The following is a 58,737-nucleotide window of genomic DNA, read 5'->3' as shown; positions in this document are numbered from 1 at the left end:
CTATACACTCACCACCCTCTTTGCAAAAAAGTTGCCCCTCAAGTCCCTTTTAAAATCTTTTCTCTCTCACATTCAACCTATTTCCTCTAGTTTTGGACTCCCCTCCCCTGGGTAGAGGGTCTTCTATTCACCTTATGCACAAAAGGACAACACAGACAATTCAGAGACTTGTCCAACCGACCACTCACAGCACAGATAAAGCCGTCCGAGTATGAGGGATGAACTTAACCACAGAGATGCGGACAAAAAAGACTTCCTAGCAGCACTTGAATCAACCCTGAAAGACAACGGATTGACGGAAAAATTCAGCAGACCATCAGACAGACAGTAGCACCAACACTAAGCAGGAAGAAAAAAGAGAACGCACTCAACGCGTAGGAAAGGAAAGTTCTAGAAGGACTCAGAAAAGTCAGAAATATTGTAATCCTACTGGCAGACAAAGGGTGCATGACCATCATCCGAAACAGAACATATTGAAAAGGTGAACTCACTACTCACAGATACTGACACCTGCCAACAGATGGTGATAGACCCGACTCTACACACATATACACACTCAATTGAAGGGCTGTTATGGCACAGTAATAGCGTCCCCATCTCTGAACAAGGAGGCCTTGCTTCAAGTCCCAACAGGTCCAGTGATGTATAAAAATATCCATGAGCAGGTTGGCTGGAAAATCTTTACATAATTAATATAGATCCTGTATCATTACCATGATGTTGTACAGCTGATGAAATGTTTTATCTGTACTATAGGGAAGAAAGAAGCACCAAGATCTCAAAAACAAGATAATGACCAGGCATTTTCATATTATTGGAGAGAGCAGTCAAGGCCTTGAATAGCATCTCATCTAAAATTTGGCACCTCTGATGGTGCAGCAGTCCCTCAGTACTACATGAAACTCAGGCAAATTATATGAAAGTATTGATTTTTACAGCCACAGAGTCATAGAGCTGTACAGCATGGAAATAGATCCTTTGATCCAACTTGTCCATTCCAACCAGATATCCTAAATTAATATAGACCATTGCCAGCATTTGGCCCATTTCCCTCTAAATGCTTCCTCTTCGTATACCCATCCAGACTCCTTTAATTATACCAGCCTCCACCACTTCCTCAGGCATCTTATTCCACACATGTATCACCCTCTGTGTGAAAAAGTTGCCCGGTAAGTCCCTTTTAAATTTTTCCCCTCTCACCTTAAACTTACCTCTAGTTCTGGACTCATCACCCTGGCTATTCACCCTATCCATGCTCCTCACGATTTTAAATCGATAAGGTCATCCCTCAGCCTTCGACACACTAGGGAAAATAGCCTCAAGCTATTCAGCCTCTCCACACAGTTCAGAGCCTCCAATCCTTGTAAATCTTCTCTGAACTCTTTCAAGTTTCACAACATCCTTCCTATAGAAGGGAGACCAGAATTGAATACAGTACTCCAGTACAGCCACAACATGGCCTCCTAACTCCTATACTCAATACACTGAGCAATAAAGGCAAACATATCAAACGCCTCTTCACTGTACTGTGTACCTGCAACTGTACTTTCAAGGAACTACAAACGTGCACACCAAGGACCTTACTATTAAGTGTATAGGTTCTGCCCTGATTTGATTTTCCAAAATGCAGCACCTCACATTTATCTAAATTAAATTCCAACTGCCACTTCTCAGCTCATTGGCCCATCTGATCAAGATCCAAATAAAAACATTTTTGGCTTTATGACTTTGGACTGTTGCCTGAGGAGAGTGCCACTCCTTTGGGTATGACATGCAAGAGTGTGGGAAAGGGCATTAGTGCCATCACAGCCAAGATTAATCCCACTATCAACCCCACAATCACAACAATTTTTTTTGTCCCTCAGGATGAAGCTACCAATAGCACTTATGTTGTTGACATGATTGAAATTTGTTAGCTTAGTACGAAACCAAGAAACGAATTTGGATTTTTTACAGTCTTTCTCATTTAATATCACCCCATTGCCATTACTATGATGAATTTTATCACTAGATGCACACCAAATGTTTGTATCATTGAATAATGGACTACAATTGTTGGAAGTGGTGGAGGAACAGAGACAGGAGGAAGGGTGAATTGATAACCCGCAGGGGTGAAGGTTGGCTCTACTTTACTGTGTGACTCTGCCAACTTGGTTTGGGCCTCTCCTACCACAGATCAAACCCCAACAGCTGCAGGATGCAGCTTTTAAATGGTTATTAATGGGCTGCTAAATGGGTTGAATTGGCTCATTAGCAGGCAGACAGGAAAACCTCCCAATACGTCTACCTCCACTATAAAATTGCAATAGTATTGGTAAGTAGGCACAGGGGATGACAGTCATAATGTTGCACCTAAATCTGTCAGTGGAGGAGCCGAAATATCCAACCCATTGTGTGTATTAGATCAGAGTTAGAATATGACTTGATGCTATTCGGATAGTAGAGAGTTCACATGCATCAACACATTTTTCTTCAAAATGGCAACGCTTTGTCTTATCATCCTGACTCTTGACAGATTTAACTAGCCTGCACACAAAGGCAGTGTACAGGTGAGAACTGTGGATAAAATTGGAACATGCTACCACACAGGTAGCGGGATCAGCTAAAAGGATGCAGATGACTGTGATTGCACTCCCAATTAATTATTTCAGGTGAACAAAACACCCTTAAATCGAGACAAAAAGTAACAAAACATGTTTAAAGCTTATTTTAAGCCAACAACAAATAGAGTGATTGATCAGTCCCATGTAACCAATACAAGGGAAAAACATACTTGACCTCATCCTTACCAATCTGACAGCTGCTGATGCAAAGTCCATGTCGGAGTGGCACAGTGGTTAGTACTGCTGCCTCACAGCGCCAGGAACCTGGGTTCATTCTGGCCTTGGGTGACTATCTGTGTAGAGTTTGCACATTCTCCCCTTGTCTGCATGTAGTTTCCACTGGGTGTTCCAGTTTCCTCCCACAGTCCAAAGATGTTCAGATTAGGTGAATTGGTCATGCTAAATTGCCCATAGAGTTCAGGGATGTGTAGGCTAGGTGCATTAGTCAGGAGAAATGTAGAGTAATAGGGTAGGGGAATGGGTCATTGTGAGATACTCTTTGGAGGTTTGGTATGGAGTTGTTGGGCCAAATGGCCTGTTTCCACACTATAGAGATTCTATGACAGTATTGGCAAAAGTCACCACCGCGCAATGCTTGTGGAGATGAAGTCCCGCTTTCACTTTGGGAATGCACTCCATTGTGAGCTAAATTGGATAGACTTTGAACAGATCTAGAAACTCAAGACACAACATCCATGATGCACTGGGAGCCAGCAGCAGCAGCAGAAGAATTGTACTCCAGCAAAATCCGCAACCTCATGGCTAGCATATCCCCCACTCAACCATTACATTCAAGCAAGGGAATCAATCTGGTTCAAGGAAGAGTGCAGGAGGGCATACCACATGCTGTACCAGGCATTCCTAAAAATGAGGTGTCAATCTGATGAAGCTATGAAACAGGATGCCTGCATGTTAAACAGCAAGTGACGGACAGAGTTAAGTGATTCCACAATCAACAGATCACAGTTAAGCTCTGCAGTCCTACCATATCCAGTTGTGAATGATGCTGGAGGAGGAGGTTCTACAAATATCCCCATCCTCAATGATGGAAGAGACAACAGAAGTGTGCACAGGATTAGGTGAAGCATTCACAGCAATCTCCAGCCAGAAATGCTGAGTAGATGATCCATTTCAGTCTCTTGCAGTAGGCCCCAGCATCACATTTGTCAGTCTTCAGCCAACTCAATTTATTCCATGTGATATCAAGAAATGGTTGGAGGTGCTGGATACAGTAAAGACTATGGATTCTGACAATATTCCAGCAATGGTACTGAAAACTTGTGCTCCAGAAGGTGTGTTCTCCTAGCCAAGCTCTTCCAGTTACAACTCTAATATCTACCCAAAAATGTGAAAATTGCCCAGCTATGTCCCATACACAAAATGCAGGACAAATCCAACCATTTATTGCCCCATCAGTATCCTCTTGATTTTCAGCAGAGTAATGTAAGGTGTCATCAAAACAGCTATCAGCCAGTACCTGCTCAGCAATTTCCTGCTCATTGATGCCAAGTTTGAATACTGCCGGGGCCACTCAACTCCTGACTTCATTACAGCTTTGATTCAGACATGAACACAAGAGCTTAATTCTAGAGGTGGGGTGTGAGTGACAGCCCTTGACATCAAGGCAGCATTCAACAAGTGTGCATCAAGAAGCCTTAGCAAAACTGGAAACATTGGGTATCAGAGGCAAACTTGCTGTTGGTTGAAGACATGCCCGGCACATAGGGAGATGGTTGTGGTCACAGGAGGCCAGTCATTTCAGCTTTGGATATCTCTGCAGGAATTCCTCAGGATGGTGTCCTAACTTCATCAATGACCTTCCCTCCAATAGAAGGTCACCGATGACTTCACAATGTTCAGCACTATTTGTGACTCCTCAGACACTGAAGCAGTTCCATGATCAATTGCAACAGATCTGTACAACATCCAGCCTTGGGCTGACTAGTGGCATGTCACGTGCATGCCACACAAATGCCAGGCAATGACCATCTCCAATTTTAAACAATCTAACCACTGCCCCTTGGCATTCAATGGTGTTACCATCACTGAATCCCCATTCATCAATTCCTGGGGGTTAGCATTGATCTGAAACTCAACGAGACTCACCATATAAATATAGTGGCTACAAGAACAGGTGAAAGTCTCGGAAAGTAAAGCAAGGAACTCAGCTTCTGACTCTCTAAAGACTCTCCATCAATTACATTGCCCAAGTCAGGAGTGTGATGGAATATTCCCCAATTGCCAGGATGGAGGCAGCTCCAACATCACTCAAGAAGTTTGACGCCATCCAGGAGAAAGCAGCTCGTTGGATTAGCACGCACCCACAAACATCCACTTCCTCCATCACTGATGCTCAGCAGCAGCAGTGTGCGCTATTCACAAGATGCACTCAGAAATTCACCAAAGATGATTAGAGATCTCCTTCCAAACTCACAACCCCTTCCACCTAGAAGGACAAAGGCAACAGATGTTCTAAGGTTTTGAAAAAGCCATATATAAAATGCAAGCTTTTTTTTTAAGATGACAAAGAAGGAAACTGTTCCTGTCAAAACTGTGGCTACGTCCAAGGCCTTGAAAGAAAAGAAAGCCATTTTGAAGGGAATTCATAGTCACAGGCAGAAGAAAATTAGGACAACACCTATCTTCAAGAGAACAAAGACACCCAGGCTGAGAAGCAAACCAGATTATCTGAGAAAAAGTTCTCGCAGGAAGATGAAATTGGACCATTATGCTATCATTCAGTTCACTCTGACCACTGAGTCCGCTATGAAGAAAATTGAGGACAATGATATTTTGCTTTTCATTGTTGACATCAAGGCTAGGAAACACCAGATCAAACAGGCTGTCAAGAAATTATATGATATTGATGTAGCTAAAGTCAACACTCTTATGAGGCCAGATAGTGAAAACCAAGCATATGTCTGACTGGCTTAAGGCTACGATGTGTTAGATGTTGCAAATAAGATTGGTATTATTTAACTTGGCTTCATGAGGAACTGTATTAATATGTCAATAAAATTTTAAAAACAAAAAATGTTTAAATATTAGCTATCGCATTAAAATAATATTGGGAAAATATAAGAAAGAGCAATAGTTCATTGATAGTTCTTTCTCCCTAGGAATCCAGGGTGCATCTGCAAAGCTCATCAGAGATCTTGCACATGCTTCACTATCCTATTGCAAGTCTCACCGCATTAAGAATTTACGATGACAAAAGATAATAAAAAAGTGAAATAGTAGCGCCTATATTTCTTCCTTGCTTTCTAACTTCAGTTTCTCCCTGGTAACAGGAAGTCAAGGATATAAATGTACAAGGAGGAGATGGCCTAGTTGTATATTCGCTAGGCTATTAACCCAGAGACACAGCTCATATTCTGGGGACCCTGGAAAAAAATAATCTGGTTCACTAATTCCCTAAAGGGAAGCAAGCTGCCATCCTTTCCTGGTCTGATCTACATGTGACTCACAGCAAGGTGTTTGATTCTTAACTCCCCTTTGGGCAATTTGAGATGGACAATACACACTGACCTAGCCAACAATGCACACATTCTGTAAATAAATGAAAATAATGCCTTCTTCTTGACCTCATATGAAGTATTCGGACCTTGAGGTTAAGCTAGGGAAGTATAGGAACTTATTTAGCAGCTAAGCATTCAAGCTATGCAAATGATATGTGGGAATATGAGATGTGATGTAAAAAAGATTCAAGGGGCATTAGACAGGCTGAGTGAGTGCCAAGAGCATGGTGGATAGAATATAATGTAATTAATTGTGAGGTTATCCACTGTGGCAAAAGGAAAGATGGTGCAGTGTATTTTTACGATCGAAAAACATTGATGTCCAAAGGGAACTAGATGTCATTGTTCAAAAATTACTGAAAGCTAACATTCAGGTACAGCAAGAAATGCAAAAAGCAAACAGCATGTTAGTCTTTATACTAAATCCTTGTAATCCACAAGGAATAGGGGCACAGATCTCCCACCAATAAAACAAAAACATGGATAGCACTATAATAGAAATTTCCTATCTACCATGAAGGACCATGTGATCCATCAAGACTTGTCAACTAGGAAAAAAGAAGTCAGAGTCGAGCCAACCTCACAAGGATATAAATCTGTAGGTAATGAATCCATGTGTAATGAAGAATGAGTATATTGTAAATAGATTGAAGAACAGAGCAAAGATGTTTTGTTTCAATTATATAAATCACGGTGAGACTGCACCTGGAATATCTCGAGCCTAAGTAAGGATATCCTTGCCATGTGAGGAATGTTGCAGAGGTTCAGCATTATGATTCTTTGGATGGTGGGACTGTCCTTTGAAGTGCATTGTATTCTCTGGAGTTTAGAAGAATACTGGGCAATTTGAAAGATGATCAGCTATGATTTAGAATGATGGTTCAATCTACCTGCTCAGACATGTTAGTCCACACCTTAAGCCCAGTCCGTCACATAAAACCAGCCTTCCATCCATTGACTTTATCTGTATTTCCCACTGCCTCGGGAAAGCAACCAACATAAACAAAGACCTCTCCCACCCTGGTTATACTCTCTTCCGACTTCTTCCGCCGGGCAGAAGATATAAAAGTTTGAATACATGACAAATATTCTCTGAGTTCTATGATTCCATAAATAGATTCAAGAACAGCCTCTTTCCCTCAGTTATCAGACTTTTGAATGAATCTCACAATCGTTAATTCTGATCTCTTTCCGCACCTTCACTATGGCTGCAACAGTGTATTCTGCAATTTGTTCTGCTACCCTGATGCATTTTGTATGGTACAATCTGATTACGTAGTAGACAAAACACTTTTCACTGTATCTCGGTACATTTGACAACAATAAATCAGTCAATCAATAGTAGGTGGGACTTAAACCCAGGTCACATGGACCAGGGGTAAGGATATTACAACTGTGCCACAAGAGGGCTCTAACACGTAGTTTTTTTGATGTTAGGATGAAAGCATAGGAGGTAACACTAATACTACTCCTCCAGGTTATGTTATTATTCATTTATTGCCTAACATTTCAGAAATGCAAAATTAGTTTCAGTTGACTTTCCTGATGCTAACATTTGAGCAACTACACTAGAAATTATACATGTGAAAGGCAGAGAGAACACCAGGGCAGCCAAGCACAATTCCTGAATATGGATCCACCATCTCCACTGTACTATTACTAACTCAGACTGGCTACTCTCCAAATAGGACATCATCTTCACAGTGTCTTGAAGCATTTGTGGTCATTTCAATCTTAACCAACATTTAATTTTTTTTATTGTAGTCACTTGTGTTTGTCACTTGATTGTTATATTTCACTGCATTACAACAATTCATAAACATACCATTGCGGGTTCAAAGCACTTTAGAATATGCTGCAGTCATACAAGGTCTATATAATTACAAGTGTCTTCTGGTTGGCCACAACTATGTAGCCTATGTGGGGAGATGAGGGAATTGGAGGTTGGGAATTGGAAATTGGGCAGGAGGCAAGATGAGAAGTATTCCGCTGTGATGTTGCAGCTACTGTGAAGCAGGTTTGAATACTGCGCTGACCTTTACCTGTGTTTCAATTTCATATGTCAATCTTTAGATTATTCCTCTGACTTCTAATCCTAAAGCCAACTGGTCAGTTATTCAGCTCATCTTTCCCTCTGCATTATTCCTTACTGCCATCAAGATGTGTGAGATATTGACCAGGCGAATGCTCACGACCAGCTTCACAAAGAACACTGTGATGAAAAAAACTAATCATTTGCATATATTGTTCAACATAACACAAAGGTGGGAATTACATCCTGTGTAGATATTTCTGCAAATTTTTTTTTTTGAAATCCCTATGGCTGCATTTTCCCAGACCAGGAGCAATGGCTTTAGCGTGGGGAAGGGAAATGCTATTGTTCTGGTTCATGTTCTTGTCGCTGCGGAGTTTTCTCAGTATAGTGACTGTTACCCACTTGGCGGCAGCAGGTAGCCAACTGAGGGGGCATTCCACGGGGTTTTGGGGAGATACGATTAAAATCCACTCACGAAAGTGAACCGCAATTTTTATAACAGTTCACCCTTCCTTTTCACCACCTGCAATGTTCTTTCAGAAGCCCAGCAATTAAGTACAGGGTGTCTAAGCTACATACATATGTTTTAAGAAGGTGGGGGAGCACATATAGCACTCAGATGTCCTCAAACAGAGGGATGTCATTGTAGTTTCTTCATGTAAGCTAGTCAGGCAGCAGGATGCTGCGTAAGTCACCCCACATTTATGGGCTATGGAGAACTGAGCTCTCATCTTGCCAACAGCTGCCCTCCCTTCCTTTTACAAGGAACTCCAACCTTCTGAATTGGCCACCTTCAAAGGGGCATCATGTGTCCAACTTCCTCGCATGATCACCTCTGGATTCCTGATCCAGAACTAGGGTCACATTCCTCCTAGGAAAATGGGACATTAACTTGATCATATGATGCATCTCCCATTTAGGTAACCCTAGTGTTGGCCACTGTGGTGCAGTGGTAGGTCCCAAGTCCTGAGCTAGTAGGCCTGGGTTCAAGTCCAATCTATTCCAGATGTGTGTCATTAGATCTCTGAAGAGGTTGATGAGAAAATATCTAGGTGATGTCTCATTATTAGAGACGTAGCAAGCCTAGGATGGGACTGTGGGTGGAAGTATTTTCTTTAAATCATATTACAAGCCAATATTGAGCCACCTACTCATGAAAAGCTCACTCAAGACCTGGAAGCTTCTATCCTGGTCCCAGAATGACCTTCTGGCCGATGTAATATGTCATACGTGCCATTTGCAATGGAGCTTCTTTGGGACATTTAAGGTAACGTTACTGGAGTAGATATCTAATTGGCATTATTCTAAAGTCCCACAAGGATTTGCTGAAACTATATTCAAAGACCATGCTTTCAGAGCAGATTTGCTTGAAGGTTAGGATAATATTAATTACTGAATGTAGGTAATTCACATTGTTTCATATAAAGAGGACAATTATGAACACTCTCCTAATGAATTTATGTGGGAGCTGTATTGAGAACAAGTGACTTCTAACTATGCTACATATATACTGAAGGACATTTGTCACCTCTAGTTATTTGTGGTATTAATATTTTTCTTTTATCTTGGGAAACAGTTTCAGGATTTATGGATGAAGGACTGTGCAACCATCCTCTCTTGCTAGTAGGGAGAATTCCACCTAGAACATGTTTTGTCCTCAAGTCATCCTCTGTCCCTTCCATGTGGGGGAAGAGTCTTGACTGAATTTGGTGCCTCCACTGCTAGGTATCTTAATTGACTTTGAGAACATACTGTTTGCAAGAAATGAATAACAGTCCAATTGCTTACTACCTATCATGAGGTACTTAAATACATCAAGATCACAAGCCAGAAAAGAAGCAGGGGAAATTCTGTTTATGACTGATAGTAATTACAAGCTGCACAAGTCATCAAAGCATTAATGAGTTGGTGTGTCAGGGCTGGAAAAGAATCTTTTGATGTAACTGGTTCAGTTTGTTAGGAATTAAAGTAAAATTCAGTCTTTTATACCTTTGATCTTCCTACTTCAAGGTTAGAACTGCCTTCAGTTATTTTTAGGTATTGTTTTATTTTCAGGTATTTTTATATCTCTAACTATTCAGCTCATCTTGAATCTGCTGGTTGTATTGACTCCTTCAGACTCCCCTTCCTTTTTGTGTACAAGGAGTTTAGAGTTTTAATTTGTTGTGTTCTATGCTGACAGTTTATAACTGTTAATATGCAGTTAATGTCTAAATTACTTGTGGTAAACAATATTTTATATTAAACACAGAAAATCGGATTGTGTTTTCTATCAGCGTATGTCTGAATATCAGGAAAAGTGGGGAATTTTGTGTACTTATTTTAAAATCTTCAACTTAGAGTCATAGAGTCATATCCAGAAATAGCAGGACCTGCTTTCCAGCTTGGCACCACCGCAAGTCGTGACACATATCCAAGTGCCCAGTCTTTGTGCATGACGTGTCCTCACTTAACACCCGTCCCAACTCACCTTTGTCCCTTGGGGAGAGGTCATTGGGTAGCAACAAGGAGCAGAATCTCTGGCTGACTGTTCTCTACTTGTTAAAGGAGCCCTAACATCTAATTTTGTGCCAGAATCTTCATTGAGATCAACTAATTCAACATTGCTTGGGACTAAACCCTAGGAATTCCAAGTTCCATTTTACACCATGTGATCTATTTATCAATTTGAATGATCAGGATGAATCCCTTGATTGCTTATTTTAAAAAAAGTATTACAAAATAAATGCTCAGAAGGAGGCTGGTACAATTGCAGCATTTAAAAGGCAGCTGGATGGGTATATGAATAGGAAGGGTTTGGAGGGATATGGGCCAAATGAGACCAAGTTAGAATAGGATATTTGGTCAGCATGGATGATTTGGACCAAAGGGTCAGTTTCCGTGCTGTACATCTCTATGACTAAGATTCTATAACTACAAAAAAGTTAACAGCACACATGAAAACAATTTAGCCTTTTTTTTTGGTCATTGCAGAGTCTGCTAATAATCCAAAAGTAACTTCATTAACTTGATATCTCTTGATCATCCTGTATCTTCCTCTGTATTAGTAAGGATAAAAGAATTAAGCAATGTGGCTCTGCCACAACTATCACCTGTGAAAAAGCATCACATCACTCAAAGTCATAGAGTCCATCCAGTCTAAGTCCTTGGTGTGTATAAACTTCCCATAACCTCTCCTCACCCAGTGAGGGTTTGGAATGGCTCTGGTGATAAGGGATTTCAGTTACTAAATTAGAGTGGAAAAGCTGGAGTTGTCCTTCGTACAGAAGGGAAGGTTGAGATGAGATTTCATAAACATGTGTTGAGGAGTTTTTTTCTTGATTTTCACATTGGTTTAATGTCCTTGCAGCTGCTTAGCTTTTGAAACAGTCTTCCGCTATCCAGGAAGTACAGAATCGGTGAGCCCTGTAAACACTGGCAACTCTTAGAAATACCCATGAAACTGTTGCAATAAACAAAAGTTGCTTGAAAAAGTACCCCTCTTCCAAGCTCATAAAATTGCTAATCAAATTCATCCTCTCATGGGAAAATAAAAGCTTTGTTTTTCTTATCATCTATCAATTTTGCAAAAAATGAACAACCTGATAATGGAAAATCAGTTCAAGGAAAGATAAAGTCTTGAAAAGTTCTAAAACTAACAAGAAACAAAAAGGTAAAAGTCCCCTTCACAGCTGTGTCAACAAAGGCTCTCAAACTAAATACATTGAAGCCTTTGAAGATTGCTGAACAATCGACATTCTTGCTCACTAGATGGTTGTCTTCACTGAGTGACAGGCCAGCCTAAGACTCCAAATTTAATGTTTCAAAGATGAAAATCTGGCCCAGAGAATGGAGTATTCAATCAAGGCTAATTTATAAGTGGTATGTTACACTGTTAGAGGTGCAATCTGCAAGATGAAACGTTAAATCAAGACCCGAACCACAGTATCAAATGAACATGAACATTCCCAGGGCAGCATTTGAACCCAAAGGAGCAGCTAATGTGGCCATTTTTATCATTGTTGCCTGTAGAATATTGACACTTTTTCCTAGATTACAGATATGACTAATTTTAAGAAGTGGTTCATTAGGTGCAAAATCTTTCAAGGTGGCCCAAGCCTATGAAAAGTGCAACATAAATGCGAAATCCTTGCTTTCATCTGGCAAAACGCCAATCCGAACAAATCTGCTCAGAAACGAAAGTCATAAGTCTGGTGATAATATTAGCTCAATGATTTGATTCAAATCTTGGCAAAATTTATTGAATCAGAATTTACTGCAGCATTCATTAAATTTTTTGGTTACCCTTCAGCCCAAAATATTTTTGCATCACGAATTGCTGAGAGCGCAGGCCGGTAAGGGCAAGCCAAGGTCAAAAGGACATCGGAGACCTTGATGAACAATGGAATCAACAATCTAACTCTCTAAGCAATGAGATCTTAGAGGAGAAACAAACAAATGATGGAGGGGGAGATAGAGTCTGAGTCAAATTGGCACAGAAATAGAAACAAAGAGGTTGAAAGATTGATTAAGAAAAAGTGAAAAGTGAGGCAGAAAGGAAAAGTAAAAAACAAACATGATTTTACATTTTGAAAATGCTCTTTTATTGTTTATAGTTACTACCTAAACAAATGAGGCTCCACAATTTCAGTTATTCTCTTTCTGGACTGGAAAGGTTAAGTAATGTTGCAGAAAAATAAATATCATTAAGGGTCCTTATATCATTACCTATTACCCCTAACTTTCAGCAGCAAGCTTAATTTATTATAACTACATAAATAGAACGAACACTTGAAATTCACAGGGAGACCAATAGCAAGATTCTGTGTGTGTGGAGAATGGGGGAGCAGTTCAAATCATACAACAACCGTGGTGATTCGCAACTTTTACCGTATCTCCTCCTCACTACAAATTGCTGATCAACACAATATCATAACAGGGTATGCATGACTCCTAATTTCTTACTATATCAAACCCTGGCCCAGGATGATCCGAGAATGTGTAGCTGGGATAGTGTAAGTTCACTTTGCCTGCAGGTATTTCTCCACAAATTTGAGGGAATTGTTTCTGTTGGTTTTGAGCTACTGACCATAATGTAGCATACAGCAGCACAATGGTTTAGGTGTCCTCCTGAGACAGGTGGTGGAGCTGTCGTTAGTTCCCCCATATATGCCAGCCTAGAAAATTAACAGATGGAAATCAAAAGCTTTAAAAAAAAAGGCACAGCAATCAAAAAGATGAAAACCCTGTTACAGCCCTATTACATAAATGATGACAAAGAGGCAGTCTTTAAGTGCAATAGGATGTGAGCTTGTTATAACTTACCTATGGATATAGTCAACAATCCATCACTTTAATTGCAGTGGAAAGAGCTTAAGTACTCAGAGCACAGAATGTCAAAGTGATGAATTTGGAATTTACTGAAATAGGGTCAGCTCTAAAGATACAACATTTTATTTGAGAAGGTTCTCTGGATCCTTACCTCTAAAAAGGTTTAATTTCCAACGTTTCATGTGGGAGACATCACTTTGAGACCCCTGGTAATTCTGACTTTTCATTCCAACATGATTGCCCTCAGAGGCGTGCTGCTTTTTTAAACATGAAAATATTTGCGGTGAGTTTAATATTACTTAATAATGAAAATTCATCTAAATCAAACACTTAACTCATGTATCCCATGTTACATTGTCAGCTGAAATTTTTGATGAAACATTCTTTTATAACATGCTAGCCAAGATAGGACAAACATGGCTTACTGTTATGTGTCCCAGAGCTCATGACAAATCAGACTGGCAGGAATACCTGAATTGCTGTAGGATGGTTCAACGATCATAACATTTATCTCTTTTTAAACTGCTTCAGAAAGAATTTGCTTGAATCAACACCATTAGAACAAAACAGCTTGATCAATACTTAACCACCAATCAGCCATTCCTCATTTAGATTCTGATCAACTTGTTGCTAATGATTCCAAGCTACCAACAACAGCAGACAAGCATTGATTCAGTTCATGTGAAATTCCTCAACTGTTTTTGAGTCTATGAATAACTGATATCAATTAAAAATAACATCTGGTAACAAAACAGAAAGGGAGACTCTCAGGTTGTAATTTAGTGGCTCCCCACACAGGGGGGGGGGGGGAGGGTGGCAGTGTGATTAGGTGAAAGGATTTGCAGTCCAGCTGCCCTCCCACCTCTCAATGATCAGATCAGAGGCACTAAAGGAGCTGGTTTGCATATTTTTTCTGATCTATTTGCTATTATGAAATCAATATCTGTATATAGGATTAGTTGTTTATACACACAGAGTCAAAGTTAAAATCTAATACCTATTTCTTGGTAACGTGTCCACCATGAGTTCAGTGAGTTGCCAAAGATCAGAAGACATCTCCTTTGTTTTCATTGGTAAATGACGAATTCTAGAATCCACAGTTGACATAAAGCAACTGAATTAGCTCAGTCACCTGAACAAGTTTCTGCTTATGGTTAAATAAATTTTGGGCCTGAATCAGAACAATCTATGTTGGATTTTTTGTTTGTTATTGTTGACAATTGCCTCCATGATGCAAATCTAAATACTACTTACATAAATAAATCCTGTACAACTGTGAGATACAGTTACCTAGACATTGGGTACTACACTAGGTTTTCCCACCCTGGTTAGTCTCAGCCCTCCTTAAATAATAAATGGTCACAGGTAGCACTCATACCCCAGAGTCAGAGGCCTATGGTGTCAGAGATTTTAATGCATAATTCATGCCAGCTCTGCAGGCCGCTACTGAGGGAGTGTTTCATTGTTTTCCAATGATATTCAAATAAATCGCATTGATATGGCTTTAGAGGAATCCACATGGTGCATAATAGAGGAGTGGTTTTAACATAAAAGTTATGGAGGTACAATAAGGAATCAGAGAAGATATGGCGAATATATGCTGGTATACAGAAAAATCTAAGAGCCATGTGCTGGCAGAGGGTGCATGGAGAGTGTATGAAATGAGAAGTAAATTTTAGGGCACCTTTAAACAACGTTTGGACATGCATTACGACATGGTGTAAACCCTCCTGCTTAATTTAAACCAGCAATGCAGAAGAGATTTATCCTGTGCTGTAACCTGTGAAAATTTGAGAGGCCAAGAATTATTTAAAGTACAAATTAACAACTTTATTTCTTAAGGTATAACAGAGAATAGTTAACTAGCAACTATTTACAATTCCTTCCTCTGACCTATCTTTTACCTTCCCCTTCTACAATACGAGTCTGATAAAATTCTCCAATTAAGATTTACCAAAAATTCAAGTTTTCAAAACCAGCCAGATGTCGAATCTTCTCTTCCTTCCTCTTCTTTTCTTTTTCTTACGGATTTCTGTTTCACAGGTAACTGATCAATAAAGGCATCTTTAAGAGAGCTGTTCTCTAAGCAGTCTGCAGATGTTGATGGCTTGGCAGTTCTCCTCCCAACTGTTTAGTGTTCCCTGGTCTTCTACCCCCAAAGCATTGGATTGTATCATTGGCTTATAAGATTGTTAATATACTAAATTCAAACTTGATTGGAGTTTGGTATTTTTTGGGATATAACTTAAATGATTGGCCTAATTTGAATCTGTTTTGTCGCTTCCAGGCAACCAGTTACCCTAGCTACTGAACTTCATGTTACATTATATCTTGTTCAGAACACTTGGTGCTGTCAGGTAGTTCTGCTAGCTTTTAATTCTCTTAAAGGTACAATACACCCACATCTTCATAACACTCGCCTGCTGTGCTGGAGGACTGACCCCCAATGATCAGGTCTGAGGCACTAAAGTAGCTGGGTTATATATTTTTCTGATCCATTTGCTATCAATAAATCAGTATCTTTATACAGGATTGGTGGTTTATACATACAGAATCATAAAGTTAAAACCTCACCACAAAACCTAAAGTCCTCACACACTCTTTTCGTGCTTGGAAAGTGCACTATAGGTGCAATAGCTGTAAAAAAAAATACAAAAAATGTGAAAGGATAAAATGGCACGTGAAGTCATACATGGGTAAGGGTCCCTCATGTCAGTTTTAATGGTTTTGGGTGAAGATTTTATCCCTAAAATCAGAGGAGGGTAAGGTTGAATATTTTAAAACCAATGGCATAATAATTACAATAAGGGAAATCAGTTTAAATATTGTATGGTTCTACCATTAACTGCCTGGTTGCCAACACTCTGAAGAAACAATTTGCACTGACCTTTCAGTTGTGGTTCCGTTGGTAACACTCACACCTCTGAATTAATGGGTTTTGGATTTAAATCCCATTCTAAGAGTGAAGGACAAATGTTAACAGTTTGATGTAGTGCAGAGAAGCTGTCTTTGTGATAAGATGTTAAAACACAGCCCCTGTTTGTGTGGATGCCAAATATCCCATGGCAGTCTTGAGGAGAGCAAGGAATCTATGCCTGATGTTCTGGCCTATATTAATCCTGCAATCAAAGTCACAAAAACAGATCATCTGGTCATTATCGCTGTTGTGGTTGGAATGAGATCAGCCAGGTGGATATCATAGAATATTAGTTCCCTGATTGGAACTGTTAAGCTGGGCCAATCAGGGAGTCCTGGTTGACAGATAGAAACAGAAATGTTGTTCTTGTGCAGGCGTCATGGCGAACAGGAACCCGCGCATGTTCATGGACATCGCATCAACGGCAGGAACGTGGGGCGCATCGAGATGGAGCTCAGAGCTGATGTGGTCCCAAAAACTGCAGAAAATTTCCGTGCACTGTGCACTTATGAGAAGGGGTTTGGTTATAAGAATTCAACATTCCACAGAATCATTCCTAAATTCATGTGCCAGGGAGGTGACTTCACAAACCGCAATGGCACTGGTGGGAAGTCCATTTATGGACAGAAGTTTGCTGATGAGAATTTCCAATTAAAGCACACTGAACGTGGTCTCCTGTCTATGGCCAATACTGGGCCAAATACAAATGGGTCACAGTTCTTTATATGTACTGACAAAACTAGTTGGTTGGATGGGAAGCATGTCGTATTTGGTAAAGTTGTAAAAGGCTATGATGTCGTGGAGATGATAGAGAAATGTGGCAGTGAAGGTGGCAAGCCATCCTCTACTATTACCATTGTTGATTGTGGATAATGTGAATAGAATTGTACAATACAAATAAAACTTGACTACTTGAAATTCCAAAGAAAAACAGAAATGTTGTCACTGGCCACCTGGGTGTTTTCCTATCTTCCTGGTGGTGGAAATTGAATAAAGATTCATACACTTTGTGTCTCTCACTGTATCTCACACCTGCACACACACACCATGGGTGCTGGGGAAAAAAATAAGCACTACCGCAGTTAGGCGGTAGTGCGGGGGTTAATTTAAAAAGAAAAAAAAAACAAACTCCATTTGATGTGAAGGGCACTGCTTGTCACTGGCCACTCGGGTGTTTCCTTTCTTCCTGGTGGTGGAAATTTGAGTAAAGATTCATGCATCTTGTGTCTTTCACTGTGTCTCACAAAAAAAAGAAAAAAAAAGAAACAGAAATGTTGTCACTGGCCACCTGGGTGTTTTTCCATCTTCCTGGTGGTGGAAGTTGAATAAAGATTCGTGCACTTTGTGTCTCTCACTGTGTCTCACACCTGCACACACACACCATGAGTGCTGGGGAAAAATAAGCACTAACGCAGTTAGGCAGTAGTGTGGGGGTTAATAAAAAAATGGGGAATGAAGGGCACTGCTAAAAAAAACAGAAATGGAAAAAAGAACATGAGTGTCAAAAAAAAACGGAGGGTCAGACATCCTGTCATTCTGAGAGCTGGCTCTGAGGAAGCTGGACCAGTGTCAAGGACTCTCCTATTGAAAAAAAACAGAAATGTATGGGGTCGTTAGGGCCGACTGCCTGCCCCTTTTCTGCAGTTACGTTGGAGTCCGGAGAAGGAGCACGCGGTCTCAACCTAAACCGGGGAGTTGTTCAGGGAGAGGTGGGCGATGCAGGGAGTGGAGTGCATTATTTCCCTGTCCAATTCTATTTTGATTTAGCCCCTGCCCTCCCCTTCACTCTTTGATCACACAGCATTGCCCTTTGATGTGAAGGGCACTGCTTGTCACTGGCCACTCGGGTGTTTCCTTTCTTCCTGGAGGTGGAAACTGAATAAAGATTCGTGCACCTTGTGTCTTTCACTGTGTCTCACACCTGCACACACACACATGGGTGCTGGGGAATAAATAAGCACTACCGCAGTTCGGCAGTATTGTGGGCAAGAAAAAAAGAATAAGAAAAAGAATAGAAAAAAAGATAAAAAAGAAATAAACAGAAATGTAAAAAAGAACATGAGTGTCAAAAAAAACCGGAGGGTCAGACATTCTGTCATTCTGAGAGCTGGCTCTGAGGAAGCTGGACCAGTGTCAAGGACTCTCCTTTTGAAAAAAAGCAGAAATGTGTGGAGTCATTAGGGCCAACTGCCTGCCCCTCTTCCGTGGTTACGTTAGAGCCCGGGTGTCTCTGGAGAAGGAGCATGCAATGTCCACCAGCACCCTGGAGTTGTTCAGGGAGAGGTGGGCGCCGCAGGGTGTGGAGTGCATTATTTCCCCCTCCAACTCTATTTTGATTTAGTCCCTGCCCTCCCCTTCACTGTTTGATCACACAGCATTGCCCTTTGATGTGAAGGGCACTGCTTGTCACTGGCCACTCAGGTGTTTCCTTTCTTCCTTTATTGGAAACCAAACAAAGATTCATGCACCTTGTGTCTTAAAAAAATAAAGAAGTAAACAGAAATGTGACCGAGAATTGGAAGGGGCACAGGGTGGACCGAGATCCGGAAGATGCATAGGGGTGGGCTGCATTAGAGTGGTTGGAAGGTGGGAGGGACGGGAGGTGCTTGCTGTGTTTCTGGGGGTCTGTATTATATGCACTGTTTTTATGTAACTGGGTTGGCTTTTTATGTACAAATGTCATCGTTGATGCCTTTTCATGTTTGAAACTGGGACTTGACGTTTGTCCTCACCTTCCTGTAAACTGGTTGAATGGTAGGGTTTGGGGCCTGGGTTTGCTGCTCCTGTCCCTTGTAAAACTGCTGTTGTATACAGCTGTAAATGTTAACTGTTTTTTGTAAACTTGTGTTTTGTAATTGCTTAATGAAATAAAAAATAAATAAACAGGAGATTCAGAGAGTCTCCTGACTGCAGGAAATGAAAAAAAATAACCAGGAATGTGACCGAGAACTGGAAGGGACACAGGGTGGACCGAGAGCCAGAAGGGGCGTAGGGGTGGGCTGCCTTAGATTAGCCGGAGGATGGGAGGGACTGGGGGTACTTGCTGGGTTTCTGGGGGTCTGTATTGTATGCACTGTTTTTTTATGTAATTGGATTGTCTTGTATGTACAAATGTCATTGTTACTGTTTTGTAATGATTGAAACTGGGATTTGAGGTTTGTCCTCATTTCCCTGAAAACTGATTGAATGGTAAGGTTTGGGGCCTGGCTTTGCTCCTCTCCCTTGTAAAATTGCTGTTTTTCTGTATACAGCTGTTAATGTTAATTGTTTTGTAAACTGTGAATTGTTTAATAAAATAAAAAAAAGGAATGTAACCGGAAGTCGGGTAGGCCGTCCTCAGCGCTGTCACCCTGGGCAGGTACCGAGGCGGGCTATCCTACAGGTGGCCGGAAGGTGGGTAGGTCATCCTGACCGCTGTCATCCTGCGGGGGGTTGGGAAGCAGGATGTGCTGTCCTAGAGGTGTTCGGAACGTATGTCAGGGTGGACCTTGAGCCAGAAGGGGAATGGGGTGGGTTGAGAGCCGGAAGGGGCATGGGGTGGGGGTGGGGGTGGGGGGCTGCCTTAGGAGTAGCTGGAAGGTGGGAGGGATGGGTAGCTTGTTGGGTTGCTGGGGGTCTGTATAGTATGCACTTCCTTATATAATTGGACTGTTTATTTTATGTACAAATGTCATTGTTACTGTTTTGTAATGATTGAAACTGGGATTTGAGGTTTGTCCTCACTTCCCTGAAAACTGGTTGAATGGTAAGGTTTGGGGCCTGGCTTTGCTGCTCCTCTCCCTTGTAAAATTGCTGTTTCTCTATGTATAGCTGTTAATGTTAATTGTTTTGTAAACTGTGTATTGTTTAATAAGATATTTTAAAAAAGGAATGTCTGAGGTCCTGCTCACTCAGAGCTGGCCCTGAGATAGCTGGGTCAGTGTCATGTACTATTTACATGTAAATAACGAGTGACTTGGTGATAGGATACCGGCCTTCATGGAGTTATTTCAATTACATTGCTGTTCATGGTGGTTTGATGTGTGCAAATGGATTATGACATTTCTTCTATTACAACTTCAAATATATTTCAAAACCTAATTCATTGACCATAAAATGTAATGAAATTTCTGGCAGTTATGAAAAGTGCTTTGTAAATGCAAGGCTTTATTTTGTTTATATTGTGCTTCATGAAGAACTTTCATTTGAATATCACTTTTCTTATCGTTGGGATTTTCCAAAGTGTTCACAGCCAATTACGTTCACCTGAAATGTTGTAACATAACAAAAATGCAAGACTATTTCCATTCAGCCCAATTCTACAAATGGTAAAGAGATAATAACCAGGCATCAGACTACCTTATATATTAGATCACTTCTGTAAAAAGTAAAGTCACCATAGTCCCCAGAAGACCATGATTGGTGCCGAGTTTAGGCTGAGGATCACACTTTGGGGGTTGGTGGGACATTAATCATCATTTTTATATATTTAACTACATATTAACTCTACATCAGGTGTTATCTCTGTAAATTATCTTACTATATACATTAACTCTGTATATTGTTGTGGATTATTCTATTTATTAACACTGTCCTAAACGTCTCTTCTTTTGGTTAACTTTGTCTATTAAGTCCTTGTATGTTAACTCTGGATATTAGATTAGATTAATTACAGTGTGGAAACAGGCCCTTCGGCCCAACAAGTCCACACCGCTCCTCCGAAGAGCTACCCACCCAGACCCATCCTCTACATTTACCCCTTCACCTAACACCACAGGCAATTTAGCATGGCCAATTCACCTAATCTGCACATCTTTGGACTGTGGGAGGAAACCGGAGCACCCGGAGGAAACCCACGCAGAATGTGCGAATTCCACACAGACAGTTGCCTGAGGCAGGAATTGAACCCGGGTCTCTGGCTCTGTGAGGCAGCAGTGCTAACCACTGTGCCACTGCGCCGCCCTTAATGTTGCAACCAGACTTGAGGTGAGGTTGTCCAATTTGTTACAGCACAACATGGGATACCTCAAATTGTTAAGTTCCTGGGTGAGGAATGAGTAGGCTCCCTTTCTTTATTCACCCAACTTCTCAGTCACAACTCAGTCATGAAATATGGATCAATCTCTGAATTGTTCATGAGGAGCAGATAAGACGACGCTGCAGCATGAATAGCATCAACTTTGGCATTGAGCAATTGATCGCGAGATTCATTGTTTTGTAAGGCAGTTGAAATTCCTTTGACCTGATTCATCTTGAACTGGTCAGAGTGAAAAACAATCTTATCGTTTTGTTTTACCAGCAGTGCAGGTATTTTTAAAAAAAGGATTAAAAACTGGAGCTTTCACAGCTGTCTCACCAACACATTAAGATGTTCAGACAACAACATATGCAGACTAGTGTTTCATGAATTTTATGAACTCTTTCTTTAAATATTTCTCAAGGGGAAAACAGATGTGCCTGCAAGACGTGGTTTTCTGTTGAGAGAGAAGTTAGTCAGCCTGCTCACTATCTCTCTGAAGATGATCTGAAGATGGGTCACTAGATCCAAAATGTTAACTCTGTTTTTTCTCTGCCAGGTTTTTCCAGCAATTTCTGATTTTGTCCCTTGTTATCTTATTAATTCTCTTCCTGATTCCCTGACTTTGCAGATATGGTGTTCCACTGGTTTCACACAGGACTTTGCCAGTCATTGAGTTTACATATGGAGTTAGTTTAGATTAGATTCCCTACATTGTGGAAACAGGCCCTTCAGCCCAAGTAGTCTTCACCAACCGTCCGAAGAGTAACCCACCCAGACCCATTTCCCTCCGACAAATGCATCCAACACTATGGAAAATTGAACATGGCCAATTCACCTGACCTGCACATCTTTGGACTATGGGAGAAAACCGGAATATCCAGAAGAAACCCACACAGATACGGGGAGAATGTGCAAACTCCACACAGTCACCTGAGGCTGGATTCAAACCTGGGACCCTGGTGCTGTGAGACAGCAATGCTAACCACTGTGTTGCCTTAAAGAACTCAGTGAATCACAAAATCCCTCCAGGCTATTTGATCCATCGGGTCTGCACTGACTCTCTGAAGAACTTCTCACCCAGACCCAGCCCTATCCATGTTACCTTGCATTCCTCATAGCCAGAGTTCATTGCTAGTCCACCTAATCTGTACATCTTTGGACTGTGGGAGGAACTCACACACAGACATGGGGAGACTGTGTGAAGTTTGCACAATCAATTGAGGCTGGAATCGAACCTGGGTCCCTGGTGCTGTGAGGCAGCAGTGCTAACAGCCACTATACTGCACTGTTCTGTACTCCTGCTATTCCTGTTCTGTAGCAGTTACTTAATTTAAAAAATGGTATTTAGAAGTAAAGCACGTTTCTAATATTTTGGGATTGTGACCTGTCATCATAATATTAGATTACTCTCTATATTGACTCTCTGTACATTAAGTCTGCATATAATAACTCAGGGTATGTTAACTCTTTAAATTAGATAACTGTAAATTGAGCCATTATCCTTTGACTATGTGTACATAAGCTCTAGATATTAGATCACTCTGTATATTAACTCACTATATATCAACGCTGCACAGAAACTGTATATTAGAGCACTTATTGATTAACTGTTTCTTACACCACGATCCATTAGCTCTATGTTAGGTCATGCTGTATATTAAATATGCATATTAATATAGATATGAACATTATGTATATTAGATCTCTGTTTACCATAGCATTTTAACACTATATACATTAGGTTGTTCTGCATATCAACTCTCTGAAAATTAAGTCTTCATATTAAGTCCCTGTATATTAACTCTGTCTATTAACTCTGGATATTAGATAATTCTATATATTAACTATATATTAAATGAGCGATCGATCATCATCAATTGATAATTTCATATTAATCTTTTGTATATTAAGACTCTACTTTATATCACTAATTTTCTGTATATTAACTATGCTATTTAGATCACCGTATATTAATTCTGTGTAACTCTAAACAAGATGATTGTACATTAACTCTGCTTATTAACTATATGTTCGATCACTGTATATTACCTATAGGATCTCTATATCAATTCTCTATAGTAGATCACGTTATTAACTCTTTATATTAACTCTATATCTGATCACTTTATTAACTTTCTGTATATTAACTCTATATCAGATCATTTCATCAACTGTCTGTAAATTAACTCTTTATATCAGATCAATCTATTAATTCTAGTATACTAACTCTGGTAACTCTTTATTAACTCTCTGTACGTTGTCTCTATATCAGATCACTTTATTACCTGTATATTAACTCTCTATATCAGATTACCTTTAAATTGTATATTAACTCTATATCAGATCAGTTTATTAACTCTGTATATTAACTCTCTATATTAGATCACTTCATTAACTCTGTTTATTAACTCTATATCAGATCACTGTATTAACTCTGTGTATTAGATCATTTTATTAACTCTGTATATTAACTCTATATAAGATCACTTCATTATCTCTGCATTAGATCACTTTATTGTGTATATTAACTCTATATTAGATCACTTTATTAACTGTGTATATTAACTCTCTATATTAGATCAATTCATTATCTGTTTTAGATCACTTTATTAGTTGTGTATATTAACTCTACATTAGATCACTTCATTATGTCTGTATTAGATCACTTTATTAACTGTGTATATTAACTCTGTATTATAATACTTCATTAACTCTGTGTATATTAACTCTATTGTGTATATTAACTCTACATTAGATCATTTTATTAACTGTGTATATTAACTCTGTGTATTAGATCACTTCATTAACTCTGTGTATATTAACTCTAGCTATTCTCTCGTTGCACTCAGTCTTATACGGTTACCATGGGGTGTTAACCTACATGTATCGGAGCCTCCTATTGGTCGCTGTCCGGTGTCAGCCAATAGGTGAGGTGGATGTTGCGAGGTGCTGCTGCTCCGAGTTGTTAGGGTGGACGTCGCAAGGTCTGAGATTTCACTTCATTCGGGGAGAGCTTTGGAGAACTTTAATATTTGAGCTAGTTTCTCAGGTCGGAAACGGCATGTGTGGGACAATTGGCTTTTTTGAAAGAGTTTGAGTAGAGACTGGGTGTTGTCTGACAAGATTATAGCGCAGCGGGTGTAGGGCAGTCTCCCAGAGGGACTGCACACGGTACGGGGGGGGGGGGGGGAGACGTGCAACTACATCAAATTGCAAAGCACTTTTGGAAGGCAGTTTGCCCTGCCTTTGCATAGTTACAAAGCAGCCCATATTTAATCAGCTTTAATATCGTAACAGTTGAAAAAGTTGGCTGTGTAATTCTTGAGAACAAGATTTATTAAGCTGGAAGGTGTGTACTAGAGGTTCTTGTACAGATGTGAGGGGACAATGAACAAAATACGCGATAGCAATACTTACATTTCCGGGGTCAGCTGCAACTCACGGCGTTTAATAAATAAGCATCACCGATCCTTTGGGAATGATCCTTGTCTCCATCAGAGATTCAGCAATTGAGAAACTTGGAGCGAGAAATTTGGGGGGTTTGCATGAAGTAGAGTGGAAAGACTCTATTAAGTAGGACTTGTTTAGTACTGGTGAACATGTAGTTCATAACCGGAAAACAAACTTACAGAGAAAGGTGGTTCTGAAGCATAGTTAATGAAAAATAAAATCCAGACTGGAAGTGAAGTAACAAACAGAAATTTGTCCTGGGGGTGTGGGGGAGCTTGAAATTGATCTTAAAGAGAATGGGTAGAGGAAGCTCAAAATATTCTGCAGTAGGAAAGGGAAGGGAAAGAACTTTCAGGGGTAGAATGGCAATAGCTTTTACCTAGAGGAAGTGCGTGGTGTTAATTTTTTTTAAGAATAAAAGAACAAGTTTATCTAATTATCATTGACATTAGACTCTATGTTGTGTAGTTGTGAGGAACTATGAAAGAGCCAGAAAATACATTTAAACCACATCTATGAATTGGGAAGGTGTCAGAATCCGGAATCAAAATATACTTAAATAAATCCAGTCAAAGGAGTAGCAGAAAAAGAAAGGTCAGGAATAATCAAAGATTTTAAATCAGCTGAAATTAAGTAATTATAGTGCAATTTCAACTTGAACATTTTTAAAGAAAGCAGCCAGAAAACATTTAAAACGATATGTAGAAGTGATGCGTGGTGTTTTAGGCTGAGAAAAGGAAGGAAAATGTCCATTTCACCTGAAAAGATGTGTAAAAATTGCATCTGGGCTGCAGAAAGTTGGAAAGTTGTCAAAGAAGTAGGTATCCATCCATTCTGATTATTAAAAATGCTGTGAAAACCTTATAAACAGTACAGAGATATAGAATTATAAAGAAACCCAGCGCCAGGGACTCTGGTTCGGTTCCAGCTTCAGGCCACTGTCTGCGTGGGTTTCCTCCCACAGTCCAAAGATGTGCAGGTCAGGTGAATTGGCCAGGCTAAATTGCCCATAGAGATGGGTGCATGAGTGGGAGAATGGGTCACTCTTCGGAGGTCGGTGTGGGCTTGTTGGGCCAAAGGGCCTGTTTCTGTACTGTAGGGAATTTAATCTTAAAAATTGGATTGGAGAATGCAATTTTAAAGAACAATTATAGAATATTGAACTGAGATTTAAAATTCATTTACATTAACATTGAGAAGCAATTGATAAAGATGTAAAAATACTTTCAAGCAGTTCAAGGTCTGAGAAAGAGCATGAAGAGCACAAGATTGAATTTAATTGGAGATGACAGTTTTAAGACACAGGATTGCTTCAAAATCAAGCATTAAGTGCAGAAGTAGCACACAGTCGCAGTTGGAGAAAGTGAGGCAGTTTTATACTGTTTTAGCAAGGACCTTTAGAAAATATAACTGAGGTTTTAGAGACTAAATTGGTGATCCCAACAATCTGGGATTTAAAAAAAAAACTTGCTTTTGTTAATGGACATCACTGTTAAATATAAGTTTAATAGAAATGCAATGTTTGCTATCCTGTCAGATCACTTAACATGGCTAAACAAGCAATAACTATGATATTGCTGAAAAAAGAGACATTTCTTCAAAGCTTATTGTTTTACACTCAGCATGCTGTTCACAAGAATAGCATCATAAAGGGATACAACCTTTAGTTAATACATGAGAAGGGAGTGTAGATTAGTTGGCAAATGAACTCTTGATTTTTATTTTTTTTAAAAGAAATCCTGTGTTTTGATACATGAAGCTTCCAGTACATACACATATGCATTACACTGAGCCCAATTGTTAAGTCATGCTGTTTGACACAATAACTACTATTATGAGGGTGTAGAAGTGTACTGTACCTTTTAGGAGAGTGAAAGACTTAGCAAGCACACACAGTGCTGGAGAATTTACAATGTAGCATTTGGTCCAGCAGCTAGCACTGGCTGTGTTGCTATGAGGAAAAAAATGAATTCAGCCAATCAATTTAAATTACACCCCAAAATACCAACCTCCAATCAAGTTTGGGTTTTAATATTGTCAATATACTAAATTCATTTATACCCCAAAGCATTGGATTGTTTCAGAGTAGGAAAAATTGGCTGCCAAACCGCCAGCATGTAAAGACTGCCGGAAACACAGCTCTGATAAAGGTACCATTATCGATGACCTGTGAAACAGAAAATCTACAGAGGAAGACACAAAGGGAAGATTCGACAGCTGTCTAGTTTTGAAATTTGAATTTTAGGTAAATCTTACTCGGGGGGTGGGGAGGTATTTAATCAGACTAGAAGGGAAAATAAAAGGTTAGAGGAAGGATTTGTAAATGATTGTTAGTGAATTTTTTTGTTATATTTTAAGAAATAAAGTTGTTAATTTTTACTTTAAATAGTTCTTGGCCTCATGAACTTTCACAGATTACTGCACAGGTTAAATCTTTTCTGTGTTGCTGGTTTAAATTAAGCAGGGGAGTTTACCTGTGTGGTAATACCACTTACCATATCCTTTGCAGACAGAAAGAATCCCTCCAATGTGGAAACAGGCCATTTGACCCAACAAGTCCACATGATTCTCCTACCCTGTAAGTGCATTTCCCTTGACTAATGCACCTAACCTATACATCCCTGAACACTGTGGGCAATTTAGTATGGCCAATTCACCTAACCTGCACACCTTTGAACTTTGGGAGAAAACTGGAGCAAACCCACGCAGACACGGGGAGAATGTGCAAACTCCACACAGACTGTTGTCGAGGCAGGAATCAAACCTGGGTCCCTGGCGCTGTGAGGCAGCAGTGCTAACATGTACACACAGTGTGCCTGTTTTATATTAACAAAATAGGTGATAAGTAATTTTTGGTTCATTCCTTGGCAAAGTCTTGACCAATCTGAGTCAACCTGCCTGGTCAGAATTTGAAAGAGTTTAGCAGTTACTGATGGTCATTTTCTAACCAGTCTATTCTGCATGGCAATGCCTCTATCAATCAGACTTCACATGGTCTAGATGGAATAACTGTCAGAAACATATAAATACTACAAGTTACAATATATTAAAATACACAGAAAAAAGTTGAAAATGTGTAAATTGTTCACAATCAAACAACTTCACTTTGAGCTGGCATGCATGTCACGTACAAATTTCTTCAGATATTCAAAGGAGTTTGACTACTTCCCAGAGAACAATTGATCCAGAAACAAACAGTTCTGAACCAGCTGATCATGGGGAGCGTTTCATTAGGCTTCCTAGACATGGTGGAACCTCCAGGGTGCTGATAAATGTAGTATACTTTTACAAGTACAATGGAGTTAACTATGGAAAATAAAATTTGGAGTGGGAGATGATGCATAACATAGTGGCTGTAATGAGATTAATGTTTCTGTTACATTGGTTCCACCCATTGGACTGATGTCACATACAATCTGCAGGTGATCTACACTAGCTTTCAGCGAGCAGATGTATCTGTCCCGAAGGTCTCAGTAATGTTCCTGACCAAGTTGTACTTATTGATATCATGCAGTAAGCCGCCTTGTTATCCAAGAACAGTGCCATCTAAGTAGGTACTTTGTGGTAGTTTATCCACTACCACGAATCACTAGATAGGCCCAAGGTAAAGTAAAGGTAACAGCCTCAAACAACCACATACAAATAGCGGTGTCAAAGACCACAAACTCCAGGAATGGTCATCTGGCAAAGTATCACAGATGTAGTGGGCTGCACCATTTTTATGTTCCTATAGTGTATAAAAATCCGCTTGAGTATATAATAGACAATCAATTCATTACCACTTATTACACACTTTTTATATCTAAGGATGGGTTTGAATAAACATACTTGTTCAAGTGTTGGAGAATGTCAAAAAATTGTAGATGTAGGTAGATCAGGACTAAATGCAGAGAGGAAGAATTAAAAGGGAAATATAATTGTCTTGATAAGTCTTTGCCTTTCTGTCTGGTGAATCTTTTCCATTGTTTATAGACTTAGAGAATAAGGAATTACTTCAAAATGCGTCAGTTACTTGTGCAGAATGATATGGAAAACAATTCACAATTTATCGTATCTCTAATAGACAGAGGTTAGCAAATTGTTCAATTGTTCCAAATACTGCTCTTCAAACTCTTCACAGCTTTGCGACATGCTTTGGCTCTTGTAACCTGCTAATGACAATGAATGGGGTGGCATAGAGGGTCCATTCAGATGTGGTGCATTTCTTATTGACTTGAAAAAGAAATATTTCAAAAACACTGTGGAACATTACTCTCTAAAGATTACTGCCCAAGGTCTGAATGTGTCGAAGTTGCAATTCTCTATATCTGATGTCCTCTCTATGCAGCAGTGTCCAGCTGAATGTTTCTTCTTTCGTTTGCAAGGGGTGAGAAAATTGTAACCGAGTTCCTTCCTGTCAGCTTGATGAGGTAATATGCTCAGTAGATTTTCTTTCAGGGCAACATGTTTGCTTGGACAATCCGGGAGAAAGACATTGTATTGTGGAGTCTGAACAGCCTTTTCTCATCAAGATGATCAGATATTGAGGCAATATTCCTGAATCACTTTGCACACTGTTCAATATTTAGCTTAAGCTTGTTTACTCCAGCTACATTAGCCAAGAAATAGTGTGTAGCATGAAGACGTTTAAAGGAGTAAAACAATTAGTTCAAAGTATGATCGGAAAAGATCTAATAAGTAAATTTTTAAAAATCACATGCTTAAAGATGACAAGGCTGTCCTCCAGTCATTCATCTATTAATATTTTCATGTTGTTTCAGGAACTAACACTATTTTACTCTTTTACAGTAAACTTCACAATGGCTGATGTTGTAATGGGAGTAGGGCCAGGAGTTTTTATTCTGGCTATTGTATGGGTTTTGTCATTGCTAATATGCATGCTGCTATCTCGTTCAGGAGGTGTGATCAGGTAAGGCCTTTATTTATTGCTTCAGTCCACTACTTAAATGTAATATTGAGAATATTCTGGATTCTGCCTGTTTTTAATATTGCATCTTTATTGTTTTGGAGATTAGCTTGAAATCAATTTAATTGCATCAAACTTTGCCCAACCTCTGTTTTTCTCCTTGTATGTGCCTGTTAACACACACAGTAAGGATGAATGGATCACATAATTGATTAAGAAACATAGAGAGTGGGAATGAATAGAGCTAGAGAGAAATACTGCTAACTGACACAGCAGTGAACCTGCGCAGTTACTGCCTTTGCTGTTTGAAGTCATGTATTGTTGGACATTCAAGTGTGTGTCTGGGAAAATTAAAAACACTGAAATTCACAACTAATTTTGGAAGAACCTGTTTGGGCAAGGTCACAGCACAGAAACAGATAAGTGAATATTTTTAAGTGTGGCCTTACAGTAAGTCTGCAGTAGTGTGTAGAGTGGATTCTTGATTATGTTTTGTTGAGATACGTCTCTTGATTAAACTTTAAAATATAAGCCAGAAGTATTAAGTTGGTCAGGAGCAGTATTTATAGAGGAATAAAACAGTGCTATTTTCTGTGTCTGTAGATTGGAAGAAGCAAAAATTACCTTTAGTAGAATGATGTGCTCTTCTTGTTGGATGTGGGAGTTGAGGGAGAGTTTACATGTTTACTGAGAATTATATCTGCAATAAATGTCATTGGTTGCAAATCCTTCAGATTGAATGGATTGGTTAGAGGGACCGTTAGAGGCAGTGAGGAATTTACAAGAGCAAGGGGGTGTGATGGATGGCAGTTATAAGAAGGGAAAAAAATTGCAGATACAATCACATAAATGGGTTAACTCCAGGGAAGGTAAGAGATAGGCAAGTATTGCAGTAGTCTTCTGTAGCTATCCCCATTTCAAACAAGTATACTGTTTTGGAAAATGTAGGAGGTGATGGATTCTCAGGGAAACGTAGCAAGAACAGCCAAGTTTCTGGTATTGAGACTGGCTGTAACGCAATGAGGGGCACGCCAAGTTCCAAGAGACCAATTGTGTTAGGGGACTCTCTCGTCCGAGGCACAGACAGACGTTTCTGTGGCCAGCAGTGAAAAATCAGAATGGTGTTGCCTCCCTGGTGCCAGGATCAAGGATGTCTCAGAGAGAGTGCAGCATGTTTTCAAGGTGGAGAGGGACCAGTAAAAGGTCATTGTACACATTGGAACTAATGACATAGGAAGGGAAAAGGATGAGATTCTGAAGGGAGAATGTAGAGAGCCTGGAATTTAAAGAGATCCTGGAGAGTAATAATATCTGATTACTCCCTGTGCTACGAGCTAGTGAGGACAGTAATAGGAGGATAGAGCAGATGAATGCATGGCTGAGGAGCTGGTATATGGGAGAAGGATTCACACTTTTGGATCATTGGAATCTTGTATGGGGTAGAAGTGACCTGTAAAAGAAGGACGGCTTACACCCAAATTGGAAGGGGACTATATACTGGCAGAGAGATTTGCTAGAGCTGCTCAGGAGAATTTAAACTATTAAGGTGGAGGGGTGGGACTTGGGAGCTAGTGAGGAAAGAGATTAATCTGAGACTGGTACAGTTGAGAACAAACAGTCAGAGCAGGCAGGGACAATAGACAATAGGTGCAGGAGTAGGCCATTCAGCCCTTCGAGCCTGCACCGCCATTCAATATGATCATGGCTGATCATTCCTAATCAATATCCACTCCCTGCCTTATCTCCATAACTTTTGATTCCATTATCTTTGAGAGCTCTATCCAACTCTTTCTTAAATGAATCCAGAGACTGAGCCTCCACTGCCCTCTGGGGCAGAGTATTCCACACAGCCACCACTCTCTGGGTGAAGACGTTTCTCCTCATCTCTGTCCTAAATGGTCTACCCCATATTTTTAAGCTGTGTCCTCTGGTTCGGCACTCACCCCTCAGTGGAAACATGTTTCCTGCTGCCAGAGTGTCCAATCCTTTCATAATCTTATACGTCTCAATCATATCCCCTCTCCGTCTTCTAAACTCAAGGGTATACAAGGCCAGACAAAGCAGAGAACAAAGTAGGACTGATAAATTAAACTGCATTTATTTCAATACAAGAGGCCTAACAGAAGGCAGATGAACTCCGCGCATGGTTAGGAACATGGGGCTGGGATATCATAGCAATTACAGAAACTAGGCTCAGGGACGGACAGGACTGGCAGCTTAATGTTCCAGGATACAAATGCTACAGGAAGGACAGAAAGGGAGGCAAGAGAGGTGGAGGAGTGGCATTTTTGGCAAGGGATAACATTACAGCTGTACTGAGGGAGGAGAGTCCCAGAAATACATCCAAGGAAGTTATTTGGGTTAAACTGAGAAATAAGAAAGGGATGATCACCTTTATTACAATTGTATTATAGACCTCCTAATAGTCGGAGGGAAATTGAGAAACAGATTTGTAAGGAGATCTCAGTTATCTGTAAGAATAATAGGGTACTAATGTTAGAGGATTTTAATTTTCCAAACATAGACTGGGACTGCCATTGTGTTAAGGATTTAGATGGAGAGGAATTTGTTAAGTGTGCAAAAGAAAATTTTCTGATTCAATGTGTGGATGTACCTACCAGGGAAGGTGCAAAATTTGACCTACTCTGGGAAATAAGGCAGGGCAGGTGATTAAGGTGTCATTGGGGGAGCACTTTGGCGACAGTGACCATAATTCTATTGGTTTTAAAATAGTGATAGAAAAGGATAGACCAGATCTAAGAGTTGAAATTCTAAATTGGAGGAAGGCTAATTTTGACGGTATTAGGCTTCAAAAGCTGACTGGGGGCAGATGTTCGCAGTAAAGGGACAGCAGGAAAATGGGAAGCCTTCAGAAATGTGATAATGAGAGTTCAGAGACAGTATTTTCCTGTCAGGGTGAAAGGAAAGGCTGGTAGGTGTAGGGAATGTTGGATGACTAAAGAAATTGAGGATTTGGTTAAGAAAAAAAAGTTGCATATGTCAGGTATAGACCAGATAGATGAAATGAATCCTTAGAGCATAAAGGCAGTAGGAGTACAGAGGAACCTTGATTATCTGATTATCAATTATCCGAATATCGATTATCTGAAGGAGATCTCGAGGTCACGATACATACATTACATCAAAGATGTGTTTCCAGCACTGATCGCGCCTTTTGTTTACAGTGATTAAAAGTGAACTCTGCTTCCTGAAATGCTGCCGAGAACCATCCTGGACTGATGGGAGCCCAGGCATCTATTTCCCTACATTCTGTGTTCCAAGTCCTTTTCCACAGTAAACACTGATGCAAAGTACTTGTTTAGTATCTTCCCCCATCTCCTGCAGCTCCACACAAAGGCCGCCTTGCTGATCTTCGAGGGGTCTATTCTCTCCCTAGTTACCCTTTTGTCCTTAATGTATTTGTAAAAACCTTTGAATTCCCCTGAACTCTATTTGCCAAAGCTATCTCATGTCCCCTTTTTGCTCTCCTGATTCTCCACTTAAGTATACAGAGGAACCTCGATTATCTGAATGAGATGGGTGGGCACTATTCCGTTCAGATAATTGATTATTTGGTTAATTGATTCAATGCCCTTCCTCTAGCGCAGGAGTTTTCTATTAAATTCGCTCCCCATTCAGGAGACTAGGCAGCAGCACACTGCCCCCTATCTGCCCCCTGCACTATCTCCAAATGACTAACCTCCCACCCTCTCTCTCCCCCCACACACTTTCCCTGGAGTTCTACACAGCTGTGTACCCTAAACCCCCCTTCCCCAAATAATCTCTCCAACATTGACCTGTACAGGGCAAAGATGGAACCTGTCAAAACGTTGCAGTAAAAGGGTGTGTGTGCGTGCGTGCATGCGCTATTTGGAGACTCGCAGCAGTCTTCTTGTTAGTGTCCAGTCTGGCTGCCCGAGTGGGATTAGGAGGTGCAGGGGGGAGCGAACAGTGTTGGACTGGATGGGATCTTTTTCACGCAGAGGGTGGTACGTGTATGGAATGAGCTGCCAGAGGAAGTGGTGGAGGCTGGTACAATCACAACATTTAAAAGGCACCTGGATGGGTATATGAATAGGAAGGATTTGGAGGGATGTGAGCCAGGTGCCTGGTGAGACTACATTGGGTTGGGATACTTGGTCGGCATGGACGAGTTGGACCAAAGGGTCTGGTTTGGTACTGTACATCTCTATGACTCTGTGACTAAATAGTCAGGCAATGGAGCAGTGAATGCACTGAGAGGGAGTGGTTCAGGATAGCATTATCTAGTGGAATTTAGTAATTAGTTACAAGTGTAGGAATCAGAACTTTGACCACTTGCAACAATTCTATTGGAAAATATAGAAACTGAAGTGGGCTATTTAACCCTTTGAGTTTATTCCGCCTATCTGAGAGATTATGGTAATCTGCCCCATGACTCCATAAAAGTGTGCTTATCCATATCCCTTTAATCTTTGATTAACAAAAATCTTACCACTCATGATGTTAGTATTAATATTTTATCTCTCATCAATTGCCATTTACTGAAAGATTTCAAGCTTCTGCCAACCTTTGATGCAGACGTGTTTCCTAATTTCCTGAAAAATCTGGTTCTTAATTTTTCGATTATGCTATCTACTGACAAAAATAGTTTTCCATATCAAAACATTTTAATACACTTGAACAATATCTGAGGTTATTTACTTAATGGCTGAGCTAGTAAGTTTGTTCGCAGGCGTTTCATTGCCATTCTGGGTAACCTCATCAGTGCGCCTCTGGTGAAGCATTGGTGTTCTGTCCTGTTTGCTGGGGTTAGTGGTGTCATTTCTGGTTTTGTTGCTGGTTCTGTTTCTTAGTGGTTTGTGTATAAGGAACAGGTGCAAGCACATGAGCAAGTCAACAATCTCATCAAACAACCTGAGCGATAAATCTTCTCAAACACACTGAATGCATGTAAACTTACTTCTCCTTTGAATTACTTAACAAAAACCTGCCACTGTTGAGTCGTCAAGAAGTAAACCATGGAATGATGATAAACACACACTAATTAATTTTTATCATACTTTTTGATGAAGGTATGTGCCATCTGCCATGCACATTGTGTTGAGATTACATCCCCAAGGGTGGTGTCCATTCTTCATTATTTATTTGCAAATAAAATGTAATTAATCTCATCTTTATTTCCAGTGAACTACGTGTTGCTAATGGTTAATGGTTTGGGTGACTTGGTCACTGATTTAAAAAAAACTCAAAGAACAGGTTGGGATTGAGTTACTTTAAAAGGAAAGTGAGGACTGGAGATCAGGGTCAAGATTAGTGTGGTGCTGGAAAAGGGCCATGACCCAGGACCTGCAAGCCCACCTGATATCCCCAACAGTACCCTTCCACTGACACACACATTCGTTTGGCTGAACTGATCCTCACCCTTAACAATTTCTCCTTCGAATCCTCCCACTTCCTCCAGACGAAAGGGGTAACCATAGGCACCCGCATGGTCCCCAGCTATGCCTGTCTCTTTGTTGGCTACATAGAACAGTCCATCCTCTGTAGTTACACAACTCCCCACCTCTTCCTCTGCTACACTGATGACTGCATCGGCGCCACCTCGTGCTCCTGTGAGGAGGTTGAGCAGTTCATCAGCTTCACCAACACATTCCACCCCAACCTTAAATTCACCTGGGCCACCTTCGACACTTCCCTCCCCTTCCTGGACCTCTCCATCTCCATCAATGATGACTGACTTAACACTGAGATTTTTTTTACAAACTCACCGACTCCCACAGCTACCTGGATTACACCTCTTCCCAGCCTACCTCCTGCAAAAATGCTATCCCGTATTCTCAATTCCTCCGCCTCCAATGTATCAGCTCCCAGGAGGACCAGTTCCACCACAGATGGCCTCTTCCTTCCCACATGGTTGAAGATGCCATCCAACGCATCTCGTCCACATCCCGCACCTCCACCCTCCAAACCCCACCCCTCCAACTGCAACAAGGACAGAACACCCCGGTCCTCACTTTCCACCCCACCAACCACCATATAAACGGCATCATCCGTTGACATTTCCGCCACCTCCTCCAAACTGACCCCACCACCAGGGATATATTTCCCTCCCCACCCCTATCCTCTTTCCGCAAAGACCATTCCCTCCGTGACTACCTGGTCTGTGCCCCCCAACAGCCTATCCTCCCGTCCGAGCACCTTCCCCAGCCACCGCAGAAACTGTAAAACCTGCGCCCACACCTCCTCCCTCACCTCCATCCAAGGCCCCAAAGGAGCCTTCCACATCCATCAAAGTTTTTTACCTGCACATCCACCAGTGTCATTTATTGTATCTGTTGCTTCCGATGCAGTCTCCTCTACATTGGGGAGACTGGACATCTTCTCACAGAGCGCTTTAGGGAACATCTCCAGGATACCTGCACCAATCAACCACACCACCCTGTGGCCGAACATTTCAACTCCCCCTCCTACTCTGCTGAGGACATGCAGGTCCTGGGCCGCCTCCACCACCACTGCCTTACCACCCTGGAAGAAGAACGCCTCATCTTTCACCTCGGAACACTTCAACCCCAGGGCATCGATGTGGACCTTACTAGTTTCCTCATTTCCCCTCCCCCCACTTTACCCTAGTTCCAACTTGCCAACTCAGCACCACCCTCATGACCTGCCCTACCTGCCAATCTTCCTTCCCAACTATCCACTTCACCCTCCTCTTTAACCTAATGCCTTCATCCTCCCCTCCATCCACCCATTGTACTCTTCGCTACCTTCCTCCAGCCCCACCCGCCTCCCATTTATCTCTCCACCCTGGAGGCTCATTGCTGATGAAGGGTTTTTGCCTGAAACATCGATATTCCTGCTCCTTAGATGCTGCCTGACCTGCTGTGCTTTTCCAGCACCACTCTAATCTTTAAAAGGAACACAGCAAGAGCAGAGTGATTAGGTCAGGGTTGTGGAACAAACTTGTAGCAGAACTAAGGTTGGGCTGTTCACCGTTTGGGAGAGACTGTGCTAAGTTAATAAAGCACAGGGAGGAAACCAGAGATACTTCTGAAAATCAAAAACATAGTTAAACCTAAAAGACAGAAAGGGGAAAGCTTGGTCTGATTGACACAAACTGCAATTGACTAGCTGGAGCCAGTGTACCATCAATTTGGTACCAGTTTTCTTTGATTTTAAATTGATCTTCCGCTCCTCAGCTTTGGTGCTCTGATACCCTCACTGGGCCCCTTGCTTGATAAACCAGTATAATAAAATATCATCTGTTGTGCAGTACAGATTCATTGGGAATATCTTGTGTTATTTTATCTAGCTGGCTTTCGATTATATTGGTTTTCTTCCTTGCATTGATGATCACCTTGATCCTCATCTTCTTTCCCCGGGCCAAAGAGACACCTGAGTCAGTGACTGAAGACGTGGTAAGAACAGTGTTTATATCTGTTGCTTTATATTGCCTTTCATAACCTGCCCCTGAGCTTTTATTAAAAACAATGAACCGTGTGCAGGCAACAGAACCTTATCAACCCTCAGGCAGTCCCATTTCTCACACATGCAGTGCACAACATATTGATTTCCGTGAAGGATGAAGTACTGTACTTGCAGCATAAATCCAGACAAAACTCCCAAAAGAACAAATCAAAGGTTTAAACTAAAAGTAAACTTAAACCCCAGCAGTAAATGATTCCCTTCACTGTATCACTCCCTCGCTCTATCCACTTAATTACAGTGAGTGCTTCTGGGCCTGTATGCGTTCCTCTGGTCACAGCAACAAAGCTCACTTATTGAGGTCTCTTGAGTTGCTATGACCTGTGCTCTTCAATTTATAAATTATGTCAGCACACTAGAGTCTCCGATTAGGATCAGAATTTTATTGTAAACCGATCTCTTCCTTTTGTGCAATCTTGATCTCTGATGTTTTCCCTTTTTTGAAATTGAGAATCCCAGGTCAAAGCCTGTGCTGCAGAAGCAATGTCAAGAAAGTAGAAGAAAACAAGAGGCAGTTAAAGTTTTGGTTAGGTGTTAACACACATTCCTTTTAAAAGTATTTAGAATATAGGAAGAGTCATAGTGATGTACAGCACAGAAACAGACCCTTCGGTCCAACTCATCCATGCCGACCAGATATCCTAACCGAATCTAGTCCCACCTGACAGGCGGCCCATCTCCCTCCAAACCCTTCTTATTCATATACCTATCGAGATGTCTTTTAAATGTTGCAATTGTACCAGCCTCCACCACTTCCTCTGGCAGCTCATTCTGTACATGTACCACCCTCTGCGTGAAAAAAATTGCCCCTTAGGATTGTTTTATATCTTTCCCCCTCACCCTAAACCAATGCCTTCTAGTTCTGAACTCCTCCACCCAAGGGAAAAGACTTTGTCTATTTATCCTATCCATGCCCCTCATGATTTTATAACCTCAACAAGGTCACCCCTCAGCCTCCGACACTCCAGGGAAAACAGCCCTAGCCTATTCAACCTCTCTCTCTAGCTCAAATCCTCCAACCCTGGCAACATCCTTGTAAATCCTTTCTGAACCCTTTCAAGTTTCACAACATCTTTCCGATAGGATGGAGACCACAATTGCACGCAAAATTTCAAGAGTGGCCTAACCAATGTCCTGTACAGCTGCAACATGACCTCCCAACTCCTGTACTCAATACTCTGACCAATAAAGGAAAGCATACCATATATCGCCTTCACTATCCTATCTATCTACAACTCCACTTTCAAGGAGCTATGAACCTGCACTCCAAGGTCTCTTTGTTCAGCAACACTCCCTAGGACCTTACCATTAAGTGTATAAGTCATGCTAAGATTTGCTTTCCTAATATGCAGCACCTCATATTTATCTAAATTAAACTCCATCTGCCACTTCTCAGCCCATTGGCCCATCTGATCAAGATCCCGTTGTAATCTGAGGTAACATTCTTCGCAGTCCACTACACCTCCATTTTTGGTGTCATCTGCAAACTTATTAACTATACCTCTTATGCTCACGTTCAAATCATTTATATAAATGAAGAAAAGTAATGGACCCAGCACTGATCCTTGTAGCACTCCACTGGTCACAGGCCTCCAGTCTGAAAAACAACCCTCCACCACCACCCTCTGTCTTCTACCTTTGAGCCAGTTCTTTATCCAAATGGCTAGTTCTCCCTGTATTCTATGAGATCTAACCTTGCTAATCAGTCTCCCATGGGAAACCTTGTCGAATGCCTTACTGAAGTCCACATAGATCACATTCACTGCTCTGCCCTCATCAATCCTCTTTGTTACTTCTTCAAAAGCCTCAATCAAGTTTGTGAGACATGATTTCTCACGCATAAAACCATTTTGACTATCCCTAATCAGTCCTTGCCTTTCCAAGTACATGTACATCCTGTCCCTCAGGATTCCCTCCAACAACTTGCCCACCACCAAGGTCAGGCTCACTGGTCTATAGTTCCTTGGCTGCTCCTTACCACCTTTCTTAAACAGTGGCACCATGTGGCCAACCTCCAGACTTATGGACTTCAGCCTGGGACTATTGATGATACAAATATCTCCGTAAGAGGCCCAGCAATCACTTCTCTAGCTTCCCAGAGTTCTAAGGTGCCCCTGATCAGGTCCTGGGGATTTATCCACATTTATGCGTTTCAAAGCACCAGCACTTCTTCCTCTGTAATGTGCACATTTTTCAAGATGTCACCATCTATTTCCCTAGATTCTATATCTTCCGTGTCCTTTTCCACATCAGTAAATACTGATGCAAAATACTCACTTAGTATCTGTCCCATCTCCTGCGGCTCCACACAAAGGCAGCCTTCCTGATCTTTGAGGGGCCCTATTTTCTCCCTAGTTACCCTTTTGTCGGTAAGGAATAGGTGGTGAGTGATATGAAGTTCCAGAGTTTAAAGTTCTGCACAGGAGTAAGTTACAAAAGGATCCCATACTGTCAATCTTGATTTCATTGTTAAGTGAGGCCTGGAATGGCAGAAGAAGAAGGACAATGGGTGGAATCTTGAAGGGATCTGAGCAATGTGGCCGATAGCGAGGTGTGTGGCAAAATTGTGTAACAGTTGTAGCAAGGCCTATGTCGATGGTTAGAGCAATTCAAACCATCTTTCTTCATCTTCACAAGTCACATGGGAAGATTCTCACCCCTGTGGCAAGATAGCAGTTGTTGGGGAGGAGCACTTGTTAAATGCCTTGTTAACAGCACAGCTGACCTGATTGATTTTCAGCCAACCATCTTATCAAACTTGCCAATCTAGCTAAATGTTGAGAAACTGCAACAAGGAAACTAGAGCAGGCACCTGGGAGATTTAGTTCATTGCTTGTTGTGAATGACTTCATGGCATTTGCCATCTGCCAGTCTTAAAGAACGCTCATGGCACATCTCCAGGCAACTTAGAGGATGCTTCTGCATTTCAGTGCTGCACCTTGGGATGCACTGGGAAACTGTTTTTATTCACTTGTGGAATGTGGATATTGATGTCTGGGCAGCATTTATTGCCCTTCTGAGTTGTCTTTGAGAAGATGGTGGTGAGCTGCCTTCTTGAACCACCGCAGTTCATGTGTGAAAATTGATCAACAATACCCTTTTGAGAAGGATTTCCAGAGTTTTGACTCCGTGACAGTGAAGTCAGGACGGTGAGAGGTTCAGAGGGGAACTTGCAAGTGATGGTGTTCACCTGCATCTGCTGCCCTTGTCCACCTGGATGGGAGTGGTTGTGGGTTTGCAAGGTGCTGTCAAACTATCTTTGGTGAATTTCTGCAGTCCATCTTATTGATAGTACACACTTCTGCAACTCCGCATTGGTGGTGGACAGATCAAGTGCTTGTGGATGTGATACCAATCAAGCAGGCTGCTTTGTCCTGGATGATGTCAAGCTTCTTGAGTGTTGCTGGAGCTGTACCCATCAGGCAAGTGGGTGCATTCCATCACCTTCCTGACTTGTGCTTTGTAAATGGCAGACAGGCTTTGCGGGGTCAGAAAGCAAGTTACTCACTGGAGAATTCCTAGCCTCTGACCTTTTCTTGTAATCACTATATTTATATGGTGAGTACAGTTCAGTTTCTGGTCAATGGTGCCCCCATAGAATATTGATAATGGGGATTCAGTGATGGTAACATCATTGAATGTCAAGGGGCGGTGATTAGGTTGTCTATTATTGGAGATGGTCACGACCTGGCATTTGTATGGCGTGAATGTTACTGTCACTTGTTCGCCCAAGCCTGGTTATTGTTCAGACACTGTTGCATTTGAGAAGTTGCAAATTGTGATGAACACTGCACGGTTATTGGCAAACATCTCCATTTCTGACCTTAAAGTCATTAATGAAGTAGCTGAACATTTTTGTGCCTAAGACATTACTGAGGGGCTCCTGCAGAGATGACTGACCTCCAGTAACCCCAACCATCTTCCTATATGTCAGATATGGCGTCAACAAGTGGAAAATTTGCCCCCAGATTCCCATTCATTCCAGCTTTGCCAGGGCTCCTTAATGCTACATTTGGTTGAATGTAGCCTGATGTCAAAGGCTGTCATTCTCTCTTCCCATTGTGTGGCTGCTGCGAGGACCCAAAGCACATCGTGTCACATACCCAGTTCGAGGATTGGGCCAGGCTTCTCTTTTGGGCTGTTCACTGCTCACAGCATTCCTGCTTTCTGTTGCCTTGTTTTGATCTCTCAGCCAGAGAAGCCAGGTTTAGTGTTGTTGCCGTGCTATTTAACACAAACACAAAATCAGCGAGCTTTTCATAGTTGTCAGAATTCTCAGTCAAATTAAGGGGGTTAGCTTTTACTAGAACAGGAAATCAATGACAGCTTCTGATACGACCAGGACTTACTCAGTGTGGTTTGAGTCTGAATTCTGTCCTTATAAGCAGTGAGTAGCCAGATGACAAGCAGATCACCACCTTGCCTTGATTCTTTCTGTCCCATTCTGAGCTGTTTTCCTGATGGAATGAGACAGTTTGGTATAACAGAGGAAGAAAGTGTGGCACAGCATTTACTGTTGGTGCAGAAGTGGTGGTGTTCTGAGCAAGTGAGTGGACAGCACAGAGGACATACAGGGTTAGTGGTGTCAGAGTTGAGGTGATTGAGAGTAAGTGAGGCAAGATGCTGAAGACAGTAATGTGACTTGTAGAACATAAGCCTTGGTGCAAGTTGGGTATGGCAGTAGAGATAGAACATAGAACAGTACAGCACAGTACAGGCCATTCTACTTTTGATGTTGTGCCAACTTTTTTTATCCTACTCTAAGATCAAACTAACCTACCTACTCTTCATTTTACTATCATCCATGTGTCTATCCAAGAGTCTCTTAAATGTCCTTATAGTATCTGATTCTGTTGCCACTGCTGGCAGTGCATTCCACTCACCCACCACACTCTGTGTAAAGAACCTACCTCTGACGTCTCCCCTAAACCTTCCTACAAGTTTTAAAATTATGCCCCCTCATGATAGCTCTTTCTGTCCTGGGTAAAGGTCTCTGGCTATCGACTTTATTTATGCCTCTCATTATTTTGCATACCTCTATCAAGTCACCTCTCATCCTTCTTCGTTCCAATGAGAAAAACCATGGCTCCCTCAACTTTTCTTTGTAAGACGTGCTCTCCAGTCCAGGCAGCATCCTGGTAAATCTCCTCTTCACCCTCTCTAAAGCTTCCACATCCTATAATTGAGGCAACCAGAACTGAACACAATATTCCAAGTGTGGTTAACCAGGGCTTTATATCTATGCCTTAACCTTGCGACTGTTAAACTAAATCTCCCACTAATTAAAGCTAACACACCATACACTGCCTTAACAACCCTATAAACTTGGGTGGCAACTTTGAGGGACCCCCAAGATCCCTCTGTTCCTCCACTCTGCCAAGAATCCCACCTTTTTAACCCTGTATTCTGCATTCAAATTTGGTCTTTTAAAAATGAATCACTTCCCACTTTTCCAGGTTGAACTCCATCTGACACTTCTTAGCCCAGCTCTGCATCCTGTCGATGTCTCATTGCAACCTACAACCCTTCCACACTGTCCACAACTCCACCAACCTTTGTGTCAACGGCAAATTTACTAACCCACCCTTCCACTTCCTCATCCGAGTCATTTATAAAAATCAAAAAGAGCAGAGGCTCCAGAACAGATCCCTGTTGAATACGGTTGCCCAGTTTACCCCAAATATTCCTGTCTCAACTGTGTGCCCACCCCAAGTTTTGCCCCGCTACCAGATGTTTTCTGTCCCCAACTTGGCATCCCTCACCCAAAATTTCCCCCACTCACCGTGTAATTGCCCACTCTGGTGTACTTTAATTCCCCTCTACTAACCGTGCCCTCCTTTCCTTGCAAGGCTTCCCCCCCCCCCCCCAAATTTACCACTCCACAAACTTTATGTCCCTGCCATCTTGCAATACCCACAATTTACCATCTCAATTTTGCCCCCTCCCCCACCAAAATCGTACTCCCCATATTTTGCCCCTCTCGCCACATATTTACTACTTCTGATTGTGTGGCCCAGAGTTGGGCAATCAAAAATAAGGGTGTGGGAACATATTTGCCCTCAATTTGTTAGTAGCTCTATTTTCTTCTCCCACCACCTCTTGCAACTCCCCCAAATATGCAAACCCCTTTCCCATTATTCAGCCCCTACAATTTTGCTTCCCCCAGATTTTACATTCCCCCAATTCCAGTCCCCTTGACTATTTTGCTGCTTCCCTCATACTTTGCTCCCCTGAATATTGTTCCCCCATTTGAATACCCCTCCCTCTCTGCCGCTTTAGTCCCTTTCCCATACTGCCCAACCCCCCATCATTCCTTCATGATTACACAGCCACCTACCCCTTTATGGTGATGGACACTGTCCAATAAAGCCCCTATTAAATTTACAGCAACTTAATTTTCAAAACCAGAAAGCAGCTGTTGTCTCCGGCGTTGATTTTCCTCTGTTTGTAGATCTCCCTGGGTTGTCTTTGGTATTTGGCTACAAAGGTGTTTCAGAGGTAAAAGTTACCTTTGATAGAGATTTTTTTTAAGACAGTCTGTCTGACAATAATAGTTGGTGCTCTTTCTCCTGGCTAATTGACAAAATTGCCTGCTTTTTATACCCAAAACTGCTGTCAAAACAGTAAAATACCAACTCGATTGGTTTTAGTATATACTTTGTTTCTGCGCGTCGGTCACATGACGGGAGCCGGTCATCTCTCTCTCTCTCTCTCTCTCTCTCTCTCTCTCTCAAAGCTAGAGTATACACTTTTAACTTCATAACTTTCTCAGTGAGGGGAAATGACGGAGTGGGATCTTGCAGTGCCCCATCATAATCAATGTAAAGGTCACTGACAGTCTGCACCTGCACATTGTATACAGTCACAGTGGGGTATTAGGGGGGCAAAGTTGGGGGCACAGTCAGGTGGTCAAACTTTGAGGGGACAAGAATAAACAAAGAGACGAGAGAAAGATAAAAAGAGAAAGTGGCAGTAATATCAGGCCAGCTACCAGCACCACGTCCTAGTCAGAGTAGAAATGAAAGAATAGGCAGGATGAATGCATGGCTTCAGACATAGTGCAGGATGGAAGGGTTCAGATGTTTGGACATTGGGACCAAATCTGGGAGAGGTGGGACTATTACAAATCCAAAGGTCTTAACCTGGGCAAGACTGTAACCAATGTCCTAGGGGGTGCTTTTCCTAACACTGTTGGGGAGGATTTAGCCTAAAGTGACAGAGGGATTGGAACCAAATGAAGAGATTAGTGGGCAGTAAGGAGGCAGTAACTAAAGCCTGTAAGGAACTAGATCATGAAGCCAGTGTGACTGAGGGGAAGAGTAGACAGGGACCACATGATGAACGCAAAGGATACAGGTGGTTTGAGGTGCATTTGTTTTAATGCGAGGAATGTAGAAGGTAAGGCAGATGAACTCGGGGCTTGGATTAGTACCTGGGAGTATGATGTTATTGCTGTTACTGAGACTTGGTTGAGGGAAGGGCACGATTGGCAACTAAATATCCCAGGATATAGATGCTTCAGGCGGAATGGAGAGGGAGGTAAAAAGGGTGGAGGAGTTGGATGACTGGTCAGGGAGAATATCACAACTGTGCTGAAGGAGGGCACTATGAAGGATTCGAGCAGTGAGGCGCTATGGGTAGAGCTCAGAAATCGGAAGGGGATGCTAAGAATGTTGGAGCTGTATTACAGGCATCCCAACAGCAAGTGTGAGAAAGGTACAAAGAGAGAGGAAAGATATAAGAGACCTAAGGGTCAACTTTTTCACGCAGAGGGTACTACATGTATGGAATGAGCTGCCAGAGGAAGTGGTGGAGGCTGGTACAATTGCAACATTTAAAAGACATCTGGATGGGTATATGAATAGGAAAGGTTTGGAGGAATATGGGCCGAGTACTGGCAGTTGGAACTGTATTGGGTTGGATATTTGGTCGACATGGACGAGTTAGACCGAAGGGTCTGTTTCCATGCTGTACGTCTCAATGGCGCTATGACTGTATGGCGTCTGGCTGTTCACCCTCCCCCTTGAGATTCCTGTAGTCTTGATCTAAGACATTCCTAACCCTGGCACTCAGCAGGCAATATACCATCCAGGAGTCTCTGTCGTGACTACACAATCTTTTGTCTGTTCCTCTAACCATTGAATCTCCCATCAGTATCACTCTCCTATTCTCCCCCTTCCCCTTCTCTTCTGAGCTACAGAGCCAGGCTCAGTGCCAGAGACCTGGCTGCTGAGGCTTTCCCCGGTATGCTCAGTAATTTAGTTTTGGAGGGGGGAGCCAGATAGTGAGGTTACGGAGAGAAAATGGTGGCACCTATGTTGGCAGAGAGGAGAAGGTCGTTGACCCTCTTGCCACATTGCTGATCAAACTTTGAGATGGCTGAGGATACCTTAACTTGAGTGGCAACCTTGGACCAGGCTGCTATTGGTGTTGTGGCCTCCACTGCTGGTCCTGGGTGAAGAGGAAGGAAATCCTGCAATGGACCATCCCATTCTAAAGAACCTCCAGGTCTCTGACCACAAAGCAGGATGCCAGTCTCTTTCAATATGACATGTCTAGGGGAAATGTCAGCAACCATGCATGGCATTTCTGGAATGCCAGGTGCTTGTTCAGGTGTACAACGGGCATTTAAAGATGGCGCGGATGGAAGAGATGCCAGTAAATACCAGGCTATTTCCGAGAGGCGAGTTGTTGGTGGGTGGAGTTTGGGGAGGCAGGAGGAGGAGAGAAGAGAAGTAATGACCACACATGTGAGCTACAAAGAGGATTGGTTGAAGCAGAGGTTGGTATGAGAGAGAGCCTCACCTCTCCGATGAGCAATATTTCCTCGTAACTGACTTGGACTTTAGTAGTGCAAGAAAGAAATCATTAACATTGTCTGGAGAGGGAAACATTATCTGAGTTTTGGATGGACTTAGGCTTTATAGTCAGCAGTTTTCAAAATTTTCTCTGGGACACCACCTAAAAATGTTGACGTTTCCAAGGACCCATCTCCCACCAAAACTAAATTACCTAAGGCCATGTCAGCTGCCAAAAATAAAATAATTAATACTGAAAACATCTTTAATAAGTATGCAGTAACAGGGCATTCATGCCCCTAAATCAACAAAAACAAATCTGAAAACCGACAATCTGACAATGATAATCTTGCAATCGTAGCGAAAGGATTTTTAAAAAAAATGTGGTTATAAATAATTAACATAGCGCAATCCAAACACTTCTAGTTGAAAATTAATGTGACTCTGGAGGCCAATAAAGATAGCAGTAACATTCAGCTTATAATTATTAAAGTTTGCATTTGTGAGTTCAACATACAATCATGAAAATATGTGCTTTAAAATACTCTAGTTTCCTGTTATTACTTGTAGTCAAACTCACTACATTCTCCTGTGATAGAAGACCAGGAAAAGTCCCTTCCTGCCCCACAATAGCTGCAAATTGTTGCTGTACAGATGGCAGCTGTTAACCATGCCTGTCATCAAAAGAAAGTCTGCAGCTGTTGCCCTGCTTGGTAAGAACATGAGACTGGTAGCTTCTTATTCAAGATTTGTAGCTTCCACGAGATGTTCATGAAGCTACCCTACCCAGTTTCTAGGTGCATCTGTCTCCAACAGTCATAGAGATCTAGAGGCAAGTAGGTGCAAACTTTAATAATTACAAGTTGAATGTTATTGCTATTTTTATTGGCCTCCAGACTTTAGTGTAGCTTTGTAATCCCATCCACTGTTTCTACATCTCCAGTGAGGGTCACATCCCACAATATCCCTCCAAAAATATCGATTATGGCAAGAATGAGGAGTTGCACCTAAGGTCAGAATAGAGAAGAATTTCAGCAATTAAAACAAAAATGAAGTAGTTTTGAGACTTTCAGAGATTTGAAAGGGTCACAATTTTCATTGCAAAGCTCAAAAGTGACCAGAATCTAATGGTGCAACAATTGCACTGAATGAGGAACAACGTCTGTGCCTTGTGTGTGCAGTTCGAAAGAAGCTGAAGAGTACAATCGACATAAAATATTATGTTGAATGATGAGTAGATGAGATTGTTGATATGGAGTGGGAACGTGACCAGTCTAGAAAAGTGCTTGAGCTGATGCAGAGCCTGAGGAAATCAGTCAACAATTGTACCACAGACTCTGAAGTTTTCTTAAGAGGAAGCTGACACAGTAGACCTTAGAAAGACTTGTTGGGCCATGGCAGAAAGCAAAGGAGGCGGCAAAGGAGGTTCCTAAGTGTTTGTGAATGCAGCTCCACAAGACTAATTTTACGTAGTGTGGTTGTACCAAACACCATCAAAGTAATCATCTTCGAGCAGTTTTCATTACAGCAATAACTTTACATTCAACATTACAATGCATGAGTTACAAAACAAACAAATAGGAAGAGAGGAATTTCCCTCCATCTGTTATCTGACTTTACCTCTCTTTATCTCTACACTATTCTGTATAAATGATATACATCATATATATTTCCCATTTGTTTGGCAGAACTGCAATTTGCTTCATGGATTTCTGCAGTACAGTACACATTGGCTCAGAGTGCTTCAGAAACTATCGTAGTTACATTGCAAATTAGAATTAAGAGCACAGATAGCAACTGAGAAACAGCAGAACTTCTGTAATGTGACGGGTGTGTTCTTGTACAGTCCCATGTTATAGAAGAATATTACTTTAGAAACAGCACTTAAAGTATTGGTGAAATTGTGTTACAGCCAACATACACTTTAAAAGTTTGCGCTTAGAAACAGTGTTCCCAATTTGGCAATTGCATTACAGCGAATTCTCATTAACAAATCGTGCATTATAGTAGAACGACCTGTATTCATGATTTCAAGAGATGATAATGACTTCAACTTTTCTGTCTGTTCCATAGTCACTGCATTCAGCAGTATTCACATCTGTTTACACCAACAGTGTAACTGCCTCAGAAGAAACCTAGAAAACCACCATCACGCTTGCTTCTGATGACGTTTGTAATTTAAAGATATATAAAAGCACTTGGTTTTGCCGGCAGCCACTTTTATGGAATGGCTGTACACACTGATGTGACATGCTGCAAGTTCCTGTTTGGTATTTATGTCAGTTGGTAATAGTGAAGTGTTGGGTACAGCATACCATAGAAAAATACATAAGATTTTAATAATGAAAGCCCAAAAAAGCGAATAATGTGGCTTGACCAGTTTACTGACTGACTGGAACACCTCCTCCAACTGATCAGATGAGAGAATTCACAAACCTGGACATTAAAGCAGAACTGTGTTGCCGTGTGCTTCAGCTAACTTCCACCTATGATCAAATAATAGCAGTACCATGGTACCAATTAGCAGGGCACAGGGCAGGACCTCTGCTCGCAAGCCAATGAACTATTAATATTACATGGCCCAAGCTCTGTGTATTGCTCACAGTACCAGGCCCCACTAATTGGCTCATTAAAGAATGAGGTGTGTTAAACGAGCACCCGTCTAGTCCACAAGAGATTTGTTCTGTTGCTGAGGTGGAGTTTATTCTTCCTCAACATCGTCTTGGAGTACCAAGCTCCTTGTATTGCTGCACGAGAGCACAGGCAAAACCACCTGCAGGGGCAATGATTAGCATTCGTTAGCATTCTTTCTCTGCTGTTTTCTCTCTGCTTGTTCTGCTCTCACAGCTAATTAATATTTTAGACCACACATAAAGCTGCAGGTTTGCATACTAACGTTACCTGGGAATTCTAAGTGTTCAGCAAAATAGAATTGCAAGTATAACACTGATTTTCTTTTGGACAGTCACGTTTGTTGTCCTGTCATCTCAATCATGACATTGAGACATGAATGATTCCATTTAAGATTCAGTTTAGTTCAAGTAATTTATGTTCATAGAATCATATCCTATCATAGAATCCCTACAGTGCACAAACAGGCCATTCGGCCCAACAAGTTCACACCAACCCTCTGAAGAGTAACTCACCCAGCCCCATTCCCCTACATTTACCCCTGACTAATGCACCTAAACTACACATCTCTGAACACTATGCGCAGTTTAGCATGGCCTATTCACCTAACCCTTTGAGAGGAAACCGGAGCACCCGGAGGAAACCCATGCAGACACAAGGACAATGTGCAAACTCCACACAGACAGACGCCCGAGACTAGAATTGAACCTAGGTCTCTGGTGCTGTGAGGCGCAGCAGTGCGAACCACGGAGTCACCGTGCTGCCCTATTGTTAATATAGATCAGCTTACAGTGTAGCAATGGCGATGCCACTGGGTTTTATCAAAATATGTTTGCTTATAAAAAGCCCAACCACCCAGTTGATGTCATTATTCTAGGACGTGAATGTTTTGTGCTCTTTCATTTTAATAACCTGGCCTCAATCACTAAGCTGGACAGTGTTTCCCAGTCATTGCTCAAACTCTGTGTTATCTGTTAATGCTACCTTGCACATGAGACATTCTGGTGGTGAGTGGACAAAAAGATGGTTAGTAAAGTGGGAAATGTGATACTTGGTTGAGAAGAACAGAAAAATTTATTAAATTTTAAATATTGAGAAATTCTTTAATATTGACGTTCAGAGAAATTTGGCTGTCCTTGCATAAGAAACATGTATTTAACATGGAGGTACAGCAAACATTTGGGAAAGCAAATAGTGTGTCAACCACTATTACAAGACAGTAGGAATACAAGATTAAGGGAGTGATTGTAAGGGGCAAAGTGAGACGCTGCCTGAAGTATACTTTACAATATTTGCCTTTGTGCTAAGCAAGGATATACTTATTGAAAGAGTGCAGCAAGTATTAACTAGATAACTTCCTGGAAAGAGAGGAGAAGAGAGTTTGAATAGAATGGGCCTTCACTCTGGAGTTTGAAGGAATTATGAAACAGAATATTTAAAGTTGTTGTTGTCCCAAAAGACCATTGGCTATTCTCGTATTAGCAAGAGACGACTGGTGGACAGTTTAACTCAAGGGTCACCACAAGGAGCATGTTGAGAGAGTGGGTTGTTCATGGTGACTTGACAATTGAACCCCTGCTGTTTGGTGTCACTTTATATCACAAAGCAGCCATCAGGCCAAAGGTTTTGACAGGGCCTTCCCCTCTTCTTGGGAATGGGGCTAGAAAATGAACTTACTACCCAGCAGAAAAAAACTTGAAGCTCCGTCAGTCAGATGATTTTTGAGAGATCATTGCATCCTGGATCCCTTTTACTAAACAAAGAAACCTAACCATGAATACACTAGTGCCTCCAAAAATATAAAAGGGTGAGTGGTTACCTTGTTCTTCCCTACTCCCACAATCCAAAACCACAACAAAACAACATAATAAGTCAACAACATCCCTGTATGTTTAGGATTCGTTTTAATTGTGCAACTATTCTTAATGAGGTTAGTGCAGTTTTTGAAGTTGTCATTGTTCAAAATAGTAACAGCAGAACAACAAAGAAAAATGTATAGTCCGGTTATTGTTCTGTTTTTTGAGGTTGATTTGATATGTTTGAACCAAGATTTTGTCTGTATTCTTCAGAGTAGTGTTTACCTGTTTGCTAGGTTTATGTCTGGTTTTGAAAAAAGCCAAAGTGCTTTGCTCTTGTAAAGTGGATTTGTGATTACAGTGCCCATCAGAAAATGTATCTCCCACTCCCTCCCCATGTCTGACTATTTCAATATTCCTTACATTTGATGTACATTTAAGAAGTTCTGGTTGTTTAAAGATAAATTGAACAGTTTGTCAACAAATTGATGATATAGTATGTATCTAGACCCAGCCACTCATTTCATTATATTCAGTAAGGTGTTCGACAAGGTTCCCCATGGGAGACCAATTAGCAAGGTTAGATCTCGTGGAATACAGGGAGAACTAGCCATTTGAATACAGAACTGAATCAAAGGTAAAAGTCAGAGGGTGGTGGTGAGGGTTGCTTTTCAGATTGGAGGCTTATGACCACTGGAGTGCCACAAGAATGGGTGCTGGGTCCACTACTTTTCTTCATTTATGTGAATGATTTGGGTGTGAGCTTCAAAGGTATAGTTAGTAAGTTTGCAGATGACACCAAAATTGGAGATGCAGTGGACAGTGAAGAAGGTTACCTCAGATTACAATGGGATCTTGATCAGATGAGCCAGTGGGCTGAGGTGTGGCAGATGGAGTTTAATTTAGATAACTGTGAGGGAAAGCAAATCTTAGCGGGACTTATACACTTTATGGTAAGGTCCGAGGGAGTGTTGCTGTACAAAGAAACCTTGAAGTGCAGGTTAATAGCTCCTTTGAAAGTAGAGTCACAGGTAGATAGGATAGTGAAGAAGGCATTTGGTATGCTTTCCTTTATTGGTCAGAGTATTGAGTACAGGAGTTGGGAGGTCATGTTGCAGCTGTACAGGACATTGGTTAGGCTGCTGTAGGTCTATTGGAAGGATGTTGTGAAACTTGAAAGGGTTCAGAAAAGATTAGCAAGGATGGTGCCAGGGTTGGAGGATTTGAGCTATAGGGTGAGGTTGAATAGGCTAGGGCTGTTTTTCCTGGAGTGTCAGAGGCTGAGGGGTGACCTTATAGAGGTTTATAAAATCATGAGAGGCATGGATAGGATAAATAGACAAAGTCTTTTCCCTGGGATGGGGGAGTCCAGAACTAGAGGCCATAGGTTTAGGGTGAGAGGGGAAAGATATAAAAAAGACCTAAGAGGCAATCTTTTTTCACACAGTGGGTGGTGCATGTATGGAATGAGCTGCCAGAGGAAGTGGTGGAGGCTGGTACAATTACAACATTTAAAAGGCATCTGGATAGTTATATGAATAGGAAGGGTTTGGAGGGACATGGGCTGGGTGCTGGCAGGTGGGACTAAATTTGGTTGGGATATCTGGTTGGCATGGACGAGTTGAACGAATGCGTCTGTTTCTGTGCTGTACATCTCTATGACTCTATAACATGAGAACATCACTTAAAAGTACCAGGTCATCTTATCCTTGCTGCAGCTGATTTCCGTAATTGGTTCCACTTGTTGGAGTATTGTGTTTTGGATTATACTTCCCCAGATGCTAGGAATTTACAGAAAGTCTCCAATTTTCCCTTCACCTTTGAAAGTGCACGTATTGAGATGCTGTTCCATAGACAGTACTTATTCTTTACATGGGCTTACATTTGGCCCTGTCCGGCTTGTTGATCATGAAAGGCATCATGGCTGATTAGATTCTTTCTTTACTTGCCACACATTTGCACAGTCCTCAGTGGACATTGCTAGATATCAATCAGAAACCAGCATGATTTTCCCTGTCTTGCTCAGGATGCTGTCGCTCACCTTCTCTCTTGCACTGTTGCTGTCCTGGTAGTCAGATGGGTCAGTACTGTGGAACCCACATGTGTAAGGTCCAGATTCAGAGCTGGTGTGTCGTTGCGCAACAGTTTGTTGATTTGCTTAGTAACATGGTAAGAGGTGTACATTTCACCACAGTTAGCAAAGAATAATCAAAAGTGAAAGTCATCCTGAAATCCTCTTGGCAGTTGGTTACAGAATATAATTGGTACAACACAGGGAACTCGTTGTGAACTTGACCCAGCACATGGTTCAGTCACAGACAGATTATTGGCTAGAGAGAGCAGGACCTAATGGTGTCTTGTATTTCATTACCTACTGTCTGTGTCATGCAAACAGTGTCACTGCATTTGACATGTTAACGCTTCAGACTTGTGAAATACCATTTCTTCCAAGTCAAAACCATTCTTCATTTTTTTAATTGAAAATGAGTGAATTATATTTAAACTCTTTGTGTAAGAGTTACTTGTTTTCTATGTTCTTTTTTAAGCTGTATTCAACTGAAGGGGTATGTAATCTGTCTTTCTCAAAGGTTTCTGTTTACAATGGTTCGACCTTGGAAATAAAACATTGTGCCAGAAACAATCCATAATTTTGGCATGCTGTCAAGAGAAATTTCATTGTTATTCCAAGATGTTACTATGGAACATTGCAGATTCCTAATTAAATAACCCAGGTTATTTTAATATTTTTCTTTTATTGCTAACTAGTGTTCATTTCTTTTTGGATTACAATTACCTCTAGGACTGGTTGTCGCTGTTGGGGACAGGGTGGTCACTAATTGGCAGTCAGAAGTGGGGGCATTATCTTTATCTCAGTATCATTTAGGTTATTTCTGCTGGCTCTTTTGCACTTCTTTGTGGTCAAGCTGAACGATGAGACATAAATCTGGAAGCAGATTGCTTACGTTCATGCAAGAGAAAAGGGTTGGAAAGGCGGGACCGGCTCTGACCCATGTGCCTCTTTTGTTTCTCTTTCAGATTTATGACCGTTTCTTCATTGGCCGCTATTGTCTGCTGTGTGTCCTGATTGTGACGCTCCTGACAGGCTTGATTCTACTCTTTCCCCATTACCTTGTGGAGCACGTGGAAGCTAAGCTTCTTCGGAACTGAGGAGTGATCTAGAGTCCCTGTATTTTGTATCTATGTGTGGCAACGAGTACTTGGTAAAACACTCTTTAAAAGGTGTATTTTTGTGGAAAAGCATGAGATGTGGCTACTGTAATATCTGGTGGGAAATGGTCAACCCATGGTAATATATGAATGAGTTAAACTTAACCACTTTAAACAAAAAATTCCATGCATCATGGGGTTACATTTATTTTCCTGGGATCAGGGAAGGGAGTCAAATGTAACTGTTTAAAAATCTGTTCATGGAATGTGGGTTGAGCCAGCATTTATTACCTATCCTTAGTTACTCTGGTGAAAGTGGTAGTGAGCTGAATTTTTTTTTAAAAACACTCCAGTTCTTGATGAAGCAACATTTTGGTAAAAGACTGAAGCATCAAGTACTTTCATGCAGAAAGTAACTCCCAGAATCATAGAAACTAACAGTACTGAATAAGGTGCATCAGTCTTGTGTCAGTGAGTTGGGCGATGATATGACAGCTCAGCTTTATCATCACCCTCAAGGTCAGTGGATTGTTGATACCAGTGCATGAAGAGTAGCCTGCTTGGAGAAGAAGGCTACCATCACTGAACAGTCTGTGGTTTACTGGAGAGAAGGAGAGACCATTGAGTAAAGAAGAATAATTCTTCATTTCAACATGGATATAGTGGACAGCAAAAAAAAAAGTTACCTCCGAGTACAACAGGACCTTTGATCAGATGGGCCAAGGAGTGGCAGATGGAGTTTAATTTAGATAAACGTGAGTTGCTGCATTTTGGAAAGACAAATCAGGACAGGACTTATCCACTTAATGATAAGGTCCTGGGAACCATTGGTGAACAAAGACACCTTGGAGTGCAGATTCATAGTTCCTTGAAAGTAGAGTCACAGGTAGATAGAATAGTGAAGAAGGCATTTGGTCTGTGTGCCTTTATTGGTCAGTGCATTGAGTATAAGTGTTGGGAGGTCATATTGCGGCCGTACAGAACATTGTTTAGGCCACTATTGGAATACTGCAGTCAGTTCTAGTCTCCCTGCTATAGGAAGGATATTGTGAAACTTGAAAGGGTTCAGAAAACATTTACAAGGATGTTGAGAGAGTTGGAAGGTTTGAGCTACATGGAAAGGCTGAATAGACTGGGGCTGTTTTCCCTGGAGCATCAAAGGCTGAAGGGAGACTCTCTCGAGAGGAACATGGATAGGGTGAATAGCAAAGATCTTTTCCCCAGGGTAGGGGAGTCCAAAACTGGAGGGCATAGGTTTAAGGTGAAAGGGGAAAGATTTAAAAAGGACCTGAGTGCTAACTTTTTCACGCAGAGGGTGGTACATGTGTGAAATGAGCTGCCAGAGGGTATGGTGGAGGTGGGCTTAATTACATCGTTTAAAAGGCATCTGATGGTACATGAATCAGAAGGGTTTAGAGGAATATGGGCCAAATACTGGCAAATGGAACTAGATTAATTTAGGATATTTGGTCGCCATGGATGGGTTGAACCAAAGTGTCTGTTTCCATGGTCAGTGTCTCAATGACTCTGAGGGGGTGAGGCCTCTTCTGCAGCACTGTGTCCAGCTCTGATTGCCCAGATGTAGGAAAGATATTATTAAGCTGGAGTGGGTTCAGAAGAGATTTACTAGGATGTTGCCCGGAATGGAAGGTTTGAGTTATAAAGGAAGGCTGGATAGTCTGGGACTTTTTTTTTACTGAGGCATAGAAAGTTGAGAGGGATCTTTATAGAAGTTTATAATAATGAGGAGGTATAGATAAGGTTAATCTTAGGTATTTTTTCCCTAGGGTGGGAGATTTCAAGACAAGGGTGCATGTTTTAAGGTGAAAGGAGAGATTTAATAAAAACATGAGGGGCAAATTTTGTTTTACACAATAAGGTCATTCACATGCGGAATGAACTTCCTGAGGAAGTGTTGGATGTAGATATAATTTTAACATTTAAAACACATTTGGATAAGTGCATAAATAAGAACAGTTTAATATATAAGACATGGTGCAGAAATTAGGCCATTCAGCCCATTCAATCATGCCTGATAAGTTTCTCAACCCCATTCTCCTGCTTTCTCCCTGTCACCTTTGACAATCAAGAACTTATCTATCTCCATCTTAAATATACTCAATGACCTGACCTCCACAGCCTTCTGTGGCAGTGAATTCCATCGATTCACCCCTCTCGGGTTGAAGAAGTTTCTCCTTATCTCCCTTTACTCTAAGGCTTTGCCCTCAGGTCCTAGTCTCTCCTACCAATGGAAACATCTTCCCAACATTCACACTGTTTACGCCATTCAGTATTCTGTAAATTTCAAATAGATCTCCCACATCCTTCCACCAAATACAGATCCAGAGTCTGCAAACGTTCCTCATGTTACACTTTCCATTAGTGGGACCATTCTCGTGTACCTCCTCTGAACCTGCTTCAAGGTCAGAGATACTGGGCCAAAAACTGTGCACAATACTCTAAATATGGTCTGATCAGAGCCTTCTTCTAGATCCTTAGAAGTACATCCCTGCTTTTTATATTCAAGTCCTCTCAAAAATAAATGCCAACATTATATTTGTCTTCCTAACTACTGACTCAACCTGCAAGTTTACTTTGAGAATCTTAGTCGAGATCTCCCAATTCTCTTTGCAATTCAGGCTTCTGAATTTTCTCTCCATTTAAAAAATAGTCCATGCCTGTATTCTTCCTACCAAAGTGCATGACCTTCCACTTCTCCATGTTGTACTCCATCTGCCACTTCTTTACCCACTCTCCTAACCTGTCCAAATCCATCTGCAGCATCCCTACCAGTTCAAAACCATCTGTCCCACTACCTATCTTTGTATCATCTGCAAACTTAGCCAGAATACTCTTAGTTCCTTCATCTAGATTATTTACGTACAAAGTGAAAAGTTGTGTTTCCAACACTGAGACTTGCGGAACACCAGCTGCCATCTTGAGAAGGACCCTTTTATCCCCCCCTCTCTGCTTCCTGCCAGACAGCCAAGTTTCTATCTATGCTAGTACCTTGCCTCTAACACCATGGGCCCTTATCTTACTCAACAGCCTCCTATGTAGTCCTTTGTCAAAAGGCCTTCATGAAGTCCAGGTAGAAAACATCCATTGTGGAAACAGGCCATTTCCCAGACCCATTACCCTAAGCTACCACTCTACATTTACCCCTGACTAATGCACCTAACCTACACATCCCTGAAAACTATGAGCAATTCCGCATCGCCAATTCACCTAACTTGCATATCTTTAGATTATGGGAGGAAACCGGAGCACCCAGAAGAAACCCACACAGACACAGGGACAACGTGCAAACTTCACACAGACAGTCGCTCGAGGCTGGAATTGAAGCCATGTCCCTGGTGCTTTGAGGCAGCAGTGCTAACCATGGTGCTGCCCCAAAGACTTCTAGCAGATTTGTCAGGCTGGACCTCCTCTTGATGAAACCATGCTGACTTTGCCCTTTTTTTACCATACACTTCCAAGTTTTCAGAAATCTCATCCTTCATAATGGATTCCAGGATCTTACCCATACTAATCAGTCTGTAATTTTCTGTCTTTTGCCGCACTCCCTTTTTAAGTAGGGGTGTTACATTAGCGATTTTTCAGTCCTCTGGGACCCTCCCTGACTCTAGCGATTCCTGCCAGGATATGGGCCAGGAGCAGGCAGGTGGGAGTAGCTTAGTTTGGGATTATGTTCGGCATAACTGGTTGAACTGATGAATCTATTTCTGTGCTGTATGACTGAGGATTCCTTCATTGTCCATCTATGGAAAATGCAGATTCCAAATATGCACCTCAAAGGGTGTGTTTGTTTACAAATAAACAGAAGCTATGAGATACCATGTATGGACATTCTTTCAGTCTGTGTTCTCACAGCCAGGTGTCATTCCTCCCGGAGACTTCAGCAGTGAATGTCTGGTAAGATTGAGTACCGTGTGCAGTTTTGGGCTCCACTCAGGATCCAAGATGTTGAGGCATTAGAAATTCACTAGGATGCTGCCAACCAGTTGAAAGACATACAAAACGTGAGACAGGAAAGACCAGAACAAAGCTTGTTGGCTCAAAGGAGAATTTTTGTTGTTGGAGGTGGAATGTGGCAGAAGTATTTAAAGTTATGACAGACCAACAATTAACAATGAATCAAACAGATTTTGTAATTGTATTATGCAATTGATTATTTAATGTTTGTTTTTGTATTTTGGAAACTTACATTTTGTAGCTAATTTCTTTTGAATAAATATCTTGTTTTGTATATAAAGCTTTATTTTTTTAAAATCTAAAATGTTGGTGAATATAGGCAAGGCTCTATATTCTAATGTGTTTATGTTCTAATGTCTTTGAATTAATAAAAGAAAGTTTAAATGTTAAGATTTCAGCCTGAAACTTTTGTCCTAAATAGGTGATCCTCTGGATAATCTCATCTCGAATCATCTCTCTCTAATGAGAGAGCGACCCTGTAGTCCGCTGGGAATATGGTGACATGATCTTAACCTAGTATTTCATGGTGGAGACAGAAATGCTCCTTTTTGTAGTGCCCTTGCTCCTGAATGAAGAAACAATCCGGAGCCTGGTGGTGCCACAATGCCACCTGCTGGCACAATTAAGAGCTACCTGTAAGATAAAATGCAACTTTTAGCTGTTAAAAAGATAACATAGTAATAAGATATAGAAAAATTCTCAAAGCTAAATGGAACATGGAGTATAGAAGAGAAGGATGGAAATATATCTAGTAGGATGTTTTTGCATAAATTTTGAAATCATACACATTCAGTGACACCTTTCCATAAAGATAGTATGCCGCTTTTCAGCATATGCAAATAATTTGTATCTAACACCGATTTATCTTGCCATATAATAACATAATTTTCCCTTGTGATTGATTTCCAACCCTAACTACTATTCTGTCAGGAGCTGCAACAAAGAACGGAAAAGTAGAGCAACACAAACTATGACTCCAGTCTAGGTGTGAGATTATGGTTTGTTACAATAGACCTTGTCTCTCAGATCTTTGGAAAAAATATACAAACTGCGATTTCAGGCAGTGAACACTCCTCATCTACTGTCCTGCACACCCGCTGAACAGAAGTGCGGGTAAATGGAGTTGAAGGTCAGGTCTTCAAAAAGGTCTGAATGGCAGAAGAG

General features: G+C 41.3%; 2 protein-coding genes and 1 pseudogene across 3 annotated transcripts; all 3 read left to right on the top strand.

Annotated features, from left to right (window-relative positions):
• Positions 1–5,123: 5,123 nt before the first annotated feature.
• On the top strand, positions 5,124–5,528 carry LOC132829511 (large ribosomal subunit protein uL23-like). Its single transcript, XM_060846731.1, has one exon. It carries the CDS (start codon positions 5,124–5,126, stop codon positions 5,526–5,528), a length of 405 nt encoding a protein of 134 aa, XP_060702714.1.
• Positions 5,529–16,762: 11,234 nt separating this feature from the next.
• On the top strand, positions 16,763–17,301 carry LOC132829709 (peptidyl-prolyl cis-trans isomerase-like; annotated as a pseudogene).
• A 7,002-nt stretch (positions 17,302–24,303) lies between these two features.
• tmem218 (transmembrane protein 218) lies at positions 24,304–57,805 on the top strand. 2 transcript variants are annotated; one of them, XM_060847076.1, is made up of 4 exons: positions 24,304–24,366; positions 29,621–29,741; positions 37,033–37,138; positions 53,467–57,805. In XM_060847076.1, the coding sequence occupies exons 2-4, from the start codon at positions 29,632–29,634 to the stop codon at positions 53,596–53,598; spliced, it is 348 nt and encodes a 115-aa protein (XP_060703059.1). In that variant the 5' UTR covers positions 24,304–24,366; positions 29,621–29,631; the 3' UTR covers positions 53,599–57,805. The 2 variants fall into 2 exon arrangements, 1 of the variants encoding a protein (XP_060703059.1); XR_009646265.1 differs by lacking the exon at positions 24,304–24,366 and adding an exon at positions 25,563–25,649.
• The last annotated feature ends 932 nt before the right edge of the window (positions 57,806–58,737 follow it).

Source organism: Hemiscyllium ocellatum, chromosome 29, assembly GCF_020745735.1.
Source record: "Hemiscyllium ocellatum isolate sHemOce1 chromosome 29, sHemOce1.pat.X.cur, whole genome shotgun sequence".
NCBI classification, from domain to species: domain Eukaryota; kingdom Metazoa; phylum Chordata; class Chondrichthyes; order Orectolobiformes; family Hemiscylliidae; genus Hemiscyllium; species Hemiscyllium ocellatum.
This window is presented reverse-complemented; position numbering and strand designations above follow the sequence as displayed.

What these genes read in the sequence shown, in the direction of transcription:
- LOC132829511 (XM_060846731.1), top strand. Translation starts at nt 5,124, where the DNA reads ATGACAAAGAAGGAAACTGTTCCTGTCAAAACTGTGGCTACGTCCAAG.
- tmem218 (XM_060847076.1), top strand. Translation starts at nt 29,632, where the DNA reads ATGGCTGATGTTGTAATGGGAGTAGGGCCAGGAGTTTTTATTCTGGCT. An exon ending in CGTTCAGGAGGTGTGATCAG is followed by an intron (nt 29,742 to 37,032) that starts GTAAGGCCTTTA and finishes TATTTTATCTAG; the next exon opens with CTGGCTTTCGATTATATTGG. An exon ending in AGTCAGTGACTGAAGACGTG is followed by an intron (nt 37,139 to 53,466) that starts GTAAGAACAGTG and finishes TTTCTCTTTCAG; the next exon opens with ATTTATGACCGTTTCTTCAT.